Source organism: Lissotriton vulgaris, chromosome 10 (genome assembly GCF_964263255.1).
Source record: "Lissotriton vulgaris chromosome 10, aLisVul1.2, whole genome shotgun sequence".
Lineage (NCBI taxonomy): Eukaryota > Metazoa > Chordata > Amphibia > Caudata > Salamandridae > Lissotriton > Lissotriton vulgaris.
Window position 1 is genome coordinate 710,203,933 of NC_141698.1, and position 72,089 is coordinate 710,276,021.

Here is a 72,089-nt window from a genome sequence, read left to right on the forward strand (position 1 = left end):
ATGACCTGCAGTTTTAGATCCCGGGCCCTGGCTGCCAACTAATTCTGTGATGGTTTTTGGGAAGGAGTATCTTTAAAGAAAGAAACAGAATTGTAACCGAAACTCTTAGCAAAACAGTAACACAAAATTAATTCAACACATAGTGGCACAGTAGCATTAGCAAGCGGAGTACATAACATTTGTGATAACTTTAAGTATCTATCCTCCTGCTTCCCCGGCCTCTAACATTTGTTGGAGTTTTTTTCCGGAATTATACTTACCCTAGTAGTACTATGGATGGACTCCGGTACACAGAAGAACACCAATCTTTTTCGTATCTCTAGTTTACATAAATTAGATACATTTGTTGTAGGCTGTAGCCGGCAAGTCAGCTAAGCTTGCATCCAACAGCAACATACAGGATACGCAGACGCCTGTTACTTTTTTAACTAAGCCGCAGGTGGGGAAGCTCGTATATTTCTCGATTACGGGTGGCACTGGCCATACTCCCTCAGTTACATGAAGGGCAATTGCTCAATTTCACTTTAACTGTGCCCTGGCGTCTGGCGACTACCAAAAGGCAGAATTAATATACTTATGATCCAATGATCCTTACTTATATGGAAAAACATATCAGTGCAGTAGCGGTCAGAGGTGGGAGTGCTGGTGGGTGGGGACGTGGAGAGGGGCATGGTGGGGGGGAGCAAACTATGGATTGTGGACAATTACTGGTAAGTAAACATATAAAATCTGAAAAAATATAACATAGGTAGGAAGTGGTCCTTGGATTCAGAGGAAGGCACTTGATAATATATATGATGTGCTTGTAAACTACTGAGTCATCAACTGTATTCTGAAATTAAATCCTACTTTTATATAATATGTGATGACCCTCTGCTTTGCTACTCTGGCGCAGTTTCTTTTATATTATCTTCAAAGTAAGACTCTGCATCCAGTGACAGTCTCCACCTATGATGAATACAATCCATTCAGGGGGCATCCATCGATTAAAAGTAAATGTCTTTCCTTTTTTATTATGTATCGCTTAACAAACCTTAGCTGGTTTCACTTTCACCAACAACCACCTATGCATCCACTTCTTCCTTCCTTGCCTTGGCTATGAGTTTGACACAAACACCGCTGATGATTCTTGCTATCCACTATCCACCCATATTGTGTCGCCCACCCAGGCCGGCATCTTCTTTCACCTTCCACCCATCATTCTACAACCCATGCATGTGATTCCTATCAGCCACCTGCATGCTGCTTCCAAAGTATCCTTGTATGCTAGTCGTATTACATCTCTTTCGTCCTTTCTCCTTCCACCCTAGTTCACTTCTTTCCCTTTTTGTTCAACACATCCATCAGGGTCATCTTATCTGACTTTTAGTCTTCTCCATAACTTTCACAGCTGAGTTGGAGTCTGATAGAAGAGGCCTTTGTTAACTCAACTCACGTTGGTAATGCTATTGCTAATGCATTGGTAATACTAAGTAAAGGGTGTTCTCTTCAACCGTTGTATATTGTCCAGTACAACTTCAAGTTCATACTTACGTCTTAAGTCTCAAAGTACAGTGAGGGAAATGTTCCCCTTCCAGCTAGTACTGCCAATAAGTAATGAATATAACTTACCACCGCCCACCACTGCTGTTTCCTCCCCCACTGGTGCTCCTGCAGGTGCTGCATCTCCTGCCCCCTCCTGGATGGCAGCATTAGCATCGCCGCTGGCCACGTCGGCACTGGTGGTTGGTACTGGTTGTGTACCTATAAAAACAAGTACACCTTTTTAGATGCCTGCACACCTCCCCTATTTTACTTGTTTTTTCACCAGGAAGGAAGATTGAAAAAACAGTTAAAGTACAACATAAATCATCACTAGTCCCAATTGCGTACTACAGTAGAGTCAGTAGACAGACATTAGTAGTATTAGTTTATTAGATGGTCCCTAGGGGCATCTCATCTCATCTTGTTGCGCAGTAAGATGCCTTTGAGGCCACATGAGTGTTGCATACAAGTGAAGCGGTTGAAAAACAAGGCACATTTTCTTATGGAGTTTGGTTAGTCACTATTGCTTAGCCAAAAAGTTACACTTTTTGGCATGACAGCAAAAAAACTTGCATAATTGTATTTTATACTGTCTAACGTGCCACATTTTCTCATAATAGGCAGATGAGAAGATTGCCTTCTATGAACCAGAGTCTTGCAAAGCTTACGAAAGATGCATGTGTAACCAGTATACGTTCAACGGTGAGGGGTCTCCCACATTTCCCACAGTTCTCTATTGTACACTAGTTGTACAAATGTTTAGTTTTAATCTTCTTTATTTTGCATGGGGGAGCTGGATGTATTTCATGGAACAACTTACAGAGCTTGTTATTGATTAAAAAAAATAAAGCTTTTGAACTTGCACATAGACTCTGTGGTATATTTGGAGTGTCTGTGGTGTTGTGGACTTACACGAGTGAGTGAGCGAAAGGGTGTTATGTTCTTGGTTGTGTAATAAAATAATTTGGTATCTTCGTGTGGGGGGTCGGGACAAATGACTAATGACTGAGACACTAAGCTAGTCAGTCGGTGAATTGTGGGTTCTGATTTCTGTGACTGAGGTGTAAGTAAGGTCCAACCTCCCATCACCAACATCCTATTTTCTTGTGCATAGTTCTGTATGTGGCTGTGCAGAATACCCACAACAGTAGTAGTAGTATGTACTACTAACCTAACAAAAAATACTAGACAAACATCTGGTTGTGCATTTTGTTGGTGGGAATTGTCAAAGCCTAGAGATTAAAGAGGACAACGCAAAGGACAGGAGTGGACCCAGTGGCTACAGCTATTCTATCACAGCTTTATTCAAAGGAATACCTTAACTAAAGAGTGGCCAACAGGGCAAGCTTAGCTACAGACAGTCTAAAAGTAGTAGTACAGAGAGTCATAGCAGAGGCAGTTGGAAGGATCTGAAAGGTAGAGATACCCAAAAGTTGCAAAACAGATAATGAAGATCAAAGAAGCTTTTGTTAAACATGTAATTAGGAGGAAGCTTAATTAATAGTTTTGAAAAAATAAGATGCGTTGAAAGTTAGGGAAATATAATTGTTAATAATGTAAGCACTGTAGGTCATACTGGGGCGAGCAGCAGGATCCTCGGTAGAGGAGTGCTTCTCTGGTGGTTGTTGTCCCGCCGACTCAGACCCCGACTGCTTGCCCCTGGGTGCTGATCATGTAAGGAAAAATGAAGAAAGAGAGAAAGATTGAGTGCTGTGAAACAAAAAAATCAACAAAAAAATGCTCAAACATTTTAATGAAACAACAGTTGCAATTAAATTGACCCATCTAAACGGCCACTGGATTGCAGGATTCACGGACCGTCTACTTATATAAACACTAATCAAATGTTCCATAATCATTCTGATTGCAGAATACTAACTGACAAAACCAGTACCACCTGACCTACACCACCTATTCCAGACGGGCCAATTGTTCAGTAAGTCGGCATTTCCATTATATATTTGCCAGCAAAAATGCATAGATGCGATGGAGGACACATGCATACATTTGTGCAGACACCAAATTGTTGGTTGGTTGCGTCATATGTTGTTCTGCTACTGAATCAGTGACAATGCTATTGCTAAGCCTACTACTCACTAAACAAACTACAAAAAGGTTCTATGGAGGACTGGGATAAGAAGCATTCAGTGACAGAGGAGGCGTCTGGCAGACCGCAAAAAAAATATGAACTAATACTAAGTAAACCTATAATCCATCCACCACTATTTCAATGAAGGACAATGGAAGGTCTAGACTCTAGCAATAACTAACTTCAGTTCTCTAAAGTAAACTCTAACATCAATAATCAGCCCAAGCTAGCGCAAAGTTACAAACAAGTAAGAGAAGTGCCTAGCAGCACCTATGTCATTCAATCACAGAAGATTTTGGAAAGGAATTGATCTGCAATGTAACTAAGCGCACCAGTAATCGTTTTATTTGTCCATGAATTATACACAATACTTATACTGCTATATATTACTAGCTACTCACCCAGCCCCACGACCCCGACACCTAGCAGGTCCAACAGATCCTGCTCCCGTTCCAGGATGTCGGACCACCGGTGGGCCAGCTGCTCGTGGGTGTGCAAATCCTCGAGCAGCGAAACACTGCCCGGTGCACCTTCGCCCACCGGTGGTGATGCTCCTGGGTAAGGTACCCGGAGCCTGGCCTGCCACCTGCTGCCAAGGTCAAGGAGAGGTGGTGCTGGACGAAGAAAACCAGGGCGGCCACCTCTGCCTCCCCGAAAAGTTGTCTGACCTGCACCCCTGCAGGGCGCATTCTGCCGCAAGGGAGCCGGCTCTAGGGCTAAATAAAAAAAGTGAGAAAAACTGTGAAAATAAGCAAATATTGCAAAGATTAAAGCTGGATAGAAAACTAGGCCCAGAACCATAGCATATAGTGTAAAAAACAAGATGGCCGTGCCCGTTGCGACCACGTGGGTAAGTTTGCGCGATATTTCTCGCTAACACGCACTTGTCGTAGGGAACAAGTAGATAGCGTTCTAGAACATGACATGCACAACGCGAACACGTTATACGCGAACCGGAACAGGAAATAAGGCAACGCAAGCGGGCGGGACAATTGAAAAAACAAGATGGCCACGCCCATAGCCCACCGCATGGGTAAGTTCGCGAGCTACGATCCCCGAGCACGCAGACAGCACCCGAACACGCACAAGGTGCTCCAGAGCAAGTAAAACGCCTCGCGAACGGGTCTGGCAAGCTACTACGCACACTTGCGAAGCTCGCGTACTGCGAGAACGTCTTCATGTAGCTTCCCGTAGCGCGACTACGCGTACTACGCCCACCCCTACTTATGATAGGTGTAATCCCCATCCCCAGAGCATTACTCCAGTGCTCCGCTAATCTTTCACAATCACTTTGTCTGTAGTTATTAAGACTTGTATACATATTGCTTATCAATCATTTTGTCTTCTCCCCATGCAAGCAGTCCCAAATCTCAGAACAAAATGTTTTTGTCAGGGCTAGATGTCTCACGAGGTAGTCCCTAATCTGAAGTTATTTGAAAAACATGTGATCATGTAATTTATACTGAAACTGCAAATTCTCAAAAGAAACAAAGCCATTATGATCATAGAGATGACCAAGACATATGATCCCATAACTAGCCCAGCGTTTACTGACAGCATCCTGAAACACCTCCAGGAACATCGGATTGCCCCATAGGGGAAGTTTATCATAGTAAAATGATATAGTACATCTAAAAGATATAGCACGCCATATATATATATATGTATATGATCTCTTATAGTCTTGAACTTGACTGTTTTAAAGTAGTTTGGGTTGTTAATTCTAAATAAGTACATACTGATATCCTCTCCCAAAATAAATTGATGAAAGAAAATTTTATGAACAGGGTTTAGAAGGCTGCAAAAATGTCCAGCAAAAGCTGCCCGGAAATACATTTTTAAGTAAGGAAAGTCAAGTTTCCCTGACTATATGGAAGCTTTAGCAGATCAATTGCTTGTCGTGCTTTTCTGTAACCCCAAATAAAACTACTTAACGCGCCCTCTAGTCACTTAAAAAAAATAATCGGGAACCCGCAGGGTGATAGATCGAAATAAATATAAGAATTTGGGTAGTATCTTCATTTTAATAATATTAGATCGTCCTATAATACCTATTGGGAGTTTATGCCAATTCTTTAACCGTTTAATTGTATCTTTTAGTAGAATTTCATAATTTAGGGCAACAATCCGATCTATCTGTGTAGAGAGTCTGACCTCTAAATAAGTAGCTACAGAGCAAGCACCAAGAATAGATTTTTCGGGTTTAAAGTTGAGAAGTACTTGCATTTCTTTAACATTTAATTTATAGCCTGAGATAGAACCAAACTTGGCTGCTTCATCCTCAATGACATTTATCGCTCTAGTTGGTTCAGTGGTAAAGACCATTTACTATTCTAACTCCAGTTCTACAGACAATGGGAAAAGTGTAATTATGAAGGGCATAGGTTTCACTATTAACTCCAATACAACTAACATTGTAAAACACGTATAAGTAAAGGGAGATGGCAGATTTTCCATAATAACCCCAGTCTCAGTCAATTGTGAAAGCGCAAAATACAAGGACAGTGAATTCTACTATTCTAACTTTAGACCAACAGACATAGAGAAATATACATAAATGAAGAGAACAATCATTACTATTCTATCTTCAGTCCTAAAAGCATTGACTAATGTGAGTTGCAATTCTAACTCTAGTTCAACTTTGAAGAAAGTGCATAAATAAAAGCAATGTGATTTACTAGTCTAACTCTAAAAAACAATGTCTGCCGAAAGTTCATGTATTCAGGTGGGATCATACTTGGCATTCCAACTAAAGTGTAAACAAAATTATTTTTAAACTGTGGGAAAAAAAGATGGGAGAGTGAAACACACCTTTTGCAACATGGAGGTGTTCCATTAGAGGTACTTAGATGTTTGCATGCAACAACCTATGAGTTTTGACACAAATCCCTATTAACTAACAATGGTAGATAGGGATTTGTACCAGAAATGTGTGCTTCCTCGACACAGATGTAACGATGTAGCAATTCTTAAAACTTTAAACATTTTCCCTAATTTGTATGTGTGCTGCACTGTACAGCCATAGAGGGAAAAGTATTAAATCATCGATTGTATACTTTAATGGTCCCCTTCCTGTACAAAACCTATGTTTAACAGAAGGCACACACCCTTGCACATCAATGTAAGGATGTGTGCATTGACACAAGAAAACCAAAGTCCACCCACCAATGCAGTAGGAGAGAAAAACAGTACCATATCTTAGTTTATATGGGGACGGGTTTCTCTCTTCATTTGACAAAACGCAGGACAATAACTCTGCCTGATGAGCTGCGTTGCACCAAAAGTTGGTATTTTTGCCCAATAGGGTCCTGCTTCACCCATGATATTCCAACATCAGTGGATTGCAGGTAGAAGAGGCTGGGAACAAGATCAAGGCTCTGTGAAATGGCTCATGCTCATGGCAAAGCTGACAAGCTCTTGAAGTGGCACAGTCACAAACCGCAGCTGTTAAGATTCTGCTACTCCAGTTTCACCATCACATTTTGCTCTCACTTTTGTCAGCTTTACCTGCAACATCTTCTACCTGATGTATTTGAAATACAAGCTCTTAAGGAAATCTGCTAAAAGGAAATAGAGAATCCGTATGCATAAATGGTGATAGGTATGTTGATATACTCTCAAATTCCAGTATGTCCTGACTGACAAGCACCATTATTGAATCAAACTCTATAAAACATACAATTGTGGTTAAACGTGACCGGGCCTAATGTTGTACACTGTCACCCTCATTCAACTATACCCCAAGTCTTTTGTTTATTAAGGTTTGGCTTCAAATCTGGTCTCTCATGAGCTTTGAGTCATTTTCTTTTGCATTGCAGGATAACTTTCAATCAAGAAGGATCCAGGCCACAAACACACTCTCAAATATAACATAATGATCTTGGTGTGAGTCATTGTCTCAGCATATTGCTGTCCAATAAGCTCTCATAGTAAAACCCTCAATGCAGAGGGAGAGGTGTATTTCATACAATCTTGAAGTAAAATAATTCCTTGATATTTGAGTTTTGAATCTTTTTAACAATGCACCCACACATTTCATCCTCAAAATATCATCAAACATATATCAACCAGTCATGGGGAACCTATTGAAATTCTTCTTTTATAATTTCCCCTGTGGTCCCCACCACTTGGCCTGCACCAAACACATTTTGGTGTTTTGTAGGACCTGCTGAGTTGAAGTATATGATGTACCCCAGCTCTCTGTTTCTTTCTATTTTAAAACTCAAAGCATCACCCAGCCCAAAAATAAAAAATGGTCTGCTTCTGTGACCCTCTGCAACAGTGGAAAAAATGTCTGCACCTGAGAGGTGCAGCTTGTGAAAATGGATGGACTGGCAGTAGCCTCTAGGCAGCCTTCCCTTTCCTCCTAGCCTTACCTCGTTCTTCATAGCCAGCTCTCATGACACACACCACCAACTCTAACTTAGTGACCAAAGGGAACAGGGGTGGTTTATCCAGCAGGGCTCTGGGGCTCCACCCATCTGAAATTCCAACATGTTTATCTCAAAAAATATTAAATAGATCAATTTATTTAAATATACAATTGCATTTCTAAACAAATCAATGTATTTAAATCAGGCCATCTGTATGAATCTATGACAGAATTTCGACAGACAGAATTTCGACCTACACAAATATCGGCGTGATTATATCGATAGCAAAAATATCGACGCCCTATGTACAACATGGTAAGTACCAAAATATCGAAAAAATAATATCGATGTTAAAAATATCGTTGTTAAATATATCGATTTTTTTAAAATTTAAAATAACATAAAAAATACTGTAAATAATACTTATTAATTACTTAAACATATTTAAATATATGTAATAATGGGAAAAAAATCATAATACATATTTAATTTAAAAAATAATAATTAAAAATCATATATAATATATAATTACTTAACAATAATTACTATTCCCACTCCAGTGGGTGGAACAGTAGGGAAAACTGACCCTGAACCCTAAAAATACCCCTTTACCCAAAAACCTAAAACTGACCCTGAACCCTAAAAATACCCCTTTACCCAAAAACTGAAAACTGACCCTGAACCCTAAAAATACCCCTTTACCCAAAAACTAAAAACTGACCCTGAAACCTAAAAATACCCCTTTACCCAAAAACTGAAAACTGACCCTGTACACCAAAAATACCCCTTTACCCAAAAACTGAAAACTGACCCTGAACCCTAAAAATACCCCTTTACCCAAAAACTGAAAACTGACCCTGAACCCTTAAAAAAACCCTTTACCAACAAACTGAAAACGGACCCTGAACCCAAAAAATACACCTTTACCCAAGAACTGAAAACTGACCCTGAACCCTTAAAAAACCTCTTTACCCACAAACTGAAAACTGACCCTGAACCCTAAAAATACCCCTTTACCCAAAAACTGAAAACTGACCCTGAATCCAAAAAATACCCCTTTACCCCAAAAACCAAAACTGACCCAGAACACTAAAAGTACCCCTTTACCCAAAAACCCAAAACTGACCCTGAACCCTAAAAATACTCATTTACCCAAACTAAATTAATATTACAATTAAATTACTTCCCACCCTATTCCCCTATAAACCCACAACCCGCTCCAGCAGTAAAACATATAATTTAGTTAAAAATATACATAAATTATCAATTAATTATTCTATTAATCAATTAAAATAAATCATTGCCAATTAATATTCCATAGCAAAATAAATTAATCATTAAAAAATATTTTTTTCATTACAAATAAATTACTTCCCACCCTATTCCCCTAAAAACCCACAACCCGCTCCAGTAGTAAAACATATAATTTACCTAAAAAAAGACATAAATAAGCAATTAATTAATCAATTAATCAATGAAAATAATTGATTGCCAATTAATATTGAATTGCAAAATAAATTAATCATTAAAAAAAATTTATTTAATTACAAATAAATTACTTCCCACCCTATTCCCCTAAAAACCCACAACCCGCTCCAGTAGTAAAACATATAATTTACTTAAAAAAATACATAAATTAGCAATTAATTAATCAATTAATCAATTAAAATAATTCATTGCCAATTACTATTGAATAGCAAAATAAATTAATCATTAAAAAATAATTATTTAATTACAAATAAATTACTTCCCACCCTATTCCCCTATAAACCCACAAGCCGCTCTTTTAGTAAAACATATTATTTACTTTTATATATTTTTTCTTTATAAAAACATATTAAACACATATTATAACAATTAATTTAAATACTTTACTAATATTTCTAACACATATTAGTAAATCGAAATTACTTACATCGATATATATGCTATCGATATAAGTAATGTCGATATTACTTACATCGATATATATGCTATCGATATAAGTAATTTCGATATTACTTACCTTAGGGTCGATATTCTGGCCATCGATATTCTGGACATCGATATTCTGTCCCATCGATATTAGCAACTCGATATAAGTGTAAGTCGAAATAACAAAATCGATATTTTGACTGTGTACCCATCTGTATATCATCTTTCACCAATGTGACGCAGAACACAGGGCTTAACTTTCATTACCATTGTAGTCTATGGTGGTATTAACTGTAAGCCAGTGATGCTGTCAGGGTCACGATTTCGGGTGAGGGAGTCTGCATCCTTGCGTGAGGCCAGACATTTGTCATTCACAGGCATATATCTCAACCTTTCCCATTCATCACACTGTAGAACTAGAAGCAAGCACATGTGATTTGGCACCATGCTAATTGTTATAAGGCTAATCTTCCATTATGTACATTGTGCTGAGACCCCTGGTCATGCTAGCCTCCCCCACCTTGGCACCCCAGGCCAGGGCAGCAAGTCTCTGACTCCTGTAGAAGAGTAGCCACTGCATTTGTACCCCTGCAAAATTGATCCAAAGGACGAGCAGGGTTTTTGTTACCTTGTGAAGTTGATGTAAATATCTGAGTCAAGAGCAAATGATTTGCTTATACAGAGAACAGTTACATGCTGTATGGTGTTAAAACTGGCCCTACCTTCATGCCCTTAAAATGAATGGCAAAATCATGGATTGATTTTTGAACCATGAATATTAGAACCATTAAGGTAATGCATGATAGCCATCTAATTCCTCTCTTATTTCACATGTTTTACATAATCTTGCATCCCCCAGGTGTGTTAGCTATTTCATCATTTTGTCTTTCAGATTTTTTTTGTGCATCTTATTACCCTTGTATAGTTCATGCCAGGTGTTTATGAGGGGTTTTGATTGATAGCTCTGGCATTGAAGCTGAAGGCAAAGCAAAGATTTGGCCTCTGTGTAGAGCACACAGCACAATGGTCATGTAGTCCAGTTGCACTTCAAATTCTCTGTAAATGTGTGGAAACGGGATACACAGATGTCAAAATATTTACAAGGCCAAAGTAAAATAAAATAAAGAACTTATATGTGAGTGAGTGCAGTGTATCTTTGCCGTGGTGAGGTGAAGGAATTGGAAGTAAGGACATTTGAGGGAGAGTGAAAAGAGGGTGCTGGGGAGGAAAGAGCTGAGGTTGAAGTTGTCCAGATAGACAAGATGTGCAGAGGAAAAGAGTATACATATCTAATCTAACATAAAGCACACATAACTGAAGGCCAGTACTCTTTCCACAAGCCTCAATTATATTTAATTCACAGTCTCACAATTTCAGAATTGAGACATTTCTAATGCTAAATATTTATAGCGAATTGTGCTGTAGTTATTCATTTATCTTAAACAGCTAACAACCACTGACAAAGCCAATAGCATGTTTTAGGTAAATTTCATTTTTTGTGTTATATATCTGGATGCAAATACATCTTAGAGAGAAACTAGAAAACCGGTCTGATGGCACACTATGGGAATCACAAAAATGTATTAGACATATTCCTATTTTTAGAGAGCCCTGACTTTTTCATCCCATTTAGAGACCTGTCTGCACATATTTCTACAAGACTGATTGCAGCCAGCAGCTGTGGGTGCTTCATGAAGCTTGGTTAAAGCATTTTCTTCCAAGGTTGATCCCACATGCAGTGCAAGACCCAGGAAATCATACACTTTAAAGAACCTAAAGTGGTTGCGTGGTACCATTTGAACATTACAGTAACTCTTTAACATATTAATGGAGTAAGTATGCGTCAGAATTTAATGTGTTGAATATTTCAAGTGTATACGTTCCCACTACTTTGTAAGCCTTGCTTTATCACTAAATTCATTTGCTTTAAAATGCACTATTTGCCCATCTGTTTTCAGTTTTTTCTCCGGAGGAGGACCCCCATGGACCCTATGTTTGCCTATTAAGCTTGCTTGCTTCACTCACTAGATAAATGTCATATATAACTTTTATACACTGCCACTTTCAAATGTCACCAGCCACCAATGAAATGGAGCCACCATAAGTTCCTGATTCTGAATGTTCCTGCAGCTGAGAACCATCCTCATGAGAGCCAAAGCAGAGGTTATGGCTTTGCTCAACTAAGCAGATACAGTGAAAGGTTTGCCCACCTCTACTCCTGAGTAGCGCCTGCTCCTTCAGTCTAGGAACAAGGGCTGGGTTAATAACTGACCCTGTTTTGTGACAGTAGGAACCATCATTGGCAAGAAATGCAATGTAATTGTCTATCCAGGGGCAACTGCAACATAGCCTTAGAACTGCAACACCTACAGTGAATCACAGAGTGGAAGGTATGATGCAGTTCGATGTTTCCATGTTCCAGCATCTTACACTTTTTTTTTATTGTCTTCCTACCTTCTCCAATCACGAAAATAAGCAGCTTGCAGATTGTAGCAACCCAAGTGCCTGGCGGATTGGACTGTCTTCTTCTTCTTCTTCTTCAAGCAACAGTGGATTGTTTGTTGGGCTCCCTCTGTTACGACTTGCTTCCTATGTCCAATGCTGTAAGAAGATGTAATCACCGGACCAGTCATTTTACAAAAGTGCTCAGAATGTCCCCGATATCGCCACTAGCAATGCTTCTCGTTTCCCTCCTGTGCACCTTTTCAAAAAAGGCCCCTTAACTTTTCCACAAGTCTTGTTGCCTTATCCCAAACATAATTAAGACTTGCTTACCTCCACCTCGATGCCCAATACATCAGATATAGTCTTACCCACAGCGAGCCAAAATTCTTCAAGCTTTGAGCAAGTAGCAAACATATGCATATCGTCGGCAGCAGTACTTACACACCGCTTACATTGTAATCACTGTTTCTTTTTATTTTTGCCAATCTTTTTGGGGTCCAGCAGACTCTATGGAGAGTGAAAAAATGGTTCCTCCTCAATGCATCAGATTTAGCTATTGTATGAAGTGTAGATAGTGATACTTGCCATTATACTTCTAGGTCATCCTCCGGCAAGTATCCTTCACATGCCGAAAAAGGCTCTCTCATCTGGTCATTGGTCGCTCTAAGAGGAGGTACCCTAGTGCTACTTCCTTCTTCCTGGCCCAGCATCTTACTCTTGCATGCAATCATCTTTCTGGACAGTTTTCTTTTTCTAGTGCAGAACATAGGTCTGCCTGCCAATCAAATAAATTATGTATGCCTCATTAGCTAATTTGGTGCTAGATGTCTGTAATGTATACATTTTTGAGAACACCACATTTTAGGAATGTGTCAGCTGATGCATTATTGGATCACTACGTTCATATGGCACTCACTGAGGAATTCCACAAGCATAGGAGAATTAGAGCTGATTATTTAAAAATAATTTCTATGCTTTGATTTACGGTGTACCCTGTCAAGGTTCCTGGCCCACAAGAAACCATTCAGAATTATGTTGTAGTCTGTTCAGCACAAATATAACAGAATGCTGCATTCCCCAGAACACTGACACAGTCTATGTGGCAGGATGCATTGGGCTTTCTCTAGCGTTCAGTAATAGAACAGTAAACACTGGTAGTTCCCTCTGAGACAAGAGATGACAAGCTATTTTTTTACCAATTCCAAAAGACTTCAATGCACTGATATACATTTAACTGCCACCCCACAGGGAACCTGCTAGAAGTCCTGCTGAACATGTTATTTTCTTTGTGTTCTACATTTTCTGTATATACATAGGATAGGATATTTTCCGAACCAGCCTTCTGATTGATGGACAAGCGCCTTGATCAGATGGCTGGGTACCGGTAAAACAAACATCACACTCAAGGTGCCTTAATCTTTGATATACTATGGAATGACAGCTCCAAGGGAGGAATCAAAACATGAGCAGCTTACATGTTATGTCATTTTTAAAGGCAACAGTTTGTCTTAAGACATACTCTTTTGGTTTCACAGTCCTTTGATTGTTATTGCTCAAAGTAGAGATGAAACAGAGAACAACATGGAGCCTTTTTGTGACCGTTCTGGTGCTGTGGAAACTGGAGCTCTAATGAGTTCAGATCAAATTGTGATATGTTATAGAGTATACGACACAGGGAATACTTGTCTGTAGATGCTCAGGAAATAGTTAAACACTTTAAGCCCATTGCGCCACTTTTGCGTAATTTTTAACATGGGAAAAGTGACGCAAAAGTTGCGCAAGGGGCTTGTAAATCTGCCCCTTGGAGTTCGTGCACATTCTGTCATGTACTATTTAGTAAACAATGGCTGCTTATAGATTCTAATGACCACTACGGGTTTCAAATGAATGGACAAGCAAAGTCTCAAGTGCTTCACAGAGGGAGCACTAATTCAGTAGTGAATGTTTTATCTTACTTAGGGAGGGTGGACATTCATTTTTCCTTTGAAAATATCAATTGTCATTTTCCATAAAAGCAGATGCTTTTCAGCATAACACATGTCCTGAAGGTTCAATTTATTTAGTGTCTCACTGGCATTTGTATAGCACAGAGCTTGGTGTGGCCTTGCAGCAGTACTCTAGCACTGTAAACCTTTATACCCACTTACACTACTAAAGGGGAACATTTTATCATTTTCTGCTTCTTATACACCCATGGAAGAATTCTAGTTTCATATATCTGCTCATTGAATTTTCTCCCATTCTAATGTATAGACATTCACTCAAGCTGGGCTTGGTCATAGTGGTTGCATCTGGATGAGTATACCACAAATGTGTGTTGACCACGTGAGTATGGGATAGTAGTTGATGGAGACTTTAATCTCCCTGGCCTTTAACCCTTTTCCTGCAAATTCAGGCCAAATAAATCCCCTGCACGGATGAGAAACCTCTGCAGGCATAATAACTTAAATGATATATGGCGTCTGCATAATTACCCAGCCATCCAATTAATTTTCTATTCTCATCCTATTAACACATTAACACCATTTATACGGTCCTTCTCAATTGGGAAACAACCTTTCCAACGCCTTCATTACATCCCACTACCTTTACATAGCAGTCATTACATCCCAACATCCTTTACATGGCATGTCATTACAACAAAGCCATTACATTGCAACACATGTCATTACAACGCATGTCACTGCGACGCAGGCATTACATCGCAAGTCATTACAATGCATACCATTACAACGCATAGTACCCTTACACTACCCAACACTTACCCTAGTGTTGCACTCACTGGAGTTAGAAATGTGATTTGTACCCCTACACTATCCAACACTTACCCTACTGATGCACTCCCTGGAGTTAGAATAGTAATTATTACCCCTACTCTATCCAACACTTACCCTACTGTTGCACTAACTATGTGTTGTAATGCTATGCGTTGTAATGGTATGCGTTGTAATGACTGCATTGTAATAACATGCATTTTAGTGGTATGCGTTGTAGTGTCATGCATTGTAATGGTTGCGCTGTAATGGCATGCGTTGTAATGGATGATGCGTTGTAAAAGTTTTGTTGTAATGGTAGTGCGTTGTAAAAGTTGTTTCCCATCCCAATAGTGTTGAAGTTTAGGGCAAGGCCATAAGAGGTGTGTCAGTGAACCGATAGCTTCACAGTTGAGCCAACAGACAGAGGATGCTCCTGGTTTAAACTTGGCTACGCCCTCTGGGTTATAATGCCAATAATGTACCAATTTGCTTCTGTAGCTGATGTGCTTGCTGCAGAGATTCGCACTTTGCAAAATATATCTGCACATTAATTTGTCTGTTAGGGGTGCCCAAATTCCACTTCCTAGCAGCATTGTGTGGCTACTCTGGCAGAGCAGTCCCCTCGATTAACATTTTGTAAAGTTCAGATAGCCAGGCTTGTCATCAGATTTAGTAAGTAACCATTGCTCAAAGTGGGTAAGCATTCTAGTAGAAGATGTATCTATCAGCTATTCATATTTGTACAAAGGCTAAATACCAAATATATCGAACATACAAAAGGTGATGGGAGGAAAGATTTCAATAAGTCTAACCACTGGCAATCACGTGGGGTAGCATTCCAACTAATCTTTCCTTTTGTCCACCATGCCACCTCAGTTTGGACTCAGCCATGTATAAATTAGTCTTGACTCTGCTCTAATATTGTGGGACCTCTGCTAACTGTGCCAATAGAACCACACACACCTGACTAATGATCTGCAATCAAGGTAAAACCGGTCCTGGGTTGCCTGTGTTCCAGTTCAGGAAGGGCCTGGCAGTTCAGGCTGGACTGTTACGATTGGATAAGGGTCAGGACTCATTTCCACATGGTCCAAACTGAGGTCGCATGGCAACAAATAGTTGTATTAGAATACTACCAGCAGTAATTGCCAGTGGCTAGACTTATTCCAAACATTACTCTCATCACCTTTTGTGTGTTTTAAATACCAACTATATACGTAAAAATTGATCAGTTTTATTAGGCTAGCTGTTAATTTTAATATACTGTGTATGTCACTTGAACTGAGGAAAGTAACTAATGTTCCCAGTATCCATAGAAGCCTAGAGTCTTTTCTACTTTAGGGCTTTGATTACATGTTGTGTAGAATAGGGTTGGTATAAACCACACTCAGTAAATACAATTAACCAGGGGTGAATAATTTATCCTATGTGGTAAATACCTCTAATTCAAATATTTGAACAAGGATTGAGACCTTATAAACTAAACTGCTTTACAAAACACCCCTCTTCAAGTTGTGCCTATGTTTAGGTCTTTTCCTCTGATTAACTTCAGCTGGTATATTATCTGTCAGGGGGAAAGAGTGTGGCTGTGAGGGTTATCATTCATTTTAGAATTCAAATCTGCACACAGACTTCTGTTTGGGCAGGGATCACAATGAATTCCTAAACCTGTAATCAGAGGCTATAATTCTTTTGGGTATGTCTACTATAATATGCATTGGGATTTGTATCTCAGGGATAAACGGCAAACTTTCAGACTATATGTTGTGCGTTATTAATAACCACAGATAACAGAATAGAATAGAATATTGAACTTTTCCAGTGCTAAAAGGCACTCTAAAAAAGAGAAACAGCAATCCATTATTTACGATTTTACTACTGTACTTCGATCCCAGATTATTGTGGTACAAGAATATAAAGGAAAGGATAGCAAGGGACAAATATTGAAAGGTAAGTGCATACAGGGAAGTATAGATTTACTAATCCTAACTCCACATCCATGTACCAAGAAGATACATCCGCCACATAGGTAGCTTTATGTGGAAGTAGGTACAAAAATGATAGACTTGCTTACCTGTTGATACTTATTTTCAATAGTTTGTCCTCAATATTGTGTCCCATCTATATTCTAGTGTTGATATTCAGGGTGCACAACATTGTTGAAAGAACAAATGCAATATGGCTATTCCACAAAGGAATTGTAAATCTGCCCTCGTAGAACTACTATTTCTCATGGGTGCAGATTTATGATGTTCCTTTATTCACACAACTCAGCAGTGGTATGCCTGGAAATCTTTGTTTTCCGGGCATTCTAGTGAGTGATTTGTGTGATGTTTGTAACAGCTGCTATTTCCCCATTGAGGAATAGTACATGGTCCAACATGGCACATCGTTGAAAGGCTGTGTCCTGCAAATTCACATTGTATTTCTCCATTTTTGCAAGGGGGGAAACCCCTTTTGTTTCTTACCAACCAAGTATGTGGGTGATACATTCTGTTTCGACCCTCAAAAGGGGTTTACTACAACCATTTGCTGCAGTAAACCTCCAGATAGGAAAGGGTGGCATAGGAGTTTATGAATGATCACAAACTCACCTTAGTTTGTGGATGTTTACACACTTACAACGCAAACCACACCTTGATCCACCCACACAACACCTCTTCTGTGGACTTTACCATTGCATAATGTAGTTCTCTTGAGCTGAAGGAATACACAGTAATAGCACAATTTATGCCTGGCAGCAATTTATATCTGTCAGGTGGAAATGTAATCATTTATAGTTGTAAATCTAGGTTTATGTCCGTGTAAGAGCTTCTGAATTGCGCAAAAATTTCCACTATGAAGTGATAAGCAGACACCACGTCCTGTGTATATACGAACATATATAAATAGTAGGCAATAAACAGATGGTAAATTAAAGCTTAATCCTATTAGAATGAGAGACGTCGGTTATGTCATAGGATATTGTTTGGCCACGTTTAATAAAACAGATTATATTAAAATGAGAAAGGCAAAGTTCGACTTATTTAGGTTATTTGGTTCATTCTATTACTGTGCGGATCAATTTCCTCTATGACTGAAATGCTTGATTAAAAATAAATCACTATAAAATAAGTGTGATAGTGCAGCGTTTAACAGAAGGATGTAGGGACTGCTTCCCTTTAAACAGGGTTGTGGCCCTAAATTATAGTCTTATCGATGTGAAAGATGTTGATGGAAATAGCTGTTTTACCTTCACCTATCTGTATCATTCATTTCAGGCAACCTTTCTGGGGAGATGCCTGAAAAATAATGCAGGCGCGTAGCTGTCATTGATGCAGTAGGTGTAGGGGCCCTGGGCCCAGAGCCCAGAGGGCCCACTGAACCCGAACTATTGCTATATTTCACTGTGCAAAACATTAGCACGGGGGCCTATTTTCATTTTTTTGTACTTGAGCCCATAGCACACTGGCTGTGCCACAGAAAGACTACTAAATCTTAAGAAAATCCAAGTGGCCTTATTGGGCAAGAAGCAACACAGAGGTGGAGGTTGGATGAACGACAACGTTCAAATCCCCGTTGGCAAAACCTACAGGTACCTAGGACTCCATATCGACTCAAGGGGCACACCAATGAAACATCATCACAAAATTGTCATGAAAGCCATGACTCTCCAAGTTAGCCTCTCTAAGCTCTCAAAAAATCTGACCGGTCCCAATTTAGCTGCAATGTTAGAAGTTATGCGAGCCGAGATAAGCCCTACCCTGATCTCCCTCTGCAAGTTCAGTGCTATCCTTAATCAATATATGATTAAAATCTACAAAAGGGTGATTTGGCTGCCAAGTAGTTTGTGAGCTGCCCAAATCTGATTGGAGCAGGTCCTCCCAAACTATTCCTTGCAAACCATTGAGTCCTTTGTTAACCTTTGTCACAAACTGAGACAGGCGAGAGCTGGATCCCTTGAGTCACTGTTATGGTTGGACATAAGTGTTAATAACTGCAGTGGTCCACATAGCTGGTACCTCAACCAATGCAGGTCCCAACTATCAAAAGACGATTTCTGGTGTCTTAATCCCGTTAATAAAGCTTTTAAATTAAGTATCAAAAAGCACATCCAACTATGCTTTAGACTGTTAGACAGAGAGATCCTAGCCAAAAGAAAGCGCAAATGGCCAGTAATCAGTTCGTACCAGCTGACGCCTCCCCTGCCACACCTGGCCTGCTCATATTCTTTACATCTAAAACAAAGATGCTTGACCCTTAGGATGGGTGATGTAGTTCCGTAGTTTAAGGGTCTGAGGTTTGGTGGTTCTGAACTCGTTCAATAAAGGCCGTCGGAAATAGACGATCTTGGTGTCAGCGGACCGCAAATCACGAGTGCGGTGTGTACGAGTGTTTTCGCATTAATCAATCAATGAGAACACTACGTATTCAGGGATTTCCTTTGAACCTTTGGGTTCCATTTTTTGTACGGCAGCCATTTTGTGTGTTGCCCTCACATAGGCCGATGACTACGGCCAAGCGAGTCCGTGGGACACGTACACCTTAGCTGACATCTGAATGACCTGGCCGAACTGACTCCCTTGCCCGAGGCTGACCTCGCTGAGCCAGTTCCTTGTTAAGCAGGTGGTCAGATAAAGATCAAAGAGCAGGACATGCCAAAGTTTACAGTACACTGCACCCACCTTTCTATCTTGCTCCCAATCTATTTCTGCTCCTTTATTTACGACATAATCACTGATTTGGGTTGAGGTTTTATGATGGGTTTGTCCGGCCTGATCGAACAGGAAAGTTGAAATGTGCTTGGTCATTCCTGGTGGGCTGGACAACGGAAAGTGGGTTTGTCGTTATGCGATACTTTTGAAATGTCATGTTTCCATTGGTTAGTCTGTACGTAATCGATGCTACTTTGGAATGTGATTTTTGGCATAAAAGACCATGCTCCGCTCATTGAATTTGTGCAGTCTCTAGCGAACCACCCGTGTTGTGCTTCGTAGATCTCTGTTCCTGGTTGCAGCCAATAAACTTTGGTCTTTGACGTCATCAAGAAGTGTCCCGTGTCTCTGTTTGCCAAGGCAGGGGAACTCGAAGGCATCAGGCGTTTTCCCTGGCGCCGCTAGGTTTTAAAACCTGGTCCTTCAGTGAGTGGCTCTTCTTGAAACACCTACCTTTATGGCGGCGGACCTCAGATTACCTTGCGTATAGAGGCTGTTGCAAATCCGGATCTCTGGAGCATGCTGCATGTATTTGCCCAGCACTGTTGCCCCTGCGCATTACAAAGTTGAGGCTCAAGTGGAACAAATTCGGAGTCAGGACCTGCAGGCAAGGCATAATAGCTGCCCTGAATCCAGAGAACACAGCTTTAAACATTAACTTCACGATTTCTATCCACTTGGCTTATCGCCAATTCAAGATCTCTCAAGCTTCTAATTCAATTCAGCCTTGTTGAAGCCCCCCAATGTCTGTTTCATCCAAACAAAGTGTAATGATGAAATGTCCACAAGTGATGATGTATTTCAGAGATGCTTTATTCCAAAATGTATAGAGAGACCCCACCAGGAGCATCCAACATGGTGCTCAGCCCAGCCAACTGTAATCTGTCAGGCAGATCATCAACATTCTGATAGATGCATCACATGAACATTCCAATAGAGGTAAAAAGGGATAGCATAGAGAATACCAATATACTACATTATCCTCTCTTCTTAAACAGAAAACAAAAAGCTAAAAACAGCAACGGAGAACAGGAGAAAATGAAAGTAAGTAAATTGAGCAAAAGCGGAAAAAGGAACAGTAAAGAGAAAATACTCATAAAAAGAGAACAAAGAAAGAAGAATGGAAAAAAAAACTTATAAACCATCCCCCCTTCTTACACCATATAAACCATCCTCTCTTCTTACAGAACTTTAAAAAGAAGAAAACAAAGGAAGGCAAAATAAGAGAAAGAACAAAAGAAACCTTAATTTCAAGAAAAAGGAAGATGAGGAAAAGTAGAGGTGAAACCTCATCAAAACACTATTACCTCTAAGCAAAATACAATTACGTAATGCAAGAGATAACAGTGCAAAAAGTTGCAATAGAAATACGTCAAATCTAAACATACTTAGCATAGAAAGCATAAAAGCACATAAATGGAAAAACATAAGCTAAATATGTGGATGTAAAACTTTTAAAACATAAATGTGAATAAAAACACAATAATGCATTAGGACTATAACCCTAGCATAACCTCTCTGAAGGAGACTAAAATACGCACATCCAACAGGGCACAATACAAAAATAGACGAGGTCCGTGTGGACAACTGACGTAATGCCAGGTGGGACTAAAACCCAGTACAGTAATTTAAATTAAGTAGATGGGACTAAAACCCACTACAAACAAATGAGACTGTGACCCATCGCAAATAAATAGAAATGGCGCAAGCAGGACTAAAACCCACAGCAAGCAAATGGGACTTGAACCCATAACAAAACATTAAATAAAGTAGATGGGACTAAAACCCACTACAAGCAAATGGGACTATGACCCATCGCAAACATTTAAATTACACAGGTGGGACTAAAACCCACAGTAACTGTAAGCAAATGGGACTGGAACCCATAGCAAATTAAACCGGTAGGACAGAAACCCACAGTAAGCAAATGGGACTGGGACCCATTGCAATTTAAACAGGTGGGACTGGAACCCACAGCAAGAAAATGGGACTAGGACCCATCATAAAGATAAAATTAAAGAGATGGGACTTGAACCCACTGAAAGTAAATGGGACAGTTACCCATTACAAACATATAAATTACACAGGTGGGACACAAACCGACTGCATAGAAATGGGACTAAGGAACCCATTGCAAGAACAAAGAAATTAAAGCAGATGGGACTAACACCCACTGCAAGCAAATTAAACCGGGACCCCACCCATAAAACATTTAACTTAAATAAACGATCAGTAGAGCAGCTGGGACTAAAACCCACTGCAAGTGCAAAAGACAAAACACAGTCGTGCACTAATAGGAAAAGTGACATGCGTGTGTTGTCTGCAAAACGAAATAATGTGGCATTAAACATGAACCCATTACAAAAACACAGCACACAGGTCACTAAATAGTACAGATAAAGGCATTGAATTAAATATAGACACCGGAGCTCGATCCTTGCCCCCGAAAAAATATCCTTATTTAAAACGATGTGACACACAAGAATTCAAGATAGCGTTTTGAAAAACTCCCTCGTTTCCATGAAGAAAAATGCACAGTACCTTAGTTTCATGACGGAGGTCCGTTTAAAATGAGGAAAAGATTTTACTAGACTTGCTGTCAAACAACATACTATCGTGACACACGCTTTAAAAAAAAAAAAACATGTTGCAGGTGCGTATATCACCGTGAAAGAAGCATCGGGGCACACGCATTTCAAAGAAGAAAGATGATCACTACTCATCCGTGAAGATAAGATCTTTCAGACACGTGATGATTCGCCCAACAGACAAGCTCTTTCAAACGCGTGAGGAAACGCTCTTCACAAGAAAGGTTTGCATTAGAACTCCAAACAACGTTGAGGAAAAAGAGGTGAACAGCGCTCCCAAGTAAACATAGCGGCACGCACAGTGACGCACAGCTGGGTGGCTCACGGCGCTTCTCCACAGCAAACGACATCGGAGAATCTGGGAGAGCAGAGGGACGTCACAGAGCTCCGTAGAAGAAAGCAGGCGAGAGCGTGCGCACCCGCGCTGGATTTTTAAATGAGAAACATGACGGTTAAACTGATGATAGCTTCCGTGGCTCGTTTTTCGCTCTATTTCGCTCAAAATAAAGCAAAATAATGTACATTAAAAAAAAATATCAGCTTGGGCAAGCATGGTGAAAAAAAAACGATGAAAGTGTCAAAACGCCATTAAACAACATGAGACCATTACTGCAGCGATCAGTTTGCTCTTGGCAAAGGAAAACTCCAAAAATTAACTTTCAGTCACTGCTGCACTGTTGTAACAATACTAGAACAGTCACACTCCTTTCCAAACATCATAGAAAGGCTTCCCCTCATGTGAAGGGACAGCACAGGATGAGCCAGGAACTGACAAGATTAGGGTTTATTCTTGAGGGCACCGTTCCAAAACAGCATATAGTAGGCTCTCCTTGTAAATAGGACAACAGGCAGAGTTGGCAAACAAAATGCTTACCCTCATGTGAGGATACAGCGTGAGTCCCAAAGTCACAACAAACAGGCTTACCCAGCATAAGGGCACAGCTCCAACTTGAAATTTGAAGACTCACTGGTACACAGGACAACTGCCAGACTGCTGTGGGCGGCCGATTGTAGGTCACTGGTGGGGTCATGCTGGCAGTTGGGGTAGCTTTTCTTGTTACAGGAGGTCCTTTCAATAATTTGTAGTTTTCCTTCTTAATATCTTCTAGTTTGAAGTACTTCTTGACTTGACAGGTGTAGGTTCTTCCTTAAGATCGTCGCCATAAATGTATCACATGAACATTCCAATAGAGGTAGAGAGGGATAGCATAGAGAATACCAAGATACTACACAAAGGCTTAGAAAGGCAGACATTGTGGGCACCATTAGACTGCTAGGACTGTAGTTCTGCCTTAATGGGGGGCGCTGCCACCATTTGTACCCTTTCACAATGATGAATTTTGTCATTTTATCTCTTTAAATGTTGTTAAGTATTTTCTTATGAAGAAAACCTGTTCCATGTGCTTTTATGATTTATTTTTAAATTGAATAAAGCTTGTTATTTACTAGTAAAAAAAAACTACTAAACTGTGATTGTGACTGAAGCTTTTAGTTCTCTTTATGTAAGCAAAACATATATTCGCTGATCGATAATACCTTTTGCAGGCCCACCTCTTTCTACAATCTATCATCATATGGTGTAAAACGGAGTCCGGTCTCTTGTGAACTTCAAATCACAAACATTGTGAAAAATTGTTTTTAAATGCAAGTGTGTGCAGGGGAACAGTGAGCGGGTTGATGTTTCCAACCTTTATGTAAGCACAAATGTACTATCATTTTATTAGGGTCATAAAGTAGCCTACCGATTACCTGCTCCAGTATATACATGCCACAATATTTTCATGTGTTCACCACATAGGCTCTAAATTGTTGTTCACCCCACTTTCATATGCCATTCTTTAAAATGTTGGTGTGTCAGTGGCATTTCAGCGGCAGCACATGTGTTTAGTGTAGGAGGGGCAGAGATGTCAGTGGCTCATGACAGCCCTATTATGGATGCCATTTACTATCCGTTTCAAACCTAAGCCAGTGACACCCACACTATGTCACTGCTGGGAAACAGTGACATATGAAAATAAGGAAAATGATCCTCCGTAAAGCTCATATTCGGAAGTAAAACAAGATAATTTTAATGCAGCAGTCTCTGGACTCCAAACAAAGCCACAGAACATTCTGCACTAATAATGACTGCTCCCCTTCTATTTTGGACTGGATTATAATTGTCAGAGGTATAGTGTAGTAGTTTCTACATGCTCTGTATTTCTATGATGTCATTGTCATGATAATGGAATGCTGTTGTTTGAATCCCAGGAGAGCCAGTTCCCGGAAGCTGTGGAGATGAACAGTCAATAAAGTATGTGCTCTTACTACTACCTTGTTTGGCGTAATCACTACATATAGCCCTTCTAATAAATCTAATTGCAGGTTATTTGGGTGGTTTTAATACATTTATAAGTGATGACGACAATAGCTGCTAGTCTTGTGAAGATTTGCAGGACAATGGAGCAGGCATGAATTGGTATTAAGCTGTCTAGCAGATGCTTTCAGGGGAACCACACTTCCTGCTGATTCCAAAACCATTCATGATGCAATTTTAAATTGTCACTATACTCTACTTTAGGAAGAACCCTACCCCGATGGAAGAGATTTCCTGTGGTTTAGAGGAAAAGTATTTTTTTTAATGTAACTTGAAAACAAATAATACAAATATCGTTATGTTAAATATTGATTCAAATTCGTTTTTATATTTACGTTAGATGTAGAACAAAATAAGAAATGTACAACATTATTAACGTAATCTAAATCTAATATTTAATTATTTTGAATATCTAAAATCACATTGAAATTATATTTCTGGTGTTTAAATTAAAAAAAGTTCCCACATGGAGTGAAACATATATGTGTTCATTATTAATTAATAGTTGTTCAAGGTGATGTATAGAACTGATTACAATTTCTGTTATAACATTTTATTAAAACATTAAAAAAGGTTGTTAAAATATACTAATATAGAATAAAACCTTTTTATTTTTATGAATTGGTTCAATCATTAATTAAAAATATTTATATATTTGTAACTTTTTTAAAGATTTTTATTTATCAATATTACCTTTGGTGTTTTATATTAAGTCCCTACCTCCAAAAACACCAAGGGAGGGTGTTGCAGTAGCAGTGGCTGGACATGTCTTGTGCTGGACATCTAAGACTGTTTTGGGTCCTTTGGGCTGTAGTAATTTTAGAAGTGCCGTTTATGAATAGGGATGGGCCAATTCATTTATGGATAGGTGCATAAACTCCTCCCTAACTCTCCCCTAACCCATCTTTACTCCTCCCTTAACCCTTCAACTTCATTAGTAATTATTCCCAACATTCCAGCTACTCCGCCTCATCCTAACCACTTTTACTACTAAAACAAATAATTACATGTCCGGAGACTCCGCAGTCAGGACAGATTCCCCCCACCCCCCACCCCCCCAGGAAAACGATTGGAGAGGCAGAGACGAAATTTCCACACACATGTTTGTGAGTAGTATTTTGTGATATCTTGGTAGTACTTTTGCAGTACTTATACACTTACTATGAAATGCAGTTTGTGAATAGGCTCCTATATATTTTAAGCATACTGTTAGCAGTATATTGACCTATTTCACAAAGTAATTCATTTGACATTAAGCTGAAGATAACAGAGACCATAGAGGACGATTCAAGAAACAATTGACAACTGTAACTGGACAATCGGGATTGTTTGGTTAGAGGACTTACCATGCTCTGGAAGAACAATCAGTGTACTCTTTACGAAGCTTTATTAGATTACGAAATTCCACAATGGACACCCTGATGTAGCCTTTATCTTTCTTTTTACAAATCATTGTTTTCACGTTTGTTAGTACAAGCGCTTCAGCTGAAATTAAATCCCAGAATGATTCACCTTGTTTGGGAAATGCCCAGGAATGAAAAATGGTTTCACACATAGCCTGGAGCCATCAGGGAACCTTACCTGTATCAGGGTACAACTTAAGAATATAGCTACTTATTCCTTATGTTTAAAACTCTGGAGGGGGGAATATGTAGAAGAAAGTGGCAGAGTGCTGGTTAGCTACAAAATTGCTACCTCCATTCTCAGTCACTTTAGAAATGCAGGAATGTGCTGTATTTACAATAATATGGTGCACCCCTTCGTTTCTCCCTGCGCTGGCGCTATATTCAGCTGCCCAGTGCCAATGCAGGGCACCCTTTCACCATAGTGCAAGGGTGCCTGCGTTGAGGGAATGATTGTTTATGTGCAGGAAGGTGTCCCTTCCTGCACAAAAACAATCTAGAATGGCGATTGGTAACTTCTATGTGTGCTGCATTGTACAGCACGCATAGAAATTGCAAATCATCATTTTTTAAATGACTGTTTATGTGCAGGAAGGGACACAACTTTCTGCACGTAAGCAATCATTCATGGCAGTTTGCCATTTCTTTTTGTGCGGCACAATGTAGCATACATAGAAACAGCAAAAACGAGGAGAAATAAAGCATTTCTCTGCGCTTTGCCAAGTTAAGACCAGGTTTCCCCTGGTCATAATTTTGTCTCTGCCTCCTATTTACGACACCCTTGTAAATAGTTGGCAGAGTCAAAATCAATGGGTGGAACCTTCACCGTAACACCCATTGCACTGCACACCCCTTTCATGCTAAGTGTAGCGTGAAAACTAAGTATAAGGTGGCCTTATTTACAAGGTGGTGTTAAGCCACTTTAAGTGCCTTGTACAAAAGACGAAGGGTCTATTGCCACAGGAACGTCGCTAAAAGTGACGCTCTTTTGGCAATAGGAGCTTGTAAATATGCACCTGGAGCTGATTTCTATTTCTCTTCTTTACCACTTATGCTGAACATTGCTAACCCCACACAAGGAGGAGTAGAGTAAGTCTGAGCACAATCAGCAGTCGAATATTGTAGACAGTTTGGCTCTATTTCCGTTTTAGAACACACATCACATTACAATGTCTAATTAGAACGGATGCCTGTGGTCCTCTGACAGCAGGCAGGACAGTTGTCACCAGGTGCAAAGACCACGGAGGCTTGGCATGAGGGCTGTTGACAGCTATTTGCTCTATGTACATGTAAGTGAAATTAGCACTGCTAATGATCTGAGCAAACCCCAAACAATGTCTGAAGTATTCACAGCAACTTTATCAAATTACACCCAGGCTAATTTAAAGGCATAACTAATGTCAACTGAACAAATGTTCCATATTGGGTAAATATAAGTTTGCGTGTTTCATGAAACTTGAACTTTAGGAGAAATGAATGTATGATTGTCACACATGGTGTTCAGCTCTATAAAATGACTGGTTTGTCCGTGAGACAGAAAACATTCGAGTTAGCGAAACTTACTTTTATAAGGTCAGTTGATAGTTTCATAAGTTTAATGAAGTGTACCCTTTTCAGAAAATGAACATTTTGCCCGGAGTCTGTGAAGCTGCACTATGTTAACAGGCAACCTTTAAATAGGGCCACATGTACTAAATGGTTTTTCTTCTTGTAAAGCTGTGCAGTGTGACCGGTTTTGTAAGGCTTTGTAAGGAAAAATTGCAATGGAACGCATTTCATTGCAAGTCACCACAGTCAATGACTCATGTTGTTCAATACATTCATTCTTCTTTGCAACTCGAAGAAAGTGGCTGTACTACTAAATATGGTTTTCCAGACTACTGTGATACAAGAATATTAAGGACAGAATTTCGAGGAGCTAAATACCGAAAGGTAAGTGCATATGGTGAAGTAAAGATTACTATTCCTAGCTCCACTTCTATGTACCTTGAAGATAAATATATTGTATGGGTATATATATTTTTTAAGTTAGGAATAGACAATCTATGCTTACTTGCCTGCCAATATTTTTTATTTAATATTTTATCCTCCATATTCTGTGTCATCCATATTAGGGTTTCAATGTTTAGGGTGCACAAACCAGGAAATGTATCAGTGATTTTTTTACAGCTTCTGTGGTTGCATAGCAGTGAGAGGCAGATTTACAAGAAACTGACGCATCTGCATAGATGCATCAGTTTTCCTACACCTGCGTGAAAAACCTGTGTGCCACCATAGATATGCTGTATTTACAATATGGCACACTATGGCGCAAGGATTGACAGATGCGTCAGAAATTCTGACACATCTGTTGGCCGAAAAGTTACGCATTGCTAGAGTTGTGTCGCAAGCACGATGCAAATCCAGCAATACATGTTGCGGCCTATTCCCAATACACTGCATCACTTCTTACACCTGCTTCAAGCAGGCATAAAGTTTTGACCCAGTGGCGTCCTAAAAGTCACGCAGTGAAATCTTGCAGATTTCACGGCATCACTTTTATGAGTATTTGCTGCGCAGGAACGCCTCCTCTGCATACATTATACCTGACGTAGGTATAGTGTCACGCAGGGCTTTACAACGTGATGCATCTCCCTAGATGCGTCACGTTGTAAATTTGCCACATTTTTTACACTGTTGTTGTGTCACAAAAGTGACACAGCGGCAGCGCAAAAGTGTCGCAATGGGCTTGTAAATCTGCCCCTCAATATATACCGAATTCACTTGTCAGATATAATCAATTAATCAATCAGTACATTTATAAAGCGCGCTGCATACCAGTGAGGGTCTCCAGGTGCTGGGGGGAGGGGGTACCGCTACTGGCCGAAGAGCCAGGTCTTGAGGAGTCTTCTGAAGGCCAGCAGGTCCTGAGTCTGTCGTAGGCTGGTGGGGAGAACGTTCCAGGTCTTGGCGGTGAGGTAGGAGAAGGACCTGCCGCCGCCGGTGGTTTTCCAGATACAAGGAACTGTGGCGGGGGCGAGGTTGGCTGAGCGGAGGTTACGGGTGGGGGTGTGGAACCTGAGACGGTTGTTGAGGTATGTGGGTCCGGTGTTGTGTTGGGCTTTGTGTGCGTGGATGAGTTTGAAGGTTATCCTCTTGTTGACGGGGAGCCAGTGCAGGCCTCTCAGGTGGGGTGTGATGTGGCTGCATCGGGGGGCGTCGTGGATCAGTCGTGGCCGAGGCGTTCTGGATTTGTTGAAGTCATCTCAGGAGCTTGGTGGTTGTTCCTGAATAGAGGGCGTTCCCGTAGTCTAGTCTGCTAGTGATGAGGGCCTGGGTGACGGTTTTTTTCGTGTCGGGAGGGATTCATTTGAAGATCCTGCGGAGCATGCGGAGGGTGTTGAAGCAGGACGCGGAGACGGCGTTGACTTGCCTGGTAATGGAGAGGGTGGAGTCGAGGATGACCCCCAGGTTACGTGCGTGGTCTGTGGGTTCCGGGGCTGTGGCTAGCGATGTGGGCCAGCATGAGTCATCCCAGGCTGATGGGGTGGGTCCGAGAATGAGGAGCTCTGTCTCGTGTGAGTTCAGCTTTAATCTGCTGTCCTTCATCCAGTCAGCTATGGCCTTCATTCCTCTGTGGAGGTTGGCTTTGGCGGTGTGGGGATATGATCAGCTGGGTGTCGTCGGAGTAGGAGATGATGTTGAGGTTATGTTGTCGTGCGACGTGGGCGAGCGGTGCCATGTAGATATTGAACAGCGTCGGGCTGAGGGAGTATCCCTGTGGGACGCCGCAGATGATCTCGGTGGATTTCGAGCCGAAGGGTGGGAGGCGGATGCTCTGGCTTCTGCCAGAGAGGAAGGATGTGGTCCAGGCCAGGGCCTTCTCTTAAATTCATGCGTCATGGAGGCGTGCTGATAGGGTGCGTGGCAGACTGTGTCAAAGGCTGCTGATAGGTCCAGGAGGATGAGAGCGGATGTTTCTCCTTTGTCCATCAGTATCCTGATGTCGTCAGTGGCGGCGATGAGGGCGGTCTCGGTGCTGTGGTTGCTGCGAAAACCAGACATAACTATTAACAATGTGGAAGCTGCCATTAAGGGACAGCTCCCCCTTCATGGACAGCTTACACTGTGCAGGTTGCAGCTGCAGGCATTTGGGGAAGCGGACAGCATTCCCATAGAGAAATGCTGTCTTTCTAGGATCTTCCTTTTTGATGCACCCTCTTTTTGACTTGCCCCTTTATGAGGTAGGGGTCATGCTATGTTTGAAACTCCACTCTGAGTGGATGCCTTATAACCAGTTGGATTGTAATCTGCATTCAGGACACACTTATATGTTTCCAGAGAGCAAATAAACTGCCTGAAATGCGATTAGGCACTGTTAGATTTGATTTGCATTCTAGGAAGGGAGACAGGACATGGGTCACAGACACAGGCATTGTATACTGCACTACATATGTCCAATTCTTCCAATTGCAGTACATGGGTATATAGAAATGAGCCGGGTGATAAATGGCCTTTTCACCGGCCACTAGTTATCTACTTTACATTCTGAAATAGAATTTGATGGTGCTTTTAGTGTTTGCCAGTAAACAGGCAGTAAATGTATACTCCTATGTAATACTACCTACAACAACAAGAGCATAGTGGGAGTACCCCATGCCAGATCCCTTGGGACAGCCTAACCCCCGTACCTGTGTATGATGTGTAAGGAAGCCGATCTGGTGTTTAACAGGCTATCATCCTTTACAGGATGAAGGTTAGAGTCAGCAGCGCTACATCTCTATCATAGTACACAGTATTCCAGGATGTTCCCAACAAAAGTGTTCCTCTAACGAATGTGGCTCAGAGGCAGTTTATATAACAAAAGCACTGTTCCAATTGCATTCTGTCAAAGGTGCAGAGCTGATGCTATGGTTAGTCTGGAGCATTAGATCTGTCTCTAACCGGACAACCAAATATAAGCGCATCGCATTCAATGTTCTTATCGTTGGACGGAGTGTACAGGCAACTTGATAATAACGCTTACTAAGAAATTTGCTTCATGTAGAATAATTTGAAATATATTACTTTGTAAGTGCGAAGCATGTAAGTCACCATTAGAAAAAGAGGGCAAGTTAAAACGTTTTGCTAAAATGGATACTTTAGCTTGGGCCATGTTGTACATTACAACACCCTCTCTTTGAATGGTGAAGACTTCACTGAAACTAAAGCATATAAATAATCCTAAAATGTTAAACAGAAAAAAGGTCTAATGAATGATTATAAAATGTAGTTTAATAACACAAGAGAACAAAAGCAATAATGACCATAAAAATGCCAATGAAAAGCACCCCATTAATAAAAAGAAATAAAAATCAATTTGATGTAAAACAGGGGACCGAATTAAATATCTAGGAGACTCCTGATTTGTTTCCCATGTTCAGAGAGACAGTGAGATCCTGGAAGGAAGCAGCATCTGCAGGCAATGCTTCCACAGTTGCCTGAACAGCAAGTTCCAAAGAACAAACATGGTCATACCCAGCCCAATCAGCACATGCTTTTGGTGTGCCAACCAGGGGCTGTCTTATGCATTATGATTGTTTGTACCCGGCGCACCTTTTAAACCGTGCGCCGGGTGCAAACAATAATAATATGCCCTATTATGATATATGCTCTACCCCCAGGGCAATCGCGAACTCCCTCTGCTCTGGTGGCAGCGCATACATGTGAAAACACAGAGAAGCTTGGACCCAGCCATATGCCAATCAGTCTGGACCCTGTTCCTTATGGGAATAGTCCAGCCCGAACTACCAAGCCAGGTCCTCCCTGGACGGGAAACAATCCATCACAGGAGCTCAAAACTGCTGCTGATCTACTGTTTCAACTTCTGCTGAGCAAGAGAACTCGTTTTACCGTCTGCAGCCTGTGCTGGCTGTCTGAAGCTGACGCTGATTCCTCACTGTGTCGTGGTGCTGCCTCCCCCTGACTCGCTGGTGTGAGCGTGAGCTGCACTCGGCACGCTCTGCCTGTCGCTCCCAGCTGGAGTCAGAGGGGTTGAGGCCAGGGTGCAAACAGCGAGAGCACCTAGCCTGGGGGACTGCGAGGACCAGAATCCTTAGCGGAGATCACCTGGTTCCTCTTCCCCCAGGCGAACCGCCCACGGACACGCCCCCAACGACCTGGATAAAGATTCGTGACACCCGCTTCGCGGGCGCCACTCACAGGAGCTCAAAACTGCTGCTGATCTACTGTTTCAACTTCTGCTGAGCAAGAGAACTCGTTTTACCGTCTGCAGCCTGTGCTGGCTGTCTGAAGCTGACGCTGATTCCTCACTGTGTCGTGGTGCTGCCTCCCCCTGACTCGCTGGTGTGAGCGTGAGCTGCACTCGGCACGCTTAGCCTGTCGCTCCCAGCTGGAGTCAGAGGGGTTGAGGCCAGGGTGCAAACAGCGAGAGCACCTAGCCTGGGGGACTGCGAGGACCAGAATCCTTAGCGGAGATCACCTGGTTCCTCTTCCCCCAGGCGAACCGCCCACGGACACGCCCCCAACGACCTGGATAAAGATTCGTGACACCCGCTTCGCGGGCGCCACTCACAGGAGCTCAAAACTGCTGCTGATCTACTGTTTCAACTTCTGCTGAGCAAGAGAACTCGTTTTACCGTCTGCAGCCTGTGCTGGCTGTCTGAAGCTGACGCTGATTCCTCACTGTGTCGTGGTGCTGCCTCCCCCTGACTCGCTGGTGTGAGCGTGAGCTGCACTCGGCACGCTCTGCCTGTCGCTCCCAGCTGGAGTCAGAGGGGTTGAGGCCAGGGTGCAAACAGCGAGAGCACCTAGCCTGGGGGACTGCGAGGACCAGAATCCTTAGCGGAGATCACCTGGTTCCTCTTCCCCCAGGCGAACCGCCCACGGACACGCCCCCAACGACCTGGATAAAGATTCGTGACACCCGCTTCGCGGGCGCCACTCACAGGAGCTCAAAACTGCTGCTGATCTACTGTTTCAACTTCTGCTGAGCAAGAGAACTCGTTTTACCGTCTGCAGCCTGTGCTGGCTGTCTGAAGCTGACGCTGATTCCTCACTGTGTCGTGGTGCTGCCTCCCCCTGACTCGCTGGTGTGAGCGTGAGCTGCACTCAGCACGCTCTGCCTGTCGCTCCCAGCTGGAGTCAGAGGGGTTGAGGCCAGGGTGCAAACAGCGAGAGCACCTAGCCTGGGGGACTGCGAGGACCAGAATCGTTAGCGGAGATCACCTGGTTCCTCTTCCCCCAGGCGAACCGCCCACGGACACGCCCCCAACGAAACGTATATAGATAACATCTCGCATCCCGCGACGCGGGACGCGCGCGGGACCAAGCGCGGGGATAAGCCCGGGCAAAAGGGCGGGCCGTCTGTGGCCGTCCGGGGACGACCGAGGACGGAACGGGCCACCCCACTAACGCTCACTACAAGAGGAAACTCTTCAACTAAACTATTGATTCATACGTGTAAAAAACCCTCATTCCTTTTCTGATCAACTGAGAGAGTGTGATTAAGACAAGCCACAGCATATTATTAATACTATACATTACTTCTATAAAACAGATTTCTGTCCCCAAGTATGAGGGCGCTAAAAAAACTACGCTCACGGACAATCTACATGAGGCGAATGGGGACGGACGCAGCTGTAAGAAAATCTGTAGACAAGTCACTAAAACCAGGACAAATATCAAGCACTCCTGCTATAAGTGAATACTTCTCTACCCTCTCCAAGAAAAAGTTTCTTTCCCCAAACTCTAATGATGATCAAAATAAGTTGGTTGAACCTGATCCGTTACATTTTTCTGACCAGATATCCAACAAACAAGGTCAAATCACAATAGAGAGTAATTTGGCAAATTACTCTCCTTCGGAAGAATGTCAAAAATCTCGTCTAGTTGTGTCTCAAATAACAACTATAACACCTATAAAAAATCAGGACAACGACTTATTTTTCGACGTATCCGCAAATCACAACTCAAAGACCGAAGAAGAAAATAAAGAAATATTGCTAAGTCAAAGACATCCCCAAACCAGTTCGCCAGAAAAATCACCTAACCTTTTTTCTAATCTGACCAATCTATCAGACCCAAATTTTATAAACCTAAACCCTGGAAATACTGCCTCTCCCATATCAAAAGCACTCTTCTCACTGCAAGAAATTCTGGATTCAGTACTAATACATCTTGGACACATTTTAGCTAACTCAGACGATACTTTAGACGTACAAATAGGAATACTTAAATTCCTGGTTGAAGAAAAAAAGAAAAAAGATCTAACTAAAGTCTCATCAAAACAAACCGGAGAAATCGAATCAAAACAAACAGATGAGTTTCATAAAAATGGAAGTGCCACCCCAAAACAACAGGAAGCAAGCACACAAACGAACGACGTACTAATAATCAACAATAAAACTAACGGATCAAAAAACAAAGAAAAACCTCCTATCACATATTCACTTAAAAAACTGTTCAAAGAAGAACTGGAAATCAAAGCTGAGAACAATACCAAACACTATCCGATTTTTTCGAATAAAGTATCCGATAACAATCGCGATCAGATCATCGGAAAAAATAAAACTGAGCTATCAGGAGTTACCGCTGAACAGGATTTCAACCAAAGAGAACAGTCTGAAAAAAGTAATACTAGAGAAAAAGTAAAGGGGAAGAAGAAGAGAAAACCTATGAGGAGAATACAGAGGAAAAAAGGGAATAGGCTCAAATTCCAAAAATTTAATCTTGTAAACCTGGTGAACACTCCAGTAATTCAAAAAACATCATCAGAAAAACCCTTAAATCCTGAAGCAGATGAATTTTGCCCTCCGATAGAAAATAGACCTACATCGCAAAATAATAAGGACATAAAAGAACCATATGACAATAATTTCCAATCATGGGAAATAAATCCATCCAAACACATAACTATTGAAGAGCTATTTCCTTCAGATAAGGAGCCGTTTAATCGCGGTAAAATCATCAATCTATTACAAGAAATTCCATCCTTGAATTCTCTGACCAGCAAAGAAATTGACTTAGTTCTGTTTCCAATAAAAGAAAATAACAAACTAGTACAGGTATCCTTTTATTCACCGGTTTTGCCTGGAATAATAATCAGAGAGAAGGAAATTCTTCACAAAAATGGCTATGATGTAATCTCGGTGGAAGATTTCAAAACCAACAACTCAAATAATGGTATAATAGGACAAACCCACAGAAGAAAAGAAAACAACAGTTCTAATTGGGGAGACCTAGCACCAAGTACTATGAGGAAAGATCTACTTAAAATACAAGTAATTCAAGGAGAGAGGTCAGTCTGGTCTCGGAATCCCACCTTTAGCAACACTGAGAACTTAATAAAATCATGGGCATGGTTATCAGAAACCTTAAACAGCAAAAAAGTGGTAAATTCACAACAACGCGAAGTTTAGCAAAGGTCTGACGTTATTGTCCTGGAACCTGGCAGGGAAAACTGATATAAAAATGAAACAAGCAATTAAAAATTCCCCTGATATCATCGCCCTCCAGGAAACATGGTTAATCAATACCTTTACTCAAAGAGGATACTATGTATACGAAACATTGGCAAATAGATCAAGAAGGGGACATGCCAAGGGTGGTCTGGCAATATTATTAAAAGAAGATCACTCTTGGTCACAGGAAATAATTAACACAAACACAGACAATCTACAATGTTTAAAAGTATCCCTTAGAACCCATGCCTCAGCCAAACTAGAAAAAATATTACTTTTCAATATTTACGCACCTCCAAGCAGTAATAATAATGATTTGCTGTTTGACCGCCTAATGGAAATTATCACTCATATAATTGATGATCAATCTCACTTGCCATACCTCATAATGGGGGACTTGAATGCTAAAATTTCTAACTGCGAGATAAAGAAATGGGCTCGTCTCCTCAAAGAGGAATCTCTGGAATCATCACTCCCTGAATTCCCAAAAGGAACTAAATCGGATAAGAGGGGACGCGCACTACTAGCTTTTCTCTCTGGCATTAATGGGATGATATTAAACGGTAACATCAATGGTGATATACCAGCAACATACACACGGCAAGGAAATGGATCTCCTTCAACTATTGATTACTTTATATGCGGGGTCGAAGGAAAAGAACAAATGAGTCAACTTTCGATAATATTCACTGCAGAAAGTGATCACGCTCTTTTAAACCTTTCAACCCACTGGATTGCACCGTCCTCTTTTTATAACCAGCCACTATTTCTTACAGAAAAAACGGAAGTAAACACAACTAGGCGTCGCATTTACTGGGGGACAGAAAATCTGGAATATCTGCGGCAACTAATTACTGAAACCAATATATTGACCAACATATATTCAGATGACCCTGTAAAGAACTTTGAACATCTAACGAATAATCTCAAACAAGCTCTGCAAAGTAAGCTAGAATACCACAGACCAGCAAAAAGAAAATGGAAAAACAAGAATAAAAACTGGAATCAACCAGTCGTAAAACAAATCAATAGACTGATACGCGCCCAGTTTCTGGAATTCTCGTCAGTAAACAAAAAGGAAATCAATAGATTAAAGAATCAAATACGACGAGAAAAAACTAAACAGAAAAAACTGAAGCAGGACTTTAATTGGACTGAAATCCAGCTGGCAGCTAAACATAATAATCAACGTAAATATTGGTCACTGATCGCAACAATGACAGGATCCAAAAAAAAGCTGGAGGCTACACCTGTATCAGGAGAAAACTGGGACAAATACCTAGGTGAGCTATACAAACAGAATCAATATATTAAAAATGAAGAAGCAGGAGGAGAAAACGTGGAAACTAAAGATATTAAGATCAATAAAACGTCGGCAGTGTCAGTCTCTATGAATATCAGGAAGGCAAGGAGCACAGGTGCATCTGGCCCCGATCAGATACCTGTCAAAGTCTACCAAATTGACCATAAAGAGTGGGGAATGGTGCTCTCACCGCTATTTAACTATGTATTCGACAGTGGTCAAATGCCAAATTCCTGGAAAGGAAGTATCATAATCCCGATTTTCAAAAAAGGAAAAAGAAACACACCGGGAAATTATAGGCAAATTGCCCTCATGGACGCTGCTGGGAAGATTTTTGCAGCAGAAATCCTGGACAGGCTGAAAAATTGGGCTTTCTCATTAGGTCTAATTCCTAAATTTCAGTCCGGATTTCGCCCACACCATTCTGTCACTGACAATGTAGCAATCTTCCAAACTATTTTAGATAAGTACGCAACAGGGAAAAAACAAACTATTTACGCAGCGTTCATTGATTACTCGACAGCCTTCGATCGAGTGGATAGACCGACCCTGTGGTCAAAATTGAGAATAATGGGGATCCCGGAGCAGCTATTACATCTGATAGTAAATCTACACAGTGACACCTGGTGCCGCGTCCAAATGGGAAGTGACAAGGGCCTATCGAAGGTAATACGAACATCAAATGGCCTGAAACAAGGGTGCCTCTTGGCTCCAATTTTATTTTCACTGTATTTAAGTGACCTACCTTCCCAACTGCAGCAAGGGATATGTACTCCTCCAAAGATAGCTAATGAATATATCCATTCCCTGCTGTATGCAGACGATATAGTCATGTTTGACCTAACACCTTTCGGACTACAAAATCTTTTAGATATTTTATATAAGTACTCAAGGAAAAATTACCTAATCCCAAATACGAACAAAACAAAAGTGGTTGCCTTTTCATATCAGAAGAAAAGGGTCCGGTATGAATGGAAGCTGGGAGGTGAGAAACTAGAACAAGTAAAGGAGTATACATATCTGGGTAGAATTTTCTCACAAAACATGAGCAACATCAATCAAATCAACCACCTGAAAAGGAAAAGTGATCTGCATGCTGGGGCCTTGTCACGCTTATATTCGGCCACTGGACATAGACATTTCTCTGCACTGATTCAAGTCTATCGAGCTAAAATCACACCGGTCCTGTCCTATGCATCGGAATATATTCCTCTAAATCAATGGTCATATATGGATTTAACAGAAGGAAAAATATTGAAAAAACTACTGAAGATTTCAACATCTACCCCAGTACAGGCATTGAGACTGGAATGTACCATCACGAGCGCATATGCTACAGCTATAGCGAGCATCATAAGGTGGGCCCATAATCTTCTTCTTTCAAAAGAAGGTACTTTAAGAAGATTGCTAAAAGTAGAGACATTCGAGAGTAGCTCTACTCATACTACCATTACTAAAAATATGCGAGAGGCTCTACAGCTTGCAAAAGTCAATGTGGAAATTCTGTCTATGTGGTCACCAGCTCAACTCAAACTTTTTCTAAAAAACTTCACTCCCAAATTGAGCTACGAGATTGATCACTCTCATTGTAATAGACTATCATCATATAAATTTTATGTAGCCTCGCAGGAATACAAACAACGTCAGCCTTACCTAGAGTATACTCTTCAACATGGCGCAAGGCATGCAATTATGATGTTGCGCCTTGGAACACTTCCTGTACAAACCTTTACTTCCTCTTGGAGGCCCGACAGCTCTGCCCTTTGTACCCTTTGTCAAGGAGGCAACCAAAATTTGGAACACTTATTTTTTATATGCCCTAATGCAGAAATTGTAAATGCAAGGTCAACATGTCTTAAGCCCATCTACCGGTCCTGCAGGATCACTAGCTCACAAAACTTTTTATCACTATGTAAAAGCCCCCCTAATGAATTCGTTTGTTACAGAATTTTTAAGTTTTTGAAAATTTCATTGAAAATGTATTAATATGGAATGTATAAATGTATATTTTATTTGTGGTCCTCGTAAGAGTACCGTAACAAAAATAAAAAACTTTGAAACTTCAATCCATCAATTGTTGTTTTTTAATTTGTCACCCCGAGTGGGATGGGTATGCCCAGATGTGGGTCCCGTGCACTTCATGCCAATGGAGTTAAGCTATCCTGGCTGATATAGGGTGAACCCCCGAAACAGGTCCTAGGATGCTTGTTTCCAGTCCAGGAAGGACCTGGCCTGGCAGTTCAGCCTGTACTGTTTCCACGAGGCACAGGGTCAAGACTGATTTGCATATGGCAGGGTTCAAACTGGAATGGCACGGTGAGCATAAAAAGATGGATTTAGGCCCGATCTCTGTACTGGGGTGAATGTATGATATTGTTCTGCATTCTGTCCATCAATTGTTGTTTTTGCATTTGTCACCCCGAGTGGGACGGGTATGCCCAGACGTGGGTGCCATGCTCTCCATGCCACTGGAATCAAGCTATCCTGGCTGATTAGGGGTGAAACCCCGAAACCGATCCTAGGATGCTTGTTTCCAGTTCAGGAGGACCTGGCCTGGAAGTTTGGACTGGACTGTTCCCATGAGGCACAGGGTCAAGATGGATTTCATATGGCTGAGTTCAAACTGGACTGGCATGATAAGCCAAGAAAACGATGGATGTAGGCCACATCTTTGTACTGGGGTGAATGTATGACACTGTTCTGCATTCTGCCCATCAATTTTTCTTTTTGCTTTCATCATCATGTCAGCATGGCCATAACAACATCAGAATCTCGGGACACTTGTCAAGTAATTGCTCTGAAAGATTGAAGGGCAACAGGAACTTTCATTGATACCCATTATCTCACCACGCTAGGTATAGCAATGGTGAAAAAAAGTCAAACCAGAAATTGTAAGGGCATTAGATGGGAAGGACATGACCTCTGGACTTATAAGATTCCAGACAGAACTTCTAGAAATGGCATTTGCAAATAACCATGGTGAAAGAATCCTGTTACATTTAATATTTGCCCCTCAGTTTTGACTGATCCTGGAGCTTCCCTTGCTAACCATGCACAACCTATGCAAAGACTTGCATTCCAGAGTTATTGAGCTAAACTCAAAGCATTGCAAAATCATCTGTTATAGGAAACCACAAGATTGGACTATTCCATCTTAATCGTTTCCTATGCAAATCAATTGTGTCACAGCAGAGGAGACCCTACTTGATGTGTATTCAGATTTCCTGGATGTTTTTGGCAAAGTGGGAGCTAATTCCCTCACACCTCATTCCAGTTTCGACTGCGGAACTGACTTGATCCTGGGGGATAGTTGCTCTGTAGTAGAATAATTGCATTGACGAAAAAAGAAAATTAACATCGGAGAGAATACCTGAAGAAATATTTAGAAAATGGGTTCATTCGCCGTTTGGAGTCTCCCTTCTCTTCTCCCCATTTTTTCTTCTGAAAAAAGGGGATAACTTTGCCCATGCATTGACTGCTGGGCTTTGAATGATATCACAGTCAAGAATCGTTATACTTTGCCATTAATTCCTAGCTTGTTGGATCAGGTAATGGATGCTTCAGTATACACTAAACTTAATTTATGAGAGGCTTACCATCAAGTCAGAGTCCGGGAGTGTGATGAGTGGAAGACCGCATTCAGAAACAAGTTTGCTCTTTTTGAGGACCAGGTCATGCCTTGCGGACTCTGCCTCACTACCTTTCAATTATTTATTGTTGAAGTGTTGAGAGAGTTCATAGATATATGTTGTATAGTCTACATTAACATAGCATATAGAACAGGCCCATGCCATTCTTCTACAACTCAGAATACTTAATCTATAGATAAAACTCGAGAAATTAGTTTTTTACACCACAAAGGTAGAATTTTTGGGTTACATTCTGAGTCCTAAGGGGGTTAGTATGGACACAAAAAAGGTACAATCTATCTTGCAGTGGCTATCCCCATGTGCAGTGAAGCAGATCCAAGGTTTCTTGGGATTTGCTCATTTTTACAGATGGTTCATTGCCAATTTCTGGGAGCTCATTACTCCAATCTCCTGATTACTCCAAAAAGGGGTGAAGTTCAGTTGGGATCACTGTGCTGAATAAGCCTTTCAGACATTGAAGAAAATGTTTACTACAGCACCCATATTGCCCATCCTAATCTAGTACAACCTTATGTTGTAAAAACAGATGCTTCTCAAACTGCCTTAGGTGGTATATTATCTTAATGAGATACCAACACAGGACAACTCCACCCTTTAGCTTATTACTCTTGTAAGCTGCTCCCTGCAGAGCAAAACTATACAATTGTGGATATAGAGTTATTGGCTATAAGGCAGTTTTCTCATGGCACCAATATCTGTTAGGAGCCAAGCACAAAGTGACCATATATACTGACCACAGAAATTGAAAGAAGTATGATAATTCGGAGCATTTACTGCCCATCAGTTAAGACAGACATTGTTTTTTAATGTTTATAATTTTTCGATTTATGTTGAAGCAAGGAAAAAGTGGAAGCTGGCGCATTATCAAGGTTATGGGAAGATGATGACTCTAAAAACTCAGAAGAGCCGAAACCTATTCTACCAGCCAACTGTTTTCAAGGTCTGGTATTGACATCAACCTTTATAACTGACCTGTGGAAAAAGTCTGCATGTCAAAAATCGAGAACAGTGGTCAACTAGCAGTACATCATTTCATTTCCAAGAAAGTCTTATATTTAAGGACATTAAGTGGTACTTACTAGCTAAAGGACATCAATACCAAGCACAATATTTATGTCAGGATCATTTGCTGCCCAATGATCCAAGATACCCAAACATCTTAGAACAATTGCGAAGAGACTCCTACTGGCCAACCATGTTTAAGGATACACAGGAATACGTATCTTACTTTCAATCTGTGCCCAAGGAAAGAAGTCCCATTTTCCCCCAAGTGCTTTCTTGCATCCTATACCTGTACCACCCAAGCCATTGCACACAATTTCTTTAGACTTTGCAGTAGAACTACATGAAACCAAACCAGGGCTTACTACCATTCTCACCATTGTGGTTCATTTTGTACCCTCAAAAAGGCTGCATTTGGCTTCTGAATTGCCCGCATGTGGTGCATTTACATGGCCTTCCATCCATTTTGATTACAGATCAGTGGCATCAGTTCGTATCTCACTCTTGAAAAGAGCTATTTAAATCCTTAGACATGGATGTGCATCTCTTTTCTTTCTTCTTACCACCCGCAAATGGATGGCCAAGCTGAGAGGATGAACCAGACCATGGAGCAATTTTTATCATGCTTATTACTCACTGTAGAGGGGGATTGGTCTTAAATGTTTATTGCCTGCATGGTTGTCATCCACAAATAGTTCCAGGGGACGCACCAAACACAACCACTGTCACGTTGCCTGGGAAACAACTGAAACTTTGCAAAGACAACCAGATACTCACCGCACCTGGGGCAAGTAAGCCCTCTCCAGGATCATCAGATTGCAGCAATTGTCTCAAAGCCACATCTGGATTCCTGTGAGAAAGAAAGAAAAAAAAAACAGAAACTAAGTTACTGTTTTAATTACATGCATGCAACAGCTCTGATGTGGAGGAAACCTAAGAAAACAGACTATTGGTTTATGTTTTCTGCACATTTGAATTGTTTTAAGTTAGATTGTATGCAAAGCTTGAAAGATTCGAAAGGTTAAGATTACCTTATGTTCAGAGAAACTCTTGTGTACTTAGAAGGGCATGTTGCCAACATCCTCTTTAACAAGAATTGTCAGGGAAACTTGGAAAAGGAAAGAAATATGCAAAAGGTTAATTGCCGTACATTATTGCTGTATATTAAGGAATGTTGTTCAAGATATGTGTTCAAGATATGTGAACTGTTGTAAATGTGATGATAACATTTGTTAAAGAAACCCAACATCTTACAAGTACGTAACTTCTTTTGATAATCTTACTGTTCACTTTGACTGATTCACAAAATAATCATTTCCAATACTTCAAACTCATGAAAGAAAGAACTGAGCACAAACATGTTTGTTACTTAAGTTCAAATTAGAATGTTCCAAAGTTCACACGAATGTTCTTAGAACAAAAGTTCAAGTAATAATGTTACAAAATTCTTTACGTAATCCGATGAGATCCTTGTTAAAGTATGATAGTCTTTAAATAAATGAAATACCTCACCAGGAATCGCTGCCTTACGCATCCTGAAGATGAGATTTGAATGCGCTTTATCAACGTCTTCACACAGGTCTTTATTTGTTTCCTTTTTGGATTCTGGAATTCCCAGGCGGGAGACTGGAAGGAGGACGGAACGAGGTGAGGGACTCGTCGGAAATAGAGCCAACCGCAGGAGAAGATCATCAGATGGTGTCACAGACGAAGAATCGACACTAGAGAAGGAAGCTGGTTCTGAGACTGGATACAGGTAAGTGACTCGAATAAAGGAGACTAAGCAAAATTTAAAGGGCTGGGAGTGATTTAAATTTTTGGTTACCAAGCAGTCTATGGAAGCAACGTGCTGTCTCATGCATATCACATTTGTCGGTTAACATGTGCTCACGTTTTGACCGTGTGACATGTGCGCACGTTGTTAGAGCATGGGAACTGTTTAACTGCCAAAGCTTCTCATTTGCACCCTCATGCCTGACAATGCCCAATACTTGCTATGGTTTTGAATACAAGGCATATGAACAAGCTATGGTTCAGAATACAAGAAATATAATAAACGTTGAAAACAGTATTATTACTTGCTTTAGTATATTGACCACTGTGCAACTAAATTGTTATAATCATGGCTGAATTAAAACTCATGACAGTTGCTCCTTCATTGCAGAGGGGACACAGTCGTACAATGTTTAGTGTATGTGGGAGGGCACCTTGGAACCAGTTATAATGTTCCTGATATGTCAAAATATTTCTAAATCATCATAAGCCCTATATTTGCCTGATAATGCAGCTGGAGTGTATGTGTGGAATGTTCAGTGAATTGGTATTAACTGCAGGAAAACGAACATAACCTCATGGGCCTCTGCCAAAAAGATAACATCTCCCCTTGTAAGAGGGATACATTGTTGTTGTAGTAGTGCTCTAATAGTATGTCTGCAATTAATAGGAATAATTCCTGCTCGCAACATATTTAATTAATGTAATTCAAAGAAAGGAAAGTACTGTAGTGGGAGAGCCTTTTAACTGTTCAAGCTTGAACAACCTACAAAAATAGGGTTTTCTATTAAGCTGAGGAGGATTAACCCCTAACACCACAGTCTTGTCCATATAAGGTGAAAAGGAGCCTCTGGCACATACAAGAACTACTCAGGAGACCCGTTAAATAAATAGCTGAACTAGAAGCGGCAGACCATGATGCAGAGGTCACTTCCCTGCCTCGGCGGGTCTTGGGCTCAAAAAATTCCACGGACCTGATAATTCTTGCCTCGGTGCCTATTCCAATCATGGAGTCCCACTCTGCAACTCTGGGCAATAGCTTGCTTAATCTCCACAACGGCCCCCACAACCCTAAGGATGCCTGGCCTCCACCTTGGGGGTGCCCAGGAGTGGACTCCTCACAGGGAAAGCCAGGATGGGTTCTGCAGCGGTATTCGTACAAGCGCCTTGAGACCCTTGCGGGTGAGTAGTGCGCTATACAAGTATCAATTTTAATTTTTTTATAGCGCTATGTCATACGGTTCCTATGAATTAAGTAGGACTGTGTATCTGGGTAAAATGAATGTCAAAATATGGGGACGGAGTCTACACATATCATCAGAATATGTTGGCGAAATTCCTAGCAGCTCACAGTGCCCCATCTGAACCCCTAACCTTATCAGTGTATCAGATGGTATTTGCAACCTTGAATATTAGCAATCTAATTTTACAAGGAAATCGTAGAAATTGATCTACCCTTTCATTGATTACTTTTACATGCCCAAGTGAGACACAAGAAATAAGTGAATTGGCTTTTCAAACATTTATTAAAACAACTGTCTTCTTGTATAAAAAGTGTCAATTGCAATTATTAGGAGGATGAAACAAAGCACTGTTCCCCAAGTACAAGAATGGTGCAAAGATAAACAGTTCAATTATTATAACATTACTGTGTGATTAAGAATATGTTTATACTCTGATCTAATACTACCTACAATATCAAGAGCATAGTGGGAGTACCCTCTGCCTTACCCTTGGGTCAACATAACCCCTCATAACTGTGTATGAGTCGGGAAGCAGATCTGGTGAAGAGCAGGCTCCCGTCCTTTGCAGGCTGAAGGTTAGCGTCACCAGGGTTGCATCTCCATCACAGTGCACAAAGTTCCAGGATAATCCCAGCAAAAGAGCTCTTCTGCTGAATGTGGCTCAAAGCCAGTTTATATAATAAAAGAACTGTTCCAATCGCACTGTCAAAGGTGCAGGGCTAACGGTGATGGTTAGTCTGGAGCCTTTGAACCATTTCTGACCAGACAATGAAATGCAAGGACATTGAATTCAATGCTCGTAGCCTTGCACAGAGTGTACAGGCAATATGATAATAACACTTACTAAGAAATATGCTTCTTGCTGAAGAATTTCCAAGTACATCATCATGTAAGTGCAAAGTATGTAAAAGGTCATCCTTAACAAAAGATGTCAAGTTAAAATGTGTAGCTAAAATGGAGACTGTAGCACGGGCCCTATAGTATCTTACTAAACACAGACAAGAATTTCTAAGTTTGCAACAAAATTTTATAATTTTTGTACAAAACATGAGACATACCCCTATTTGAGTCCACTTTTGCCTGTGTAAAATACCTCTCTAATCTTCCAATATATCATGTTCATTAATTTATTTACAATGGTCCATTGTGTAGAAGTAAAAACATCTGCATTATGAAATAAAAACATTTTGCACAGCATCTATTCTTTAAAAAAACAAATATGTTTGAAGAGTCAAGTTCAAGTTTAAATGCTGCATTTTTGTGTATGAACTTCTTTGTCACCTCATCAAATGGCAAATCTATAATCATGTGTTAATAGTGTTAACAGTGATCAATTGTTATTTATTTTTTTAAAGCATGTTCATGAAAAAAACATTAAATAAACATTGTATGCATGTTAAGCTTTTTCTAGTCATGTTAGTTTGTCAGGCACTGTCATGTTAGTCATTTGAGGCCTAGTACGAGGATATATGATTGCCTAGTGCAATTTTTTACATTAGATTTGTGTTATAAATCTCATTAGCTTTGCACGTAATTAACATTTTTCTTTAATAATTTTAAATGCCTCTGTAATTACCCCCTCTGGTGGTTATGTAACCATCATAAAGTTCACTCTCCACCTCAGTTCAGTCTTGTCTCTTCCTTTTCAAACTTTCATATTCTTTTAATCGCCTATATTCTTGACTTATGTGATCATTTAATGATAATACCTCCTCTGTCTGTATGCTTCTTTCTCTGCTCTTTGTCTTATTTATATAATATCTGCAACCTTTGAAAATAACAACTAATATAAATAAGCAAAGCCCTGTTAATAATACTGTCACAAATATAGCTTTCTGAATTCCTCCTCCAGTAGCAGCCACCCAATTTCTAATATCAGACACTCTTCTGCCAAAAGTTTTTAAAACACTGGGGGCCTAATTAGAATGTCGGTCTGAAAGCCTCTGACCACTTGTCGTAGGCTTTCCGACTGACATTGTAATGTTGCAAGGATCCTGCTCATACACAGAACTGTGCAAAAGAGACCCAGGACATCAGTGAATTGTGGTGTACCAGAAACTCACCTCAGTACCTAGAAAAACCCCAACCAGCTAGCATCAGTGTCACATTAGCTCTGCGTCCTATAGCAAAGTAACCAATGATTAGACAACCTAGAACATGTGACTTAGGAGAAACTCAGGAATGGTGGGAAGTGAGAACACTCTTTCGTTATACTCTCATACCGGTCCACAACAGGAGTAAATTAGAGACACGGGTAAGGTTAAAATATGTATTTTAATTACGTGATCTGATGTGCAGTATCTTATCCAACATAAGCAGATATATGATTAAAAATGATATGGTCAGCATTGTTACAATTGAATAAAATACAAAAGGAGAAATCATATTACAATGATGGTGAAAACAGGTATTATAGTGCCTCCCTATATAGGAACTATGTTTATAAACTAAAGAAGGTCTCTTAGGCTTGTACAGGGGACCCCATTACCTCTCAGCTCAGCAACAGTGAATCATATCAGTTTCAGCAAAAACTCTCTGCATCTCAGGAAATGGAAAATCTTCCAAGTGTGTGAAATCATGTCAATTATGCAATAATAAGGGCGCCAGAATGTCAGTTGGTTCACAGCTGCCAATTGTTGTGTCTAAAAACGTTAGCCGATCATGTCGAACAACAGCTACCATGTTATGATAACCATGACGGCTTCAGCACTTACTGTGTAGACTAGGGGCACGATGTAAGTCTAGAGATGTCTTAAACAAACCTTTTCACATGTGTAGACCTTCACGAAGCCTAACTTAAAAAAACAGCTTTATGCAGTGTCGTGTGCAAAAGCGGCAAAAGGTAAAAAGGCGTTTAAACTTCTAATAAGCCGTGCTAACATAAAATGTGTGCAAAGCAGTCCTTAGGCCACACTGCACCCTCCCTTGATCGGAGAACATACAATAAAGGGGGCAAGATTCATAGAACGCAGAGTTCAAGTTCGAATGAGACAGAACCAAGTTCAGAAATGTTGCCAGACTTGATAATTGGGAGTAAAAATCCGAATTTAATAGTAACCAAGTCAGTAAAAACATTGACGGGTGGCCATGGTGTGATTAAGACCTCAAAAATAAATGTAGAAAACATTAATACTTCATTTAAGAAATTTCACGAGTTCAGTACGCGTCTATGCAGCATAAAAAAAATCTCTCTTCAATCCAACAGCGTATAGGCATAGTGTGTTGCAACCGCCTCCAACAGGAAGTCATTGTTATCATCCGTGAACAATTCAGCCATCCAATTCAGTAATGGAAATGAACATACATGTTCTTCAATAGCCGGAGCCTCTAGCACCATCACAGGACAACTGGGGCTTTCTTCGACATAACTGCGTGCTAGAAAGTCATTGGTTGCGCTCCATATGTTCCAATTGCCCAGGACCCCATGAGCCACTGCGCAGGCCATAATCCCGAAACCAGAACAATCTATTTCATGAGCAACTAAGGGACTCATAAGTAGATTACAATTTGGGTCAGGAGACACCGTGTTGCAGAGACACAAATCCAGGACCCATTCAAATCCAAATTCCAGGCAATGGAAAACAGGTTGCAGGTAAGTAAAGTAAGAAAACCAGAAAGATAAACTATACGCCCCATTCAGAGTCACCAGAGGTAGCGATCCATAGTATTCAAGCACACGGTTACGAAGCTGGAGCAGCCTGGGTCGATTGTCGTGGGGCACATAATGTGCATCCATTTTGGAGTAAACAATTTAACAGCAGTACTCCCGCTCCCAAAGCTAGAATAAATGGGAATCCGCCAAAAACACAAAAAAAATTGAATGAAAAAATGCTGGGTCCACACCAAATATAGCTTGGAATGAGGTCACAAGGCCAGAACTTACTACTTTAAAAAAGTGTGCCAGGCTCGTGGTTGACGAGGCATTAAAGAATGTGTGTATCAAAGCACTGAAATGCCGGGGCAGATCTGTATTTAATAAGGCATGTACCTTAGTACGAGTGTTTGCAACGTGACGGACGAATGTTTCAGGCGAAGATGTAAGGGCGACTTCCTTCTGGGACAAAAGAGCTCTTATTCGACTCATCTTGTTGAACTCTGCTTTCAAGGTCGGAATAGAAGGCCAGATGGAAACATCGAGCCTCCCATGTGGAGGAGGAAACAGGACATTCTTACAGCAAACTACACGTTGGGAAACTGTAACAATATACGGAATACCAGCAAGCATACCACAGCAATCTTCATTATTCAATAACAAATAACTAGCGTTTGCATCCAACGTGAAAGTTAGTGTAATAGCCGGGGTGGGGGTGCTTTTCAAAACACAAGCAAGATTCTGTGCCATCACATTACAAGAGCCGTGCAATTGCAGATTCCTACAGACTAAAGAGTGAACTGGTGTGGATGTGCAGTCTTTACCTTTTAAATAAACTTATTTTCCTTCCCTCAAGCACCTATATGTAAACGGGAGATTCCAGACTTCATGAAGATAAGCGCCACCTAAAGGTTCAAATCTACCTATGGTATAATGTTTCATGCATGACTCAAATTTAAACAGAGGATGAGGTAGAGTTATTAACCCATGGATGAGCCAAACTGCAGAATTCAACTCGGCTACCGAAAATGGTAACAGCTCCAATTTTTCAATATTTAACTGAGAAAAAGTGACATCTTTCACTGACATAAATTGTTGTTTAACAGTCAAATTAAATAGTAAAAATAATGAAGTTGTGTTCATGTAATCCCAAGGCACCTTCCCAGATTTTAACGTTTGAAGAGTCCAAGCAAACTGCATAATAGAACGCAATTGATTTTGCCCATGGTATAGAAACGCAACATCTTCTTGTACAATGTCAACAACAGATGAAACAATGTTATCTAACGTGTAAATATGGGAAGAAAGGGTGTTAATGCTATTATCTACAACCGCAAGCACTTTTTTCAAATTGGCCTGATCGATAGCTCTGAGCCTAGAAGCAGCTTCAATTTGGGACAGTTTCCGAACCTCGTTGTAAGCAGCATATATCCATCTTTTTGATCTGCCTGCTGCAGGACCTTTTACAAAATCATTCAAATCAATGGTGTCAGTCAGTTTAGACAAGTGCGATTTAACTGACGCTAAGGTTGAGTGTTTGAGCCAAATCTGACACAACTTGCCGACAGAATGGATGGTGACTGAATGTTGGCTCTTGAATCAGGGATCTACTCTAACCTCTGTATAGCCAGGGGTCAGACCCAGAAAACATTGCAGGCAGGAGTCTGCACTTTTTTGCCACAGCAACCAGCCTTCGGGATTAATGCCGGAAATATTAAAAGAGTAATTCATCAACAGGGCTTCTAAATCACTAAGGGAAGTACTGGTGTAATTATTCAAATGGGGGAATTCACACAAATCAGGAAATGAAGGAGCATTTCATTTTTTAGAAGTAGCCAATCCAAAGCAGGTGGTTTGTGAAATAGAAGCATTCAGAAACAACATATGGTCTGGGATGAGGCATGCAGGACTCAAAGCCTTGGCGCCTTGCACTTGCCAACTTTTAGAACCCCAAACAGATTTACGATCTATGGTATCTTTCCACAGTTCCTAGCCCCCAACAGCCAACTGGTCAATAAAGGACTTTGAATACAGTAATTTTGTGTGGGTGAGTCTAACCTTGGAAGAGGACTTCTCAGTCATCTTAAAATGAAATGCATCAGGGTTTGACTGATTAAAATCAGTAAAATAAGAAAGTTTTTTAAAAAGAGTTTTAGAGCTACCTTCAACAGGTGCAGGACAATGTTCCCACTGTGTGTAGTTTACTACATTTCTAAATGTATTTGCTTTATGCAGAAAGTGATTTTCAAAATGCTGGTAACAGAATAAATTGCCATAGTTAGCAGAATCTAGATACAAATCTTCTGCAACACAGGCAGCATAATATTTCAAATCAGAAAATAAAGCCTCTACAGCCTGGACGTCCCAATCAACAGAGCAAATATTTTGTTTAACCACATCCCCCATAGAAACACGAAGTACATTGGGGACATTAATAACCTCTGTGGGCCCATAACAATGGAAGTTTACAGCATTCCATACAATCCCATCTAAAACGGGCCAAGCAGTTACATTCAAAATGTTTTGTCCCTCTTCATTAGCCGAGAGGAGTGGGGAGCCAAAGTTCCTTCAATTAGTCTAATTGTAGTTCTTTCTTGAACTTAGTGTCCATTTACAAAAAGGAAAAAAATACACCACAAACCCGATGGACATGAATAAAAAAACTGAAAAAAACACCAACCAAATGTAAGTCCAAGGGGGAATCAAAAAATGTTTGTTAAACCAGGTAGCAAAAATCAAAACTTCTGAAAGGGACTTTGATGTGGTAGAGCCAGTATCAAATGAAAAACGTGATTGATTAGCTACACGGGTCTCCAAATCAGGCATAGACAAGTCAGCGGGGTAAGTATATTCAGTGTCACTAAGAGGATCACCAGCAGGTAGATTCAATAAAGGATTCACAACTGTATTTATCTCAATGGCAACATCAGGCATGAAGGCAGGATCTGGGGCCAAAATAGAGTTTTGCATCATTGCTGGACGTGAGACCGCAGGTGTCATACTAAGAAGAATCGGCCACCCTGTGTAGTTTGACATTGTCAATGGAGATGTACCTGTTCCCCTTTCGCCCAGGAAGAAGAGGTAAAATGACTGTTCTTGTACCCTGCATGCCAAGCACAGGAACTGGAGCTCGATAGGAGGGACTGGATTCCTTCTTGTTCTCGATCTTCTCTCGGACCAGTTCTCCAACTTGGGGTAGCCAGCCAACTACCGGAATCTGCAACACAGCTTCAGATGTGGAGGGCAAATGTTCCTTTGCAAGACTGTCTTTGGTCTTTTGTAGGTTCTGCAAAACATTAGAATGTTCATCTACGTCAAAGAATGCGGCAGCCGCTGCCATATCTAGACCCTCAAGGTCCAGAACAAACATTTTGATGTCAAAGAGCATTTCGTATGGGGTCCGTCCACCCAGAGACCTTCTAGGGAGATTACTTAGTGCACGCTGTACGTTATTGAGGTGGGTTAGCCAGTCCCAGCCAGTACCTAATACTTTAGCTGTTGAGGATTGCTTTAAGTCTCGGTTCATTCGCTCCACAACACTATTGCCCTCAGGCCAGTATGGAGACGAAAATTTGACCTGGACGCCCAAAACACTCATGGCATCCTTGTATGCCTTAGAGGCAAACGCTGGACCCTGGGCCGAACGGAAGGTACCACACGCAAAAATTCCCACAAAGACACGCAAATCCCTTACGACAGTTCTGGAATCAGTACTGCGTTGCGGCCACAACCACACAAAGCGTGTGCATGAATCAACTGCAACTGAGATGTACTTATACGCAGTATCAGATGAGAAAGGACTGTAGTGATCCAAATAAACACATGCAAGTGGTTTATTAGATATGTACAACTATGTTTGGGGCGGGCGTGCAGCAGAAGAAGGTTTAATCTCTTGGCAAATGTCACATTGAAGGACATAATCACGCGTCATTGTTGCTGGAGAAGAGATACAGTAGCTGACACGCCAGCATTCAATGATACCATCCCACGTGGGCTGCTGTAATCAAAGTCTGCCTGCGATCCGTGTTGGGAATTAACCTGTCACCAATGTTGTTAATTCTCACATAAGAAACTTTATCAGGACTTAAGTGATAAGAGTATTTGGAAGGGAAACCTCGAGGGTAATTACCCCCCTTCTCTGTTGCGGCAATAGCTGCCAAGATGTCATCATCAATCTTACTTTTGGAACGTGTAACTGCTGCTACTGCATATGTTGCAACTGTCATCTTAGCGGCTTCTTCCACAAAACAATAGCCAACAGCGTGAACTCCGACACGCTTGTGACCCAGAGTATGAATTACAAATACGAGTAGCAGCCGTACTTTAAGCTCAGCCACTCGAACCCAGATCATTTTATGTTTTATTGTGTGACCTCTGCAGTGAGCAGAGTCCAGGAAGTGGTAAGAAGACAGACTAGTGCTGTCTCTTCCTAAAACAAAAGTTGTTTAAAAAACGATTTTCCCTTTCTGTGATTACTGTCCTTGCCTGTGGTTGTTATAGTTTAAAACAGTAGTTTTGACCTGCCTGTGATTGCCTATTGTATCACCTGTCTTGTGTTTTAAACTTGTGGTGTTCCCTTCCCATGACTGCTTCCATTTAACATGTTGAATTGTGGGATTTGAAGTCCAACCTCTGCAGTTTACCCCTCTCATTCCTTGGTGACAAATCTGTTTTCTCTACAAATTTCTCCTTTGCTAAGACCTGTATGTTAAAACAGTGCACCCCCAGCCACCATCATGTGTTCACAAGCCAGTGAAACCAGCCCACCTGGCCCTCCCAGCAACAGGGATATTCTACATCAGAGGGTGCTTCTGTGAGCTGTTGAAACTGTGTTTACTGGGGCCTGTGCACTTCGTTTTTTGGCCAGCAAAGGGAGTAAAGTTTCATTCAAACAGTATTGTTAGATTTCAAGTTAGTGAGGCCTTTACCTGCAGTAGTCCAAAGTGTGGATTGAGCCTGTCTGTCTCCTAGGAGATTCTGAACAGGAAAAGCAGCTCCCCAGCCCCCACCACCAAGCCAGCAGACCATTGGTTATTCAGATACCAGGCAAGTCTGAGCCCTCCTCTCACACCTGCCTAAGGCCCCTTAAGGCCTTGCTGGGTGCACCCCAAATCATTCTCCTCCATCTTGTGAGTTGCAGCCTACCTGTGCCCCAGAGTGTAGTTAGCAGAGTGTAGGAAGTGGTAAGGAGACAGGCTAGTGCTGTCTCTTCCTAAAACAAACAAAAGTTGTTTAAAAAACGATTTTCTCTTTCTATGATTACTGTCCTTGCCTGCACTACCCTATTTCTCAGCCTATACTTCGCTTAATATATCTTCAATCCCAACCTTCTGACTCATCTCAAACTTCTTTCTACTACTCCTTCCAATGCACCACCCTATCTCTCATCCTATACATCTATCAATACATCCTCTACATCCACTCTCTCTCTCATTCATCCCAAACCCCATACCACTACTAAGACTGCCAACATAACCCTTTCCAGACTCTCTCCTACTCTACCCTTCCTTTTTCTATACTGATCCCCTAAAACAAACCTTTCTAAACTCTTCCCTCTGACTCCTCCCCTCCAAAACTCCTTTTTACTCATCCAAAAGCCTCCTCCTACTGCTAAGACCTAAAAAAAACTTCACTCTTTTATCCCTCCACTATCCTTTTCAATCAAAATTAACAGATTAACATGTTCACTTCTCAAATTCCATATTCAACTATACTAATATACTACCGAAATAACTGAATAACATATCTACTACTCAAATTACTTCATATTTATACTATAATACTTTTCAACACTAATCCTTTATAGGTTCCGGAGTTGCGTGCTACTCGCCAGAAAGTCGCTTCAACACCCATCAGGGGTAACAAGTGCTATATGAATACAAATCTTTCTTCCCCTTTTATCCCTCTGCTATCCTTCTCACTCCAAATAACTGACTATTATCCACCACTGAAATTACTTCATATTTTACCATATTAATTCACCACTAATCCTTTATAGGCTTCCTGAATAGCGTGCGTCACCAAGCGCTATATAAATACAAATCTTTGTCCTCCTCTATCCTTCTGCTATCATTCCAAATCCAAATAACTGACTAACCTATCCACCACTTAAAATGTACTTGCATGTTTCACTATACTAATTCAACACTAATCCTCTACGGGTTCCGGAGTAGCGTGCTACTCGCCGAAAAAGTGCTTCAACGCCTCGTATGGGGTAGTAAGCGCTATATAAATGCAATTACAATACAATACAATACAATTTTGAGTCCAAAAGGGGAGATTGTCATTGTATGTTTGAACATAGTAGTAAGAGTCACTTACAATAAGAGTAGTCACACTGGGATCGGCGTACTCCAATGCAAGCATCCGAGCACGAAGTTCTGCCAACTGGGCAGTACAGTCCCTTAATGTCTGTATATGCAGAACATCGGACTTGAATTTACCGTCCACCATAGTACCAACCACAATTGTGCAGGCTGAAGAATATGCGTGCTTCGAACCCGTAGCCGCTTGCGCACTTCCGTCATTGTAAATGATACAATGAAAATCCTCAAGTGGGCGCATAGTCAGAGGAGCAGGATGAACAAATTCATACTGCAAGAACTCCTGAGTCTGCAATGAGGAATCAAAAATGAACGTGACATCCGGAAATGTCAAGGACTTGGTTTATTGTATCCACCGCAGGTGCAAAGATTTTGAATTTGGTAGTCTGGCTTTCATCACTGCCTCCAAGACAGGATACAGAGTAACAACCAAAATGCGCTTTCCCTGCGACAGTGCACGTTCCTTAAGAATCGCCATTTGCACTGCTGTAAAACCTTTTCCACAGTGGAAAACCGCAACTCAGCCAAAGTGTACAGGTATGACTTGTAAGCAATAGAGACTGTGTTGCCCTCATTAAAAGTGAGGTACGTGAAACCCACCGCCCCAGGCATGATTCTTATCACCAGGTTGGTGTGGTTATCACAAGTCAACAAGAATTTAGATTCTAGAAGATCAGCCTGCAAAGATTGGAAGATGGCTGAATGTTCAGGCAGCCAGCACGATTTGGAAAAAGTTGGTTGTATCAAAGCGTAAAGAGGCTTGATACGCTGGACATATTCGAGAATGTAGGTACGCCCGAAATTTAAAAAACCCAGTAAAGATTGTAGTTTTTTCAGTGTTGCGTTGCAAAAGTGCGCATTTATCCTGGAAGTGAGGAGCAAAACCTCGACCCTCATTGTTGAGCTTGTGGCCTAGGAACAACACTGTGAACTCTGCAATGTGACTTTTTGCAAAATTTTATTTATAGCCAAAATCCCCAAAATGGCAAATTATGCGGTCAACATGGCAAAGATGAGGCCATAATTTGTCGTCTGTGAGATAGATGTCATCCACATACGAACATGCATCTGAGTCGAGTCCCTCCAAGAGAGAGACTATGCGGGCGGCAAAGATGCCTGGACTGTTCTTATAGCCCATAGCCAAACGGCGAAATTGGCGATGTTTGCCACCACTGGTAAAAGCTGTCCATTGACGACTAATAGAGGACAGATTTTGGGCAAAAAAAACATTGGATATGTCAAGTGTGGTTTTGAACCTTTTACGCACAAGACTATACACAAGAGCTGAACTGTGAGTATTCTGTACCGCACATGTACGACAATGGGAGTTTAAGTGGCGGTAATCCAACACCAAATGGTAAGAGCCATCTGGCTTGGTCACAGTAAACAGAGGGTTATTCATCGGCGACACAGACGGTTCAATTACACATTGATACTCTAATTGTTCAAGGATTTCTGCAACGGAAGCTTTTGCTTTTTGCCACATGGGGTATTGGGGTTGAGACTGTGGCATTGACCTCAAAGGAATCTCATGTCGGGGGGAAAATTTGTTCCATCCACAGTGAGTATGGTGCAAAGCCGGCGCAAGCGCCTTAGCCCAATCTTCTACAAAAGACAGGGCCTGCTCTTTCGGCACTGTGTGCGCGAAACTAGGGAGGATCGCCTCCTCCCCTTGTGGAGCAGCTAAGACAAAGGGTGGGGGCCAGTCGACCTCCGCCAACAAAATATCATAGGTAGTAGTTAGATTTTCCCAAATTACCCCTTTTATGGTACGTGCTATGTCACCTTCAATTATAAGGACAATTTCATAAAGTCTTTCAGGGGGAGCCACTCTAGTGTCTGATGTCTCTACCACAATGAAGGTGTCAGTCGCTGTCACCTTCAGTAGTGGATGCAACGCCTCTCAAATTATGGTAATCTCCGCCACGCTGTCCAACAGTGTCAGCTCCCATGTCAGATTCCAAAGCTGCGTTCTTACTATCTGTGGCATATCTTGCTGTTACTGCAGCAACTTTCTTCTTCTGAAACTGGGGCCTTTGACGCGGTGACTCATCCTGCTTGCCCTTTCCGTCAGTGCACCTATTTTGGAATAGAATGCTGACTGGATCCGGTGCCACAGGACAACATGGGGCAACAATGCTATTAAACTTTCAACTTCTTGTACAGTCTGATAATTACCATTGGATTCTGCAAGCCCATGATTGGAGAGCTGCAAGGGCTTTCAACAATTTCTTTTAAAACACCTTTTCTCAACATGTCTTTAATTGCTGGTGTTATTACTGGAACTCTCTCTGGAGTCAATTATATGGTTGTGTTCTCAGATACACAAAATTAGGCTTTTCATGACTCTTAGAGAATCTACACCTTTAAACAGTCTGATATCCTTCCCTGTGAAGTCCCACACCTCTGGGTTCACTGTCTCATTTAAATCAGGAGGCAACTCTTCAGCTGTTCTCACTGGGTAAAATCCTATAGCTGTTTCTTGTCAGGCCATTTTAAATTCCACATCTTCTATCATTTGAAATTCAACACCCTCCAGTGTACAGTAAATTGTGCAATTTAGCTTGCACAACAAATCTCTCCCTAGCAGGTTTACAGGGCTAGAATCACACACAACAAATTGGTGGTTTTTCTCAAATGAACCTATTGTTAGGGGAACTTTTTCTGAGACTGGATTAGTTATCTTTTTATTAGTAACTCATACAATGTAGGTCTTTTTCCTAAGAGGGGTAGCTCTGGGATTGATCAAAAATGATACTTGGTGGCCAGTAACTTCTCCTTGTACAAATGCTCCACTCTGGGCTGCACCAAGCATGCCATTTTCCTCCACCCTCAGGCACTAACACTGGGATCGTTGGAGCTGAAACTGGCTTTAGCTAACATAGGGTACAATTGACATGGGTTATGGGTCTGATTTTGAAATGCAGTCAAATTTGCTCTCTGCATCTAATTCATATTAAATCTTGGAGTTCACATATTTTGTGGGTCATCAGGGTTTGTGGAACCTGTATCACTAGAACCTGTTTCTGCACTGTCACTTGCATTTGCTCAACATACCAATTCAACGTACCAATTCTGCACTTGATTACCTCTCTGCATTTGTCCTTGTCTGCCCATTCTATCTGGATTCAGCCTACATGCCCTCTCTGAATGCCCAATCTTATCATAAAAATGACAAGAAATGACAAGGGGTCATTTCTTCAATGTTACAATATCTACACCAGAAATTGTATCAATTGGAACGCCTCTGCCTCTACCCTGTGAAACACTAAATCCTCCTTGAGCACCTTGTACTCCAGTTTGTGAAGCAACACCTTGCATACCACTCTGATTCCCTGCAAACAATTGATTCTGAAAGTCTTTCTGAGCCAGCCTCGTCTGGGCTAGCATGAAATTCTCTGTAAGCTTTTTTTGTTTTATCTCATGTTTGTCACTACAATACCTTACAGACCTCGGAATGTCATCTAATGGTTTTATCTTCCAGCAAATCACAATCTGATGTATGTGCATACTGATCTCTGGTCTTAACGCAAGAACAAACTGTGACATAAAAAATCCCATATCACTCTTATTGGGAAGCACATGTCCACCTTGTTGTTAAAACATCTGAAGCAATAGCTCATAGTATTCATGCACTGATTACTTTAGCTCATGTGAGGTTCTTTTTATCTTTTCCCAATCAATATCTTTTAGTAGAACTTTGCCTTTCAGAAATGTAACTACTTCATTGTGTTTAATCATTATCACAGGAGATGGAGCATTAATGTGAGCATATCTTGTTGATTCTGCACACGGCCATTTTGTACAGCATTTTGCCCATAAATCACTTGGCACTACACTTTCGAAATCTTAACAAGTCTACCAACATGAGTATACCACTGTACAAGTTTCTCTCTCAATTTTGTAAAATTATTTGTAAATGCTGCAAGATCGCCTCAGCTCCAAAGTACAGAAACATATCCTTCACCTGGTATTTCTCTCAATGGAAAATCTGAGGATTTTTTTCATATTTGGAACCTGGAGGTGGCGTTTTATTTGCTTCATCTATCTTTCTCTTCATTCAGCTCTAATTCAGTTATATATAATTGCAGTCCTGAAGAACGCATTGTTTCAAATGCCTCATCGTCCAATTGTACCCTGAAAGATTTCTGCAATGGGACACTTTTTGAAAGATCAACCTCATTTTTCATCTCAAATCAGTTAATCTATCATGTGTAGTTGTTGCATGCCTTGTAATTTCTTTACTCAAGTAAATCCTTCTCTTGATACTGGTTAACATGCTCAGTGTATAAACATCCCCTAATAATGTCTTCCAGTTCAACCTTTTACTTGAAAGCATTTAGTGATATTTATTTCTCAAGTTCTGGATTAAATGGACATTCTGCACTCTTTGTATTTTTTTTCCCTGTGGTTTCTTTAAATAAATGTGTCTCACCCTGTGTTATTGGTGTCATAAAGACAATCCTTCTCCCTTAAGTCAATGATTGTATCATTAGTGGAGGAGTTCAATTAACAATCTGTGAATTTTGCGATGTTGGGATGAACTCTGTCACAGCCATTCCTCCTATAGCTCATTGAGCTTCTAGATTCGGGACAATATTTGCAGGGGCAGTCACACCTGACCTTGCTAAACTCTGTGCTGTCACAACTTGTGGTACTGGTACAGGAACAGTCACAATCAAAGCAGTAATATATGGTGTTCTTACAATTGGTGCTATGCCAACAGGTGCAGGTGCAATTTGGAATGCTTGAAATGGTCTCCCAATCTGCAAATGGGGTAGAAAGGTGTCACTCACAATCCATGAAGAGTTCTTGTTAGAAAGAAAGTAAGAGTTCAATCATAAAGCGTCTGAATCAGTTCAATAATTCAAGGATAAATCAAAACAGAACTTCCTATCAAGAGAGGTTCGAGAAACTCTGTAGAGTTTCAGAGAAGAGTGGAATAAAGCAAGTAGCATGCACTGTCATAAAACACACAAATATATGGTTGCAGTCTAAGAGCTCCATTAGGATGACGGGCGGACTTTGCCCGCCCGTCATCCCATCGTAAATCGGGACCGCCCGCCATAAGGGTGGGGGTCCCGAGGGTGCCATTAGGATGTGCCCGCCACAGTGGCGGGCACATCCTCTATTTTCAGCATTGTGGCAGGCGGTGCTCTGTGTGGTGCCTGCCGATTTGCAAATTACAATGAAGGGGGGTACCACAGGTACCCCCCCACGTGCACCCCCCACCTGTACTTCACTCTGGGGGCCCGCAGGGGGCCCCCAGAGCGAAGACCGCATGCCTTTCCGTGGCGGCATTGCCGCCGCGGAAAGGCACTGCACACCAACCATCATAATATGTCTGGTGGTGTCTATTAGACACCGCCACCATATTATTCCTTTTCCGCCCCGGCCGCAAGGCTACCGGGGCGGAAAAGTGGCGGGCGATGTTTCCCTCCGTTTCGTTCCCCCCCGCCATTGTAATGTGGCGGGGGGAAAAGGGTGGCGGGCGGGCATTTCTGTTGGGCGGATCGCCACCGCCACCATGGCGGTGGCGATCCACCCGACATCCTAATGGAGCTCTTAATGTTGCTTCTGCTCTCTTATCTCAACCAATCAGACTCTGATGTTCCCATAGAAACAAGTTCACTCTCCATATTTTCACAAGAATACAATAGTCCACAGACAGCAATAATCAAGTTTGCAACTAAGTTGTATAATTTCTAAAGTACCCATTCAAGTCTACTTTCCCACTTATAAACTAAGAGGCTTATTTATAAGAGCCCTGCATCACTTTTGCACCACATAAAGCAGTACATGGTGATGCAGGGCTCTCATTAAGATTTATGAAGCCATACCAAGCCATGGCTTTAAGTGGCCTCATAAATCGTGAGTAAGCTGACACAGCACAAATTGTTGTGTCACCTTACTCTGCTCCCAGGAGGCATTCCATGGGCATTGCAGTGGGTTTTACCATGCAACACCCATGGAATTTGACACTATCCCAGATTTACACAAAGTGATTTAAACCTAGGGAAGTGTCAAATCTGTACTCCTCCCAAGGTGAATGGTAACGAGGAGAAATATGTTTATTTCTCCTCGTTTATTCTTCTTTCCATGCGTGCTGCATTCAGCAGCACACATAGAAAGAGGAAAGCATCCCATAGGATTGTTTTGTTTGCTGCCCTGCCCCACTCCAAAATGCCATAAATTAGGCCCTACATCTCTAACCTTCTAATAGGTCAACTTTATTCATTGATCAACCATGGTCCATGTAGAAGTAGAAAAATCTGCATAACGAAAAGAAAACATTTTGCAAAGCAACTAATCATTGGAAAAAACAAGTATTTCACAAGGGCCAAGTTCAAATTTAAGTGCTCCATTTTAACATTTGAATTTATACCTCTCCAAACAGCAACTCTCTAATCATGAGTTAGTAGTGATCTTTGTGTAACTAAAAACATTTTACAGAGTTATATGAAAACATTTATGCAACTATTATTTATTTTGAAATGCATGTTCTTAGAAAGATCAAGATATAAAAATGTTATGTACGTCAAGCATTTTCTAGTCATGTCAGCTTGTCAGGCACTGTTGTTTTAGCCGTTTGAGGCCTATTACGAGTAAATATTTATTTAATAATTTTAAACACCTTTACACTCATCAATCCCCTTTAGGCCAGGGGCTATACAACACTACACCTAAGACCTTTAGAGTATTTAAGTTACTTAATCCTTATTAAGTGATTGTAACATTTTGCTTTATAATCCTACCTGTGACGCTGTAACTTATTTTGATCGCAATTGGCACCTTCAAACGCTCTTGTTGTTCATTTCAACAATAATGCACATCTCAATATAACATGCTTTTGTAATTATTTATTTAACAGGAATGCTGCTATCGCGCATACAGTTTCCCACCTGATGATAGTAGATTATAGGGCTATAAGAACTCTTACATTATGGTACTTCGCTGGTATGGAGGTTGTAGGCCGTTTCAAAATGGTAGCTAATTCCCACAGGGTAGTGGGTAAGTAAAAATGGTGCTTAGCAATTATGAGGTATTGACCCAAGTTAAAATCAATGAAGCATAATAAATAGAGGGTTGACTTCCAGGAGGTAACACAATTCTTTGGTAACCAAGAATATATAGAAGGGAGTCAATTCTGACATCTACCTCCCAGATGAAGCAGTCATGTATTGCTATTCCTGCAGTGATCACACTCTAGATCACTATTCGATCCATTGGTATTCATGATGGAAATATTAAAATGTTATATATTAGACAGACTGCTAAACATGGACACTTTTTTTCATAATGCGAAGTTTCACAGAGTTCACAATACTGACCATCCAAAAAATAAAAAATCCATAAAAGAATGACTGTCTGTTCTTTAAAAGAGAATAAGATAAACACATTTGTTAAGCTCGAAACTCATTAAACAAACATCAGTTTGATAAAATTCGGGAATGTATAACAGTTACTATTTATAAGCAACTATTCAAATTTGTCTAAAAGTTGGTAAATATATGGATTATATCTGAAGAGTTGCACTGTCACAACATTGATTTTGAACTGAGACTAAATAGGAGTAACTACATGTTATTAGAAAAAGTACAAGAAATAATATTTGGTAAGTTGTGTATTTATTTGGATAAATCTTCAATTTAGAAAAAAAGAAATAGAGAAATTATGTATGATCACATTTGGATACACATTGGTGTAAATGAACCAAATAAATGGACATGGCTATCTACTAGGCTTGGTCACTAGAAGGCATAACTTTAAGAATGTCAAAGGAATGTCTAAATAGGAATTGATAGGACTATGCCATCTCTACTATGTAAAATGTAGTAAAATAAATGTATATGTAGAAAAAGCACAAACCTACTCAATGGTAATAAATCTGTGTCATAGGTCCACAATTGAACAATATTGAAAAGAATATGAATCCACAAGGCGTGCATGTTTCAGTTTCACGATAATCAACAACTTCAGTAACTCATTTGCTACTCATGGTAAACAATTTGTTAGTTTTACATATGTCATGCTTTTAGTGATTTTTTTGTATTTCGGTTTAATGACAGCTCGGAAGAAGTTCCTCCTTGTGGGATTAAACACATTGTCTTTGTGTTGAATCTGTTTGGATTATACAATAAATCGAAAAACATTTTATAAAAAATTGTATGTATTAACTATTGATGAATTGAAGGAAAGGACCAGGACTTTGAATACTAGTTTTAACAGAAGTGGGCTTTGATTTTGAGGTGCCTCTCCCATCATTGACTATGCTGATCATTGTCTTCTTTCAGTATGCATTGCACCTACATAGTAATTTAGTAATTAGAATAGTATGCTCAAGAATTCTCCATATGTGATTTTAAAAAAAGTGCAAGCATCAGTATTTCATGCTTTCAACAAAACTTTTCACACCTTTTACTATGCTTATCATTGCCCACTTTCAAAATCTATTGCTTCTACCTGCCAATTAGAATGTTATGTTCATGATTGCTCCAGATGTGATTTGGACAAAATTGCAGGAATAACACAGACCAATGCATGAATATGGCTACACATCTGTTCATCTCTCAAAATATAAACTTGTCACTTATTTGCATAGTGAACATCTGCAATACCACATTTTGCAGTCTCTGCGTTATCTCTACATTTATGTTAATAGGTGCTTAATAAGTCTAACCTTATGTCTCGTTTTATCACTGCATCGCACAATGCTGGCCCCTTTTGATGTTTTTTTAAATAAACTCTATCTTGCTGCAAATTTAGCCTAAGTAAGCATGCAGAAGTAGCATTCAGTACAGCCATTTGGACAATGGGGCATAACTTAGATTTGGTTTCCTATATTTTAGAACACATTAGGAGCATTAATGAAGCAGCAGCCAAAACTAATCAGGGTGATTGTCCTTCCTTCTAGATTGCAAAATCTTTCCGCGCAGGAGTACGTCATTCAACTAAATGCATTGTATATTCGCACACCCATCACTCATTGACATTTACAATGGATATTGCTGCAAATGCACAAGTTAACTTTGACATAAAAACCTAGTGATTAATGTTTTCATTGTTTGATTGAGTAGCCGTACATATGGCATTAAAACGTAAAAAGTTATTTCTACACAACAGTATATTACTCATAGCTACATTTCACGTAGTCCTCATTTTTATTCAAAAGTTAAGTGCCATTGGCGTTTTGGTTTTTTTCAAATTGCAAATTTTGGCTGTAGAAACATTTGTCATAATTTATCGTGTGTGCTGTCAGGTTCTGCAATGTGTGTTCTCAGTTTCTGCACTCAATTCACCAATTGTGCCAAAAATGGCAAACATTTGCAAACAAAGGGAATGAGTCGAATTTGCACTCAACTTCTAAATGATGCTTGTGCCAAACAGGTGCAAACACCATTAAAGTCTAAAAAAAACCCTATTTGCGATTCATACATTTTACAGAGCGACAATATCAACCCTGTTTCGATGACAGGAAGCAAATAATATCAACCCTGTTTCGATGACAGGAAGCAAATAGAGGTATTTGCATAACCATAAGGCTCATATGAACACCAAGCTGACCTTGTGCTAAACCAAATATACTAACCACTAAAACAGAGCTTCTGACCTTTGTAGCTATGTGTTGTTTTCATAGAGCGCTTGATGACTCAACGAGCATGACAAGGTCTAAAAATAAAAATTCATAATTCTGATAAAAAAATATAATGCTGCTAAAAGGATCTATATAGTCTCTGTACGATCCCAATACAAGTCAAGACAGTCCATTCTTGCATCTTCTAATGAAACATGGCCCTCCATGTAACACAATCGAAAACAAGGGAAATACATTAAGATTCCCTTTCATATTACAAAATCTAGGATTGAAGGTAAATTACTTTTCTTACGTTTAATCTATCAAAAGCCAAATGATGTCAGTTAATCAATTTTACCTTAGCGCCCTTAATATCTCACACTGATAAGACAGTTTTTTGTAAATGCAGCAATTTGCAATCAATATTAATTCCAACATCTTTCAATGCACCTTAAAATTACATATCTTGAAAATTCGATGCAAAGCCCCCACTACAAAACAAGCAGTTCGATGAACAACTATAATTTCTCAGAGTAAGCCTTCTGTGCGGTTGCAATGGTCATTCTGATTCTGTAGAATGAGTTTTATCTGTGTTTATGAAACCATATTATATTTTAAACCCCTTAGGAATATAAAATGTTGTAAACCATTTCAAATAAAGTCACATTTTGCCAAACTATACTACAGCTGGATCGAGGACTGAGCCAACACCCTCGCTCCGCCTAAAGAACCCCCCCACAGAGACACCAGCAAGAGGGCCAGCTGGTTCACCCCAGAACTCCTTGATTTCAAGCAAGCCTGCCGGAAACTAGAGAAGAGATGGCACAGTGAACAAACTCCGGACAGCCGCGCAGCACACAAGGACGTCGTCCGCAACCACCACCACCTCATCAGAGCTGCAAAGAAGACCTCCTTCATAGACCGTCTCGACAACAACGCACACAACAGCAAGGAGCTCTTCAACATCGTGAAGCAACATCCCGCGTCGCAAGCCCTGTGCGACTCCCTCGCCACTTCTTCCACCGCAAGATCGCAGACATCCACAACAGCTTCAACACCCAGGCAGCCCCAACAGACGGCAACACAACAGACCCTCCGCACACCATCGACCACATCCCCTTGCTAGCCTGGACCAGCGTGAGCGTCGATGACACCATCAAGACCATGAGCACAATCCACTCTGGCTCACCGTCAGACCCATTCCCGCACCATGTCTTCAACAAACCACGTCTTCAACAAAGCAAGCAGCTCCCTCGCACCCGACCTACGCAACGTCATCAATCTCTCCCTTGAGACCGCAACCTTCCCAGAGAGCTGGAAATACTCCGAGATCAACGCCCTACTCAAAAAACCCAAGGCAGACCCAAGAGACCTCAAGAACTTTCGACCCATCTCTCTGCTCCCCTTCCCGGTCAAGGTCATCGAGAAAATCGTTAACAGACAGCTAACCCGATACCTCGAAGAGAACAGAATCCTGGACCCTTCCCAGTCAGGGTTCCGCAGCAACCACAGCACCGAGACCGCCCTCATCGCCGCCACCGACGACATCAGGACCCTGCTAGACAACGGGGAGACTGCAACACTCATCCTCCTAGACCTCTCCGCCGCCTTCGACACCGTCTGCCACCGCACACTACGCAAATGCCTCCACGCCGCAGGGATCCGAGACAAGGCTCTGGAATGGACCACCTCCTTCCTCTCTGGCAGAACCCAGAGTGTCCGCCTCCCCCGTTCCGTTCCGAAGCCTCCAAGATCATCTGCGGCGTACCTCAAGGATGTTCCCTCAGCCCGACACTGTTCAACATTTACATGGCCCAGCTCGCACACGTCGCCTGACAGCACAACCTCAACATAATCTCCTACGCCGACGACACTCAACTGATCCTCTCCCTCACCAAGGACCCATCACCACCAAAGCCAACCTCCATGAAGGAATGAAGGCTGTTGCCGACTGAAGCTGAACTCGGACAAGATGGAGGTCCTCATCCTCATCTCCAACCCGTCAGCCTGGGCCGACTCCTGGAGGCCAACTGCACTGGGGGCAGCTCCGACCCCCACCAACCATGTGCGCAACCTGGGAATCATCCTCGACTCAACACTCTCAATGACCAAGCAAGTCAACGCCGTCTCCTCCTCCTGCTTCCACACCCTCCGCATGCTCCGCAAGATCTGCAGATGGATCCCGACAGATACAAGAAAGACAGTCACCCAGCCCTCGTCAGCAGCAGACTCGACTAAGGAAAAGCCCTCTACGCGGGAGCCCCGACCAAGCTAATCAATCGGCTACAACGCATCCAAAGCGCCTCGGCACGACTGATCCTCAATGTACCACGGCACGGCCACTTCACCCCCCACCTGAGAAACCTACACTGGCTCCCCGTCAACAAGAGGATAACCTTTCTAGCTCCTCATCCATGCACACAAGGCACTCCACAAGACCGGCCCAGCCTACCTCAACACCCTCAACCGCCAGCTATGCTCCGCCAACCTCTCACTCGCCACTGTCCTGCGCATCTGAAGAAGAACCACCGGCGGGAGATCCTTCTCCCACCTCGCCGCCAAGACATGGAACACCCTCCCACTGAGCCTACGACAGACCCAAGACCTGCTGACCTTCAGGAGGATACTAAAGACCTGGCTGTTCGATCAGTAGCGGCCCGCAACCCCCCCCAGCGCCTTGAGACCCTCGCGGGTATGTAGTAAGCTTAACAAATGACTGATTGATTGATTGATTGACATCTATTTCTGGCATACTCCCAACATCCATGACGAAAATGAGCATGGTGTCAATTGTCTGTGTCTGGTAGAGGAGAATAACCAACAATGAGTTACACCACCATAGCCATCAATCAAAACTAACCTTATATAACTGCTACATGCAACTCTTAAGTTTAATTGAGTCCCAAACAGACATGTGAACTCCAATTTGATCTCGTACACGAAACAACATCCTTTGTTGTTAGCAACTAATAAGTGAATGAAGTATGTTATAGTAATTCTGGATGCAAGAACTCGTTACATTAAATTCAAATATCTCTTAGTTACACCTAATGGTGTCTCTCAACATTTTAAACGGATGGGGCCTGCCTACTCACACAGTGCCACTGTGTGTCACACAATATTGTCTCCATTTACACAGCCACCGGAGTAGGAGCCGCTTTCACACAGGGGCACACAATTAGCTGGAAACCCCTGCAGGGAGCAGGTTTCCAGCTACTGTTTGGAGGTCTAACTCAGCCAATGTCCATTACAAGGTGTGAAACCTCAACAGGACATCAGTGGCAGCCTCAAAAGCTTGTTTTGATTTTTTAAGGATGAGGGAGGAAGGGAAGTGGGGCATCATGAGAGGGGTGCTGCTTGTTGTGAGGGGCTGTGGATTTAGAAGTACCTTGGGCAATTCTCTGCACTAAGCCCAGCCCCTTCATGGCTACGACACTTCCTCAAACAGTGAAAGAAATTCACATGATGTCAGGTTTTGCAGATGGAGCACAAAGATGTGCCTGAGATTTTTTAATAATGGCAGCTGGACCAGTGTTTGGTCTCACAATGACCCATGTGAAACAAAAGCAAGCCAGTCCCACCACCAGAAGACAGACTCCTCTTCCCACTTGTGTTTAGTAATTAACTCCTTAAGTGGCCTCAGTTTGCCAAAAATACACCAGGAGTGAAGAACTACTTGCTGTCAGTGACACTCCCGACACATAATTTAGGCTTTTATCATTGCCACCTATTTTCTAGTTTACAAATGCACATGCATGTCTTGACACCAATAGAGGGATTGCTCATGATTTGAAGTGGTATAAAGACTTCCCAGGAGATTAAACTAAAGCACCAACTTTATTAGAATGAACCGATGGTCAAAGGGCAATAGTTCAGATTTCACGTTGGCTAGCAAAGATGGTGAAGATACATGGAAGCTGCAAATGGTGTACTAATACGGGACTTTTATCTCCGCAGAGGCCTCTCTGTACATGTAGAAACCAATTGATGCGCTTGGATAGAAATACCTGCAAATGATTCACAGATTGCTGACTATCGGGGTTGAGGTACTCGGGTGTTAATATTTGATATACACTCTGGAATATTCATCAAATATTCACAGAGCGCAGTAAGCCACTGTACTCTGCTGTGCTGCATGAAAGGGAAAGGACACAAATGCATTATATTTAACATCAAACAGCACATTCCTGCTCTTTGCCTGCGCTGGAGCACAAACTGCTGCCTAGTGCCAACTCAGGCACCCTTGCATCATGGTGCAAGGGTAACTACATTGTAGGCATATTTATTTTTATGCAGGAAAGAACATTTTCCTGCACAAAAACAATCTTCTGAGCAGAATACAGGGCACATAGAGAGAGGAACAAATGAGGAGGAATAACCATATTTCTCCCCGATATGGCTCCCTGGCGAGACATAGCATTTTGACACTTTCCAGGTCTACCCGAAATGGTAAATCTGGGAACGTGCCAAAATCCATGGGTGGATGCATGGGAACACCGATGCTCTACCCACAGACTGCCTCCCTGGGCACAGTAACGCAAGGCAGTGACTTGTGCTGCCTGGCATTACCCCACATTTACCAAGCCACGCAGGCCCACGCAAGGTGGCCTTGTGTGCCTTGGTAAATGTAATTCTAGGTTTTGTGTTGGCCTTGTGCCCCTTTGTGTGATGCAAGGGTGAACCAAAACCATGAATAATATGTCCCTGAAGCTTTTGTCCAAGAGAAAAAACTCTTGATTCAGAGATTGAAAGGGACATTAGGCAAAAGGCTGCTTGCTTTGTTTAACCTTGCTTGGTTTAGCAATGGAATCACAGGCTATACCTAACAAAGGTTTTGGAAGAAGCTTAATATTGTTAGGTGAATACTACCTGATGCCTTTATTTGCAATTTCCTGGTTTGTATAAGAGACCTCTTGGCTAATGATCTGCCCATTAAAGAGACTGTGAAGAACTTCAATCTCATCTCTCCTCTTCCAGTAAACTCAGGAAAATCCAGCTTTTTCCCACTGTAACAGAAATAGTTGATTGAAGAGTAAGACCTTTGGGCCATCACCCTTGTTCCGGGCTCCATCAAATATCTAAGGGTATAGCTATGTCATAATGAACAGCTGATTTAGGGTATCCTAAACCTGACACCATCTACCTTTGTGTTACATTCTGAAAGAGGTTCCTGCTATCTATGTTGGCTAGGGGAATTCTTACAGAACATGGTAATCCATCCCGACACTACTCTATTCTTTCAAACCCTACCAGGGATCTTAAAACCATGGAATTTATGGGAGTCCTTTCTCAGTGACTTCATCTGGAGTGCCTGCAGGCTTGAAATATTACATATAACAGTGGTCCCACCGCATTCATTTATGTTATTACTGTTCTGAATAATGCCTGGTAAGGAAATCAACCATTATGAACTCATTGTATTGTAATGTAATGGCATTTATATAGCACGTACTACCCCTGACGAGGCATTGAAGCACTTTTTCGATGAGTAGCATGCTACTCCGGAACCCATAAAGGATTATTGTTAAATTAGTATAGTGAAATATGAAAGTAATTTGAGTGGTGGGTAGGTTAGTCAGTTGTTGGATTCAGAAGGATAGCAGAAGGCTAGAAGAGGGAAACAGGTATGAATTTATATAGCTCCTGTTACCCCTGATGGGGTGCTGAAGCAATTTTGGCAAGTATATGGCTACTCCAGAACCCATAAAGAGTTCTGAATCCGTTGTAGTCTTCTCATGGTTGTTAAAGAAGATCTGTGGTAGAGGCTATTGGCATAATCGAGTTTGGACAGAACAAGGGAGACGGTAGCTTGGACCTTGTGTGGAAATCTCACATGGGGGAAGATTGGTTGCAGAGTTTTTATAGTACCAAAGCTTGAACTTGCTAGTTTGTCCACTTGTGCATTCATTGATGGCTTGGAGTCAATGGTCATTCCGAGGTTTCTTACTTCCTTGGATACTTTAGGCGGTGATCCCAGTTCATCCGGTCAGGCTGCAAGCGGGTCATAATGTTTCCAATCACCACACGTGAGTATTTCAATTTTGGAAGCATTCAATTTGAGATGGCTCTAAGTCATCCATTGATCCAAGGCTCTGAGACAACTGAAAATTGGCGAGTTTCCAAGGAGCATATAAGATGAACATAAATATAATTTGTTGTTGAATCTACAAACTACTGCAGAAATATATTTGAATCATCAACCAATGTAAGTGTTATACAGAAAATAATTATAGTGGAAGACCCTCTGTTGTAAATTGTTTAATTCATATTTGAAAGGGGATTCTTGGTGTACAAAATTATCACAGCAACCTTGGGTGTAAACAGTGTTTTTAACATTTTCATATTCAAAATATACTTGTTTGAGCACTGCACAACCACTTTCTGTATGGCACTTTGTAAGAAACTTGTGCAATCATGTATTTCTTCAACAAATTATGTTTGTGTTCATATTGCAAGTTCATATTTATTAATTTCATTACCAGGGTTTGTTCCAAATGATAATACCATAGATGAGTCCAATGGGACCTCTGTTATATATCTTACAATTACTCTGGCAATGGCGGGTGTAAGGGTTGGTCCATCTTCATATAACATGTGCAGGCAGCAGGTAGCACTAGAAAGAACTCATATTCAAGTAGCTAAAGGTAGTCTAGTTGTTCCTGACCTTAAACTTTACCGTTTTGCTATAAGTAACCATTTTACAACCAAATTACTAATTAGAGCTGAATCCCCAGAGAACGGAAATTTAAAAAATGTGATGGCTGCTTAAATGATCTCAGCCACTGATAATTACTTAGAGCCACATCCCAGTTTATTTGTATTTTGCACACTTTGTCACCTAAGTTTGAACCCAACCATATGTAAATCAATCCTGACCCTGCTCCAAGGGGGACAGTCCAGCCCAAACTGCCAGGCCAGGTTTTCCCTGAACGGCAAAACAAGGGGCCTCATTTATGAGAAATGACGCATCCTGCGTGAAAGCAGCGATGCGTCACTTCTCAGTGCGCACTCCTTGCGACATTCCTGATGCGTCATATTTAATATATGACGCATCATGTCGCAAGGAGTTACAGATACGTCAGTATTTTTGACGTATCTGTAAGCGCATTGCTGGGGCCTCATTTATGAGGCTGTGCGTCACTTTTACGCCGCAGGTGCGTCACTTTTTATGACGCACCAGTGGCGTAAAAAATGTGCCTTGTTGCGTCATATTTACAAAGTGACGCATCTAGGTAGATGCATCACTTTGTAAACCCCTGCGCCACATTATACCTGCAACAGGTATAATGTATGCAAGGGGGCGTATTGGCGCATGGAAGGGTTGTAGAAGTGACGCAGTGAAATCTATGAGATTTCACTGCGTCACTTTTAGGACGCCGTTGCGTCAAAATCTTGCGCCTGCCTCACAGCAGGCGTAAGACTGACGAAGGCCCTTTCACATGGGGCTTGCCCCATGTGAAAGGACGCATTGCTGGAGTTGCGTCACTTTTATGACACACTCCAGCAATGCGTCACTTTTGCGCTTACAGATACGTCAAAAATACTGACGTATCTGTAACTCCTTGCGACATGATGCGTCATATATTAAATATGACGCATCAGGAATGTCGCGAGGAGTGCGCACTGAGAAGTGACGCATCGCTGCTTTCACGCAGGATGCGTCATTTCTCATAAATGAGGCCCCTGGAGAGTGTCACAAAAGTGACGCAACTCCAGCCCCATGTGAAAGGGCCTTCGTCAGTCTTACGCCTACTGTGAGGCAGGCGCAAGATTTTGACGCAACGGCGTCCTAAAAGTGACGCAGTGAAATCTCATAGATTTCACTGCGTCACTTCTACAACCCTTCCATGTGTCAATACGCCCCCCTTGCATACATTATACCTGGCACAGGTATAATGTGGCGCAGGGGTTTACAAAGTGACGCATCTACCTAGATGCGTCACTTTGTAAATATGACGCAACAAGGCGCATTTTTTACGCCACTGGTGCGTCACAAAAAGTGACGCACCTGCGGCGTAAAAGTGACGCACAGTCTCATAAATGAGG